Source organism: Letharia columbiana, assembly GCF_014066305.1.
Source record: "Letharia columbiana isolate WasteWater2 chromosome Unknown Sc0000068_s0, whole genome shotgun sequence".
In the NCBI taxonomy this organism is placed as follows: Eukaryota; Fungi; Ascomycota; class Lecanoromycetes; order Lecanorales; family Parmeliaceae; genus Letharia; species Letharia columbiana.
This window is the reverse complement of record NW_023501113.1, coordinates 134495-206583: the sequence shown is the minus strand read 5'-3', so window position 1 is coordinate 206583 and position 72089 is coordinate 134495. Positions and strand designations below refer to the sequence as shown.

Here is a 72089-nt window from a genome sequence, read left to right as displayed (position 1 = left end):
CGATGTCGAGAGCCTGCAGTGCCTTGACTAAATCCGATGTGAGGGGCTGGCCCGAGCTGAATGCATCTTGGTATTGGCTTGCGGCATCGTAGTTGAAGTCACCAACTTGCCATGAGGCGACTGAACCCTTGATCGCACTTGTGATATTGAAGGGTTCACTGGGAAGGACGGAAAAGGGTTCGCTCCATCCTTGCGGGGTGGTTGGCATGAGATTCTGGTCGCTGGAAGAAAGGAGAGGCTATCAGCAACAAATACTTCCAGGGTGTTTGGGAAAGACATTCGTACGGTTTGATTACGCCCGCATTAAATATCCTGGCCATTCCACCAGGAGCATCGCAGATGGTGAGTGTTCCAAGATTATCAGTATCCTTCAAGCTATTCTGGCAGTAGTCCTGATCGATTCCCTGCTGCTGAACGTTGCCATTTGTGTCTTTAATAGCTACTCCATATGGCACATACATGATAAACACGCCGGAGTCGATCCATGCGAAACTTCAATTAAAGTTAGCTAGACCGACGCACTTTCTATGTAGGGAGGTGCTTACTTGATGGCTTTGTATGTAAAGATCTTAACAAAGTTATCGAGTATACCAGTCTCGAGGCCTTGAGTGTAGTCCGATTGCACCCAGAAACCGCCTGTGAACAGTTCGGTCCACTCCGCAATAGATGAGTTTGAACCGATGGTGCTGTTGAAGGCAGCTTCTACTCCGGTAGATGTACCTTTCAGATAATTTCCGATGAAATCGGTGATAGTGGAGTACCTTTATTCAGTGAACCAAAAGGTTAGCATGGCTCTAGTTATTGTGAAACGCAACTCGTACTCGCTGAATCTCTGGTCGACGACTGGTCCGATGCTATTCGCGGTGGCAAAAGCCGCGATGAAGCTGAAGATTGCACTTAGAGCTCCGAGGACTGGGCTGATGGCGGCGCTCTATAGAGAGTCAGATCTGAGAACCAAAGGAGTCCAGTCATCCCCTTCAAAGGTAGAAAGCCGAAGAAGAGAAGTGCGAAAGGCTTACCAATGGTCCAAGGATAGCGGAACCGAGCCCCAGAAGTCTGTAAGGTATCAGAATGTAAGTTGAAGCAAAGGCTAAAAGCACTCACGGAGTGACAGTGCCCATGATTTGTTTCCAAGTAGCACTGGGCGATGGATTCGTGAAGAACACCTTCAAACGAGTAAGTTTTTAATTGTGCGAACCGGAGCGATGAGACTTACTGTGACGATGTTACCGCTCACCAATCCACCTATTGTGCCCGAATCTAACAGGCTAAAGTAGATATTATAGAGGTAGTTGTTGAGGTTGACCATGGCGGTGTAGGCAAGGAAACGTTGTACCGTGAGGTCGCTCCCATTGTCCCAGTCTTTCACCTCAGTGCAACCAATAGCGTCACATTCTGAATGGGGTTTTAGCTTGAATCAAAAGCTGGCCGCGTTCCTGATCCGATGCTTACTTGAAGTGTAAGTACAGACAGCGCCGGGCGGGTTGACATCGTCATGCATGAGCATAACGCCGTCGACAGCACCGTCGACGGTCGCACTAGGTGGAGCAGCAGACAGCAGGCTTGTCATGTATTCCATGACCTACCCAAAGACATGTAAGCAAGTAGTATTCACGCAGCAGATCATGAAAACATGCCGTAAAGGACTGCCATGACTCCGTAATAGTCGAAATATCGTTATTCAAGCACGACGAGGCGATTGCTGAATCGGATGCTCCTGACGGAGTGGCAACTGCACTGGTTCCGGCAATAACGTCTGCAATTTGAAATTGGAGCTTGTTGACTGCTGCATGAGTACCATTGGACGCGACGCCGACTGTCGTCGGCAGCGGCGCTAACATGGATGTTGTAGAGGATAGTGACGATGAGCTGCCTGTTGTGATTGGTGCTGAGGCAATAGCCTGTCGGGCCACGACCGGTGCTCGACCCCCAGGGATGATGGATGCTTGGATGCAGGTAAACATAGCAAAGAGATGCCACAGTATAACCAAAGAGATGTCAGGCATCTTTGAAAGATGGAGTCAAGACACTTGTTGAGGTTGGTAGAGCTGTCTATCGAATGGAAAGAGAGAGCGTGTTCACGATATATATCAGTCAATGAGAGAGCACAACAGTCATGTGTGCTGTCCAAAAGGACTATTGCTTCTGACAAGGGCAACCTTCGTACAGACAATTCATGCGCGAGAATCAAAAAAACACGATCAGTAGTCAGGCACATGAAACGAGGCACCGACCCCACACCTGAAAATGAACAGGTCCCCCACATTCTTAGAGGGTAAGCAGTGGTACGGAGTTACAACAAGGATCTGCCAAGCGCCGCCCTATGAGGTCGAAGATGCACGTGCCCGGCCACAAATGTAATGTGAAAGCACAAGCGCACCTTTGCGCTAGAACTGAGGGGCCCAGATGAAGTGGCAGATAGCCTGACAAGCCCGAGGTAAGTGCCACAAAAGAGCATGTCCCGCATCATCCCCAGCAGAATGAGTGGATCCTCGGTGTGCTACAAACATTTTCATTAGACTTGGGCTTGGGTAAGATGTTTTCGATGACATGCTGTTTGCTCCAAAGCTGTCCTTTTCAAATGCAAAGCGACGTATCGGGTACGTTTCAGGATATTCAGGCAATGATTGGTCTCGAGACGGTTACAATAGGTACCCTTATTTTTTTTCGACAGAGAAAAAGGCTCTGGACCATAAGCGCAATCCAGCAGGGTCGAAGAACGGCCGCAGACATTAACAAATTGCTGTTTCAATGGGACTTGTTCCCAATCTCGGGAAAGGACGCAGGGGCCGTCCAAAAACCACGGCGCCAAAACTTCGATGCACAGCCCCGGCCTGTTAATAGGTACATGGAAGGGACGCAGCATTATCGGAGCACAGGTTCTACGGGTTAGTCGCTGCCTGGTATTACCGAGAAGCGAGGATCCCGAGGGCCAGGAGACTCGACGGAGTGGCCGAAGAGGATGTATCTGACCAATTCAATGCTCAAATGTAGCGGAAACATCTCGCCGGCATCATTTGGCCGATCAGTAAGGTTAGGGTTGCATTTAGGATCCACTGCATAGGCCGCGGCCACTACGGACGTGCCGCAAACGGATGACGAAGGACGGACGATGTGTGAATAGACTACTACACCGACGCGCAGATAAGCTATCGCAATGATTCGTTAGTCTTCTAGTAGTGTTCTAGCTTTCATCTTATACTTGACGCCAGTGTTTTGTGTGCATCAGATTGGTGCTAGCATCATCAACCGTCTCGGAGGTGCCTCAGTTGAGTGTCGCAAACAATGGTCTGATCCAAGGCCAAAGCAAAGACAGTACCTTCCAAATAACGAAGTACAAGACGGGTGTTGCAAATGTAAAGAGAGTCCAAAATGCAAGTCGAGCATTATTTGCTGTGCTTCTAGGATCCAACCATTACCACCGGATTGATCATATTGAGGAGATTTACTCAGCGAGAGTCGGCAGTCTTGATATTGGACTCGTATCTCGTATCTCCATCAATAATCATCTGTACCATCCACTAATCATAGGCTCGCTTATGCGGCGGGAAGTAGCATTCGACGTGCTTGCTGCAGTGTTGCGGTGGTGTTTTATCCAACACCGAGGTCAGTATGTGAGCCCGGAGTAGACCGCCGACGATCAGACTAATGCTCAGCTGGGAATAGCGTTCCTTCTAGAGTCTAAATAAAGCAAGACTGCTAGCCGTTTTGGTATTGAGCACCGGAAAAACGCATCATCATTATCCACGAACATGACACCATGTGAAAAGCTGCCTTCAACAACACACCGTGTCTTATATGTCTTCTACAGACACCAGTATTAGTTTTTTCGCATACTACTATTCTTTACTCGTAAGCAAGAAGTGGTCGTCTTGGCACTTATGTTGTGGCGAAATCTAGGACTTGGTACCTCAGAGACACAGTCTGCTCATAGATCGTCACGCCGCCGTACTCTTCCTGCCGACACCTCCTCAAACTTTTACAGTAACATAATGTTGGAATTCTACGATTGACATCATGTCCAATCGAGCGTGGAACTCTCCAGGAAGGTGCGCAAGGAAACCCCTCAAAAAGCCATTGCAGCTGGAAGCTAAAAAGACATACCTGAGAACAGACGCAAAGACCGTCCTAGCCTTCTTCTCGTATGCGACTTCGAGGTTTGACAGTCCGCCGTCTAGCAGCCAGAGCCTTGTCGTATATGGCGACTCTAGTTTAGTTTGCGGATTGAAATTTGAAGACGCCGAGCTTGAGCTTGAAGAGATTCCGGATCCAAAGGGGGGAAAAGCGGTGCTTGTGGCATATTTGAAAGGCTCTCTTGCAGAAAACAGATTGACTAAGAACAACCTTCAGAACATCATTGATAGCTATCCGCCGCTTTACCGTGACACCTTTCAAGTGAGATTCCGCGCCACCTATGCCATATCCCATCAAGGACCTTCGAGATGCCCGAGTTCGCGGTGCTTGGAGAATCGCTGTTGGTATTGCTGGAAGTATCCACATGGCCATGCCCGTATTCTTCGATCCTTCACCATCCGAGTCCCATGATAAGGCCGACCTGTGTGCCGGTTTTGGGAAGCCGAACAACCCTATCACACGTGTTATCCAGACTTTGAAGCCCATCAAGACGGCGTTTGCCTCGGCCTCTACGAATGATAAGAAGAACACTCAAGTGGTCATTGGCGCTATTACAATTATGCATGGCACAAGAACGGAAAGCAATATTTACAGCTTCATTGTCGGCACAGATCTTCACAATGTTGTCCCAATCACACTCTCCAGCCACCAATGTGACTTTGTACTCGAGCTCTTTCAAGACCATTGTGACAGATAAATCTATACTGTCGATAGCAGACAAGATACAGTTGGACCCCATATTACTTCAGGTGTTGTACGTCGCTCTCTGGGGGACCATTCGGGTCGTGAGGTTCTACAAGAACAACTATAACCGGGTCAGGATCCCGGATTTGCTGATAAATTATGACGCGGTTTATTTGAGGGACTGTGATGACGAGTAATGCACAACGCTTATCGCGCTATTCGATGGTATTAAGGCGCAAAAGAAAAGGGCCATTCGATGTAGAGAAATTTTGACCTGCTCTGCACTTTTCTATCGTTGGACCACCTAGTCAAGCTCGCAGAGCTGTGTGCAGACGGAATACTATGTCAAGGGCAGCTCAACGAGCGTTCTCCTGTTCAAAAAGCTTCGATTGATGTCTTTCAGCTTGTCTTGATACTGACAGTCACTACTTCCAGGACTTGCTTTATGTCTACCCTGATCCTTGCTGAATACATTTGTTTCTTTACCTTCTCTACGTCACTGGTACGTAAGGGCGTGAGGTGCCTTGAGCGTACAACTGGTGTAGTTCTAGGTCAAGCGTTCGCAGGTCTACAGTCTTAAAAGGCGCACAGCAAGTTCGTGATGGTATGGCACATAGTCTAGGGTGTCTAATTGGAACCCTTCCTCTCCTTCCAAAGAGTTTTGGCTTCGAAGGATTCTGTGTAGAGTCTAAAACCTAATATTTTCGCTTCTACCACAGCTAAAGAAGATCTAGGTGAAACCTCAATCAATGCCCCTGGAATTGCTGCGTGACATTTCCTCCCATCTACAACAGTACGTAAAACGTCAAGGTCATTAAAATCATTACGTGCCATAAGACCACAAACTCAGTCAGCTGCACCTCCATTCCGCAAAGCTAGCGAAGAACGGATCATTCATCAATCGTGCCATGTCATCACTCTTCAACCCAATCATGACCTCCACTCCATTCGGCTCAGTGCTCCTATTTCCCGGCTCTGACGCGGGAAGAATGACACAGACGCCAGGGAATGGTATCTTCGAAACTCTCACACGCTCGCTTGGTCCACCAATAACGTGGCCCCAGTCCATGTGAAGGTTGCCCCACGATGAGATCGTCAAGGCGCTTTCGCCAAATGTTCCTCCGCTCATAATTACTTTGCTGACATCTGGAACGGAGCCGATGGCTGAAATGGCACGCTTGATGTATTTCTCATCAATTCGTGATATGGATTGTCGGATGGTGCGCGCTATCTCGGGCAGCTGGGGTGGGGACGAGAGCAAGTTTCGCAACGGCGTTGTTGCGTTGTTGAAGAGAATCATATTGCCCATATAAGAGTTCGTATCCTCGCGCATAATACGACGTCCATCTAACGGGATGTTGAGTACTCTGGTATCCTCCGTTGCAGCGTCCCCAGGTTCTAGGTTTCGAGCAACTGTAATGGAGCGCCAGAGAAGCGCTGACAGTGCATCAATGGTGGATATCCAGTCTGAGCCTTCCAGCTCAGCTGATGCAAGATCTTTCAGCTCTTTTAATCTCTGTGCAGAAAGATAGAAAACATGGGAATCCACTTGAGGAGGCACGGGCGCAATCTCAGGGCCTTCCCCTTTTGCCACTCCTGGTTGATAGCCAGCAATGTTGTCTGGAATAGTCGCGTATTCGGGAAATTCGTCCAAGCTGGCGCCAGTCTCTGAAAACATCAGTCTTTCGCGCCGCGTGGATGCTGTGAGAGTCGGCGCAGCGCTCTCGCCTCTGCAACATGTGGCCCATGTCTGAAGAATCGTCTTCAAGGATGCGCCATCCCCAAAGGAATGGTGTAACGATATACCTAAGACGAGCCCACCCCGGATAAAGTTGGCTTGCGCAAGAAATACGGGTTTCTCGGCTTTCATCAAGTCTGGGAGTGAGTATACCACATTGGAGTCCACGGCCTCCATGGGAAAGTGGCGCCGCTTCAGGTCATCATAATCCATCTCGGGGTGAGATTCAGTGAGATCTTGTGCCGTGAAGATGTCTTCAACAGCGCCGAAGGGAGTCGTAACACACATACTGCCTTCTTGGATCGGATTCGAAGCGGCTTTGACATGTCCTGCTACTGTTGGAATGGCTTTGATGGTTTGGGCGAGCCCGGATTTGAGGATGTTGAGGATCTTCTCTTTACTCGAGCTAGATGCAGGGATGAACAGCGCTTTGGGAGTGATGTGGTGGCGTGGCATGACGTTGTCAAGAGGCCCCATGAGGAGAGGTTTGGCATTGTCGTCAGCAGACAGGGTATGGCTGGAAGAGCCGCGTCCACTGATGGCAAATAATGGGAAAGCCTGAATGCTATGTCGTTTTGCGGTAGATATGGAGGGTAAATGTTTCGAGTAGATAAACCATTGAGATTGGACAGCGCTCCGGACCATGCCTTCCTTAAGCACGCTTACGTTGGCTGACAGGTATCACTGTCTACACGAAGAAAGGCTTCGAAAGAAAGACAGCGTCAACACATGCCACATGGTCCATCCTATTATAAGCCATGGTGTTCAGCTCGCACGCAGTAGGAATATGTTGTTGTTGACTGTGCTCGGGATGGCTCGCTCCAACGTGCCACGAGCGTGCATTCAAGACTCGCGTCCCACGCTGGTTCGGTAGCCCGCATCACTCCCACCAATTGTAGGCTTGTATTTGCGCCTCATAGGGGATCGTTCCGGGGACAGCGGCACGCTACTCACCCCATCTCAACATACTTTCTAGCCCAAGGCAAGCTAGGGTAGGCTACCAGCCGCTCCCCTCGCGAGCCTGCATTCCCAATTCTTCGCCGACCACATCCTCTCGGCGAAGTCACGACCACAAGGTCGTGTCAAGAGTTAACGGAAGCTGGTTGAGCCTGAATTGTTATGTCTGCGCAGATGGTGTATGATACTATTGCTAGGAATGACGCGCCAGAGAGTGGAGCAGGCTTTCACTGCCTGAGAATTGAGAAGAAATCATCGGGACAGAAGTCAAGGAGCCCAAAACTGGAGGAGTAGCTAATCGTATTGCTGCAGGCACCACCTGGTCGAGATGATGAGACGATCCGAGATGATCTTGAAAACCTGGACTTCCCCAGTCTCCAGCGTGAGGATTTGCGAAAGCCAGCATAGGTCGCCACTCAACATCAAAACCCAAAACTGCATAAAACTTTTTTTTTTTTTTTTTTTTTTTTTTTTTTAAAATTTTTTTTTTTAAAATTCTTTTTTTTCCCCATAATTAAACGGAATGAGTATTTGTGGTAGGGAGTGTTGAGTCGTTCCAACTGATTCCGCCCTTCATTTCCATTGCGACCATAGAAGAGGCAGTTTTCAAGGTTCAAGGACATATCACTATGCCCGTCGCATTCAACAGACGACCGATACCTATCTGTTGATCCAGTATATGTGCTTAGCATGTCGCTTTCTGTCACATGTTCGGGCCTCATCCCGCACCAAAGCCTTAGGATCGGACATCCGCAGACACTATACCCTGAGTGCAGACACTATACCCTGAGTGCAGACACTATACCCTGAGTGCGTTAGCTGCACCTGCCACTCCAGCTTGATAATGCACAGCTCAAGCCTCATGGACCAAATGTTTTGGATAATGGGTGCATTCAGTGGTCTCATATGCATTTAGAATAGCATTTAATGGTCAGATTCTATGAAGGATACAGGATAGATGCAGGAGGTCTATCTATGTAGCATGCGAAGCCCATGCCACGACCACTAGCCATTGCCACTGTGAGGGGAGAAATTACAAATTCATACCCCAAACTATGGGCCCATCTTACATTTTCATACCCCTCACCAAAAAAAAAGGGGTATGAATTTGTAAGTTACCATTTCTTAGGGTATAAAAATGTAAGATATTATTAACTTGTAGATGTAGTCATCCCTATATCTGTAAATCATTAAAAGGATATTTAGGGTGTTCTAGGCTACCTACCTCAATTGTTAGTAACCCGAGTTACCGCTAAAGGGTAAAATAGGGGTATTTGCATTTCGCGCTGCAGACACCCCTAAGAGGCCTCGCAGGGGCCCCCGGAGGAATAATTCCTAACACCAACCCGCCCTATAGATGGTAACTTATAAAATCATACCCCTGTTAATAATATCTTATAAATTCATACTCCATTGAGGTATGAAAATGTAAGATGAGGTAATGAATTTGTAAGAATTTTATAGTTTGAGATATGAAAATATAATTCGTCTTACTATAAGGGGTAGCTATAACATCTTAATTGAAAGTATTAGAGACTATTAAAGTTACTTCTACTTATAATAAGTAGAAATATAATAAGCTACTAGTTCTTTAATAGTATCTTATCTATTTCGACTTATAAATAATAACTATTTCTTTTTCTTCTTAAATAGTTTTTACTGGCCGGAAAGGTATGGTATGGTATGGGATATTGACCTGCCATACCATACTCTGGTATGGTATGGGTTATTGAGATTTGCATGATCCCATACCTGGTATGGTATGGGATCTTGGCGGGATATCCCACGGTATGGTATATCTGTGGTATTATATCATGGAATGGTATATGTATGGGATATTTCGTTGGGATTTCTATATTTAGAAGTATAAAGTAGCTATTCTAATCATTATTCTAGTTAACGGCTAATCGTATCTACTCTCATTCGAAATACTATCATGGCTGGCACTATCATGCCTGCCACTACCATGCCTGCCACTACCATGCCTGCCACTACCATACCTGCCACTACCATGCCTGCTACTATCATGCCTGCCACTACCATACCTGCCACTATCATACCTACCACTATTATGCCTGTCACTATCATACCTGTTACTACTATAACTACTACTATTTACTATTAAAATAGTCTACTATTATATGATAGTTATAATAGTAGTAGTTATAATAGTAGTAGCTATAGTAGTAACAGTTATAATAGAAGTAGTTATGATAGTAACAGTTATAATAGTAATAGTTATGGTAGATGATAGTGGTAGCTATAATTAACTAGAATGATGATTAGAATAGCTACTTATACTTCTAAATATAGAAATCTCAGTAAGGATATCTCATACATATATCATTTTATGGTATGATATCATAGATATACTATACCGTGGGATATCCCGCCAAGATCCCGAACTCATATTAGAAAAATGGTATGATATTCGACCCTATTCATATCATATTCGGGTACGGTATGATATTACTTGATATGGAATATTTCATGAAATATCTCATATCTTTTCGGCTAGTAATAGTTTTATAGTAATATATTAGAAAATAAATCGTATATCGAATAATAATATTAGTAATATTATATAAATGAAATATTAACTATAAAGGTTACTAAGTAATATATATATCGAAGTTATTAGAGTATTAAGTCGTTAAGAAGCTAGTCTAAATAGAGTCTAGCGTAAGTCTAGAGAAGAAATATCGATTAAAATTATAATATTACCTTCTTTCTTAAATAGCTATATCTCTATAATCTAAATTATAGCGATAGTAAGATAATAATAATAAGATAATCGTTATAATCTATAATATACTAGCCTTTATAATCTAAAGTATATTTACTATCCTCTAAAATAATAATTTTAAACTTTTTCTTATAGATACTCTTAATATCTAATCGTAATATTAAGTTAAATCTTATATAGTAGATCTATAGACGTAGATAATAGAGATATTAATATAAGATAATAGTTCGAAAAGATACTTAAAGTAATAATATAAGGTGCTAAGAGATAATATAATAAATTCGTAATTTTAGCGTATTACCGAAAAAAGCGAAAAAAAATCGAAATCGAATGAGGCTAATTCGTTTAAAAACGCAAAGTTCGATAATTTATCGAATCGAAACTGATTTAAATACGCTAGCCGTATACGACTAGGCGGAATAATTATTACTAATTAGAGAAAGGAGGAGAAATTTATTACTACTACTATAAATAAGATTTATATCATTATTACTTCTCTATAGTCTTCTTTATAGCTTTTTTCTTAATTATAATAGTCTTTATCTCTTTAAACGATAATATCTTTAAGACTATATATATCTTAATCTAATTAAATTAATAGCTATAGCTAAGATATTTAAAATATCGATCTTCTTTCTTTAGTTAATTTTTTAGCTATTTCGAATAAGATAATCGCTATAAATCTAATTTAAACTTCTATTTATTAATCTCTTTTATATTTATATATATTAATATTATATTAGAGAATAAATCGTATATTAAATAATAATATTAGTAATATTATATAAATAAAATATTAACTATAAAGATTACTAAGTAATATATATATCGAAGTTATTAGAATACTAAATCGCTAAGAAGCTAGTCTAAATAAAGTTTAAGGTAAATCTAAAGAAGAAATATCGATTAAAATTATAATATTACCCTCTCTCTTAAATAGCTATATCTCTATAATTTAAATTATAGCGATAGTAAGATAATAATAGCGAGATAATCGTTATAATCTATAATATATTAGCCTTTATAGTCTAAAGTATATTTACTATTCTCTAAAATAATAACTTTAAACTTTTTCTCGTAGATACTCTCTATATCTAATTATAATATTAAGTTAAATTTTATATAATAAGCCTACGAACGTAGATAATAGAGATATTAATATAAGATAATAGCTCGGAAAGATACTTAAAGTAATAATATAGAGTGCTAAGAGATAATATAGTAAATTTATAGTTTTAACGCATTGTCGAAAAAAGCGAAAAAAAATCGAAATCGAATAAGGCTAATTCGTTTAAGAACGTAAAGTTTAATAATTTATCGAATCGAAACTGATTTAAATACGCTAATCGTATACGACTAGGCGGAATAATTATTACTAGTTAGAGAAAGAAGAAGAAATTTATTACTATTACTATAGATAAGATCTATATCGTTATTACTTCTCTATAATCTTCTCTATAGTCTATTTCTTAGCTATAATAATCTTTATCTCTTTAAATAATAATATCTTTAAGATTATATATATCTTAATCTAATTAAGTTAATAATTATAGCTAAGATATTTAAAATATCGATTTTTTTTCTTTAGTTAATTCTTTAATTATTTCGAATAGAATAATCGCTATAGATTTAATTTAAACTTCTATTTATTAATCTCTTTTATATTTATATATATAGCTTTTAATTAACGAAGGTTTTAATTAGTCTTTTATAAATACTTAATAACTAAGCGAAAGAAAGATAATAAGATATTGATAATTTATAATTAAAGTTTAAGAGTAATAAGTCTTCGTAGTATAGCGATTTTATAATTTTCGCTATAGTTTAATAATGTAATAATAGCTAAAAATCGAGTATAGAACTCGTTAAATATCTTCTTCTTTTTTATAGACTAAATTTACTGGCCGGAAAGGTATGGTATATTTTATAGGATATTTCATATCAAGTGATATCATATCGTATCCGGGTATGGTATGAGTAGGGTCGGATATCATTTCATTTTTCTGATATGGGTTCGGGATCTTGGCGGGATATCCCACGGTATGGTATATCTGTGGGATTATATCATGGTATGGGATATGTATGAGATATCTCGGTTGGGATTTCTATATTTAGAAGTATAAGTAGCTATTCTAGTCATTATTCTAGTCAACCATGGCTACTACTACTATGGCTATCACTCTTATAACTATTACTATCGTGGCTGTTACTACTATAGCTACTATATGATAGTAGGCTATTTTAATAATAAATAGTGGTAGCTATGATAGTGGCAGCCATGGTAGGTAGCCATAATAGTGGCAGCCATGATAGGCAGCCATGATAGTGGCAGTCATGGTAGGCAGCCATGGTAGTGGCAGCTATGATAGTGGTAGCTATGGTAGTAGTAGCTATGATAGTGATAGCTATGGTAGTAGTAGCTATGGTTGACTAGAATGATGACTAGAATAGCTACTTATACTTCTAAATATAGAAATCCCAATCGGGATATTTATAAATATCTCATATTATGGTATAATCTCACAGATATATTATACCGTGAGATATCTCGTTAAGATCTCATATTATATTAGGTATGAGATTATGTAAATCTTAATAATTCATATTATGTTAAAGTATGGTATGGTAGATTAATATCTCATATCATATTATACCTTTTCGATTATAAACGCTAGGTTATAAAGTAAGATATTATTCTTTATTAGCTTATCGTAATTATTAAATATATTATAAAGCTCTAAAATTATCTCTTTTATAATATTATAAAGATCCTCGCTTAGTAAATTTACTCGTATCTTAAGTATATCGAATATAATTAACTTATAGTAGTTTCGAATATAGTCTATTTTATCTTTTTTACTAAGAAATAATACGATACTTTATCGAAACTTAAAGTTCAAATAGAATCGCCACTCGTTTCACTTCTCTTTTTCATTATAGAAGTAGAGTATATTAAAGTATTTCTTATTATTCTCGATAATAAGAATAGTAGAGATAGATATTCTAGTCTTAATAACTTTTAATTTAATTAGTTATTTATCCACATCGAAATTTAGAGACTCTATTAAAATAATCGTTTCTTCTTTAATAATTAAAGTCTAAATTTTAATTTATAATTCCGTATTTATAGTAGTAAGAGTCTTTATATTAAAACGATAAAGGTCTTATAACTCTTAAAGTCGTATTATAATTATATTAAGATTCTAAATAATAGTATTAAGATTACGAATCTAGATCTAATAATATTAAATTATTAATAACGATTTAGAACGAGTTTCTTCTTAATTCGAGTTTATAATAAATTAGATAGAGATTTCTCTACTAATATAGATAGATAATAGATAAGATAAGTAAGAGATAGTCGAAATATCTTTCTGTAGAGATAGGATAGATAGATAGATAGAAAATCGTTCGAATATCTCCTCTATAATAAGGCGATTAAGTAGTCGATATTTGAGAGATCCCCGTAGAGATAGAATAGATAGATAGATAGATAAGTAGATAGGTAGGGAATCGTTCGGATATCTTCTCTATAATAAGGCGATTAAGTAGTTAATATTTAAGAGATCTTTATAGAGTAGAATAGATAGATAGATAGAAGTAGATAGATAATAATAGTTTAGCTTACGACTATATTAGATAGTTAATATTATATTAGAAAATAAATCGTATATCGAATAATAATATTAATAATATTATATAAATAAAATATTAACTATAAAGATTATTAAGTAATATATATATTAAAGTTATTAGAGTATTAAGTCGTTAAAGAGCTAGCCCGAATAGAGTCTAGCGTAAGTCTAAAGAAGAAATATCGATTGAAATTATAATATAATAATATCGTATTAACTATATTCGATATAGAGTCTTAACGAATAAAAACGATTAAAGAATATCTCTTAATAGTAACTTATAGTTATATAAAATATCTTTTAAAGCTATTATAATAATAATATCTTAGCGTAGTTATTATAACTTCTATCTATATCACGAAATCCGTCTCTAAATTAAACGAGCTAAAATCGCTACTATTTAAAGTCTTAATTATCTTCTTAATAAGTAGATAGCTAATATAGACGTCTATTAAAGCGCGTTTAAACTTCTTTCTAACTATAACGTCTATAGAATTATTAAATTTAATTATAATAGCGTATTATATATATAGAAGGCTACTCTAAAGCGTATAATAGAATATAAAATAAGTAGTTTATAAAGTATTATTACTTCTTTAGAGAAGTAACTTAAAAGTCGTTTTTTTTCTACTTATTATAGAACTGAAATAGAGCTATAGAGATAAATATATAACTTATTTTATAAGTAGAAGTAACTTTAATAGCCTCTATTAATATAGTTATACTATTCTTCTATTAATTAATTATAATAAAATATTTATCGCATTAAAGGCTATTAAAGTTACTTCTACTTATAAAATAAGTTACTTATTTATCTCTTTAATTCTATATTAGCTCTATATATCTGCAAATCTAAAAAGTTTCTTTTCGTACGATTTCCGCCGGGTCCGTATCATAAGTACGATTTAGCACGATTTAGTCTATTAAGTAGACTTTATCTATATCTAATCCTTTTCGCCGATTTAGCAACTATTCTAACTCTTTCCGCTAGTTCTATTAATTTAATAACTTTAAAAAAATTTAATAACTTTAAAAATTTTATATAATATACTCTAATATACTCTACTAGTAAATATTATTCTATATATATATAGTATTAATATATATTATCATTAATATACGTATTATTATACGCTATATTAGAGTATTACTTACGCGACTAATTTTATTAAATTATTTAATTTCGTAGCTAAATTTAAGTTAATATTAATACTCGTCGCCGTAGAACCTTATCGTCATAACGTCGATTATTAGAACTTTTCTTTTTTCGTGCGTATTACTATTAAACTAATAGAACTAGCGGAAAAGATTAGAATAGTTATTAAACCGACGGAATTTTAGCTAATTTTTAAGATAGTTACTAAACTGACGGAATTTTAGCTGATTTTTAAGATAGTTACTAAATCGGCGGAATTCTTAATTTCAGCCCTATTCGCAAGATTAGCAATTTGAAATTTAGTAGAAACTTTTCAGATTTGCAGATGTAATAAATAGAAAAAAAACGACTTCTAAGTTACTTCTCTAAAGGAGCAATAATACTTTATAAGCTACTTATTTCGTATTCTATTATACGCTCTAGAGTAGTCTTTTATATATATAATACGCTATTATAACTAAGTCTAATTCTATAGAGATTATAATTAGAAAGAAGTTTAAATACGCCTTAATAGACGCCTATATTAGCTATTATTATAACTTTCACCTTTACTTTTATAAGAGGTCTTCGCTAAAGTGAAGGTGGAAGTTATAATAACTACGCTGAGGTATTATCATAGCAATAGCTTTAGAAGATATTTTATATAGTTATAATATTAGTAACTTAGCTACTAATACTATCTCGCGTAACGTTCTATAAAAACTATACGTATAAATAAGTTCTAAATAATAATTAGCTAAGTTCTAAGGTTTAATAGCACGTAGATAGCGATTTACTATATAGCTTAGCTCTAGAAAAACTCTCTCTATATAAAATAGAAGACTTAAAGTCTAAATATAAAAAACGCTAAAAAAATAAGACGCGGGTAAGTGGAAAAAGTATAAAAAATCTCTTTTTATAATAAGAGGAATAAGAATAAAGAGTAAAAAATAGAAGAAATATAGTTTATTTAAGGCTCTTTTAATATAGTAATCTCGATTATTCTATTATAAGTATATTAGTAAAAACCTATAAATTAAATTCATGGAGTTGGATTTTTCATTTTTCTAAGTCAAATGGAGTTGGATTTTTCTAAGTTAAATGAAATTTTAGCCCTAGCCCTAAGTCAAATCGAACTCTAATCGCTTGCTGTGCGTTTTTAACTTACTTCTATTACTACGAAATTAATAAAGAAGGTAAAAGCCCTAATTCTAAGTTAAATTAAACTCTATTTACTTTCTATATAATAAATAATTTACTTCTATTACTATAGATCGCTAATTAATTATATTCTTATCTAAAAAAGAAGTATCTACTTAATAATCTTATTCTTAATATATCTTATCGATTAAGTAGATTATCTTCTTAATAGATCGCCTAGAGCTATAATTAATAAACCGATCTTATTAATAATTTAACTTAAGATTATATATAGTTAATTATAAATAAAGACCTCGAGATATAGATATAAATCGATCTACTATAATAACTAGCTTTAAATCTTATTAATTATTATATTAAAGGCTAATTAAATTAAGAATTAGATATATCGAAAGAGAGTATATAGATCGTTCGAATTAGGCGGAGTTAGAGGAATACGTAATATATAATATTATTTACTATTATATTCGCTCTTAAGAATACGATAATCGAGTATCTTAGATCTAATATACTTAACTTATAGATATATTCTATTATATAAACTTATACGCTACTTTAAATTCCTTAATAGTATTATTATATAATTCTATTTTAACTTTAAGTAATAGAATAAAAGCGAGGTCGGTTTAAAGGCATTTATTATTTCAATAGATAGAAGAAAGTTATCTTTCTTATTAACGACTTAATTTCTACTTTTATAAATAATCTTAGCTTTAGAAAACTTATTAAGAACTTAACTATTAAACTAAACGATATTCTTATTAAGAATATAAAGAATTACTCTAGATATATAGAAATTAGCTATTCGATATAGATTAAGATTATTATAAATAGTATTAATTAGTTAAGTAATAGAGTCGTCTAATAGCTATTCGATAGATTAATTAATAGCTTCTTATTCTTCGAAGCTTACTAAGATATTATTATCTATATCTAATAGCTTTTAAGCGAATTCCTCTATATTAATTCGATCTTAATTAATAAAATTAAGATTTTAAAATCTTATATTTTTTATTAGTCTAAGAATTTAAATATAGTTTTAAAAATAGAATATCTTTAACGTAGCTCGAGCGATATAATCTAACTTAATACTTTTAATAATTAAAAGAATTTAATAAAAGTTATTATAGAAGTATATAACTATATTATTAAAAGGAGTAAGATTCTTTTAAATATCTTAGAGTATATAATTAACGGCCTCGATATCGTAGCGGTTTTATATAGAGATCTTATTCTAGAAAATAAGCTTAATTGCTTTTAATAACTAAGTTAAATTAAACTCTATCGATATATCGTAATTAAACTAAATAATAATATTAAGAAGAATCTTAAAGCGAGAATAAGCGATAGTATTATCTTAAAGAAGAATAAAGATAATACTAGATAAAGCTATAGTAATAGCTATCTTAGAGTTATTTCGTACTCTTTATAATACGATATTCTAAAATATAGTCTTATTAATATCTTTATAGTTATTAAGAAAGAAGAGTTAATTATTAAAATAAGAGATCGCGTTTTAAATAGCGTTAGCTATAGTAATTTAATTATTATTAAAACTTATCTATATCTAATTCTAGATATTAATTCGATAGCTATATACTTCGCGTAGAAGTTAATTTTAATCGTTAATATAATACTATTCGTAGTCTCGCTAAATTACGAGTAGATTAAAGCTAATAATAAGACTAATATTCTTTATAGAGCTAATATTATTTTTCTTTAAGCGGATTTAAATTAAATAAAGATAGAAGTCTTCGACGACGGTTTACTTATATTACGCATCGTTCGATAGAGAAAAAATATAATATTAAGTCTAAAGGATATAAATAAGATTATTAGATAATTTAAATAAAGAATAATAAGTGTTAGTTAAGAAATATACGTAAAGTATAAGAGAAGAATTAAATTATTTATAGATAAAAAAAGGAAAAATACGTCTAGCGCGAAAAGTTTTAGTAATTAAAAAAAGAATACTATATTAAAAAAAGTCGCGATATTTTAAAACTATCGTTAGCGCGATAATCTTCTTATTCTATAGCTTAAAGCACTTCAACTCATTAAAGAAATTACCAAGGAAAAATACACCTAGCGCGAAAAGTTTTGGTGTATAAAAAAAGAAACACCACACTAAAAAAAGTTGTAATGTTTCAATATCACCGTTAGCGCGGTAAGCTATTTATACTACGCTTAAAGTATTTCTACTCGATAAAGAAGAAATTATCTATATATCTTAATTTATAATTATTTTATAGATTTAGAAGATTACCGGGCTTACATTGCAGTAGAATTATTACGAAGAGATTTCGTAAGGCGTGTCCTCCCTGCCAGGCCGCTACTTCATTCAATGCTTAATTTTATTCGACGTTATCGTGAAGTAAGTCTCTCGCTATATAAGTATTATAATAAAAAGAAAGAATATTACCATCCATCATGCGTAAGTCTTCGAAGAATATAGAATTTAATATATTTAGAAGGAGGTACCGTAGATAGAAGAGCTTCTTAGCGTTTAGATTAATATAGTATATTCTTATAATAATACTTCTACGCCTCTAATATAGACTTTATTTAAATATACCTCGCTTATTCTTTTTTTAGATATATTATATCGATAGATCGATATAGAAGAGATCTTCTACTCATTTTCGCTATTAACGCCGTTAATTTAGCTAAAAGAAGACTATTAGCTTAATCTAACGTTTATATTCTATATCGATTATATAAAATAGATTATTATCGTTATTAAATATTACGCCTTATTAATTTAAGAGATAAATAAATAATCGTTTAATAGGAGGATTATAATCATATAATTTAAAGCTAAAAATCCTTTAATAGACTTTCGTAAAGCCTATCTATCGTATATCTTAATACTCTTAAATCTTATTTATCTAATCTAGCCCTATATCGTTCTAATCTATATCGCTTTTACGCTTTATTCGAAAATTAGCTTAATCGCTACTCTTATAAATATATTTAAAAATATATTTATAGGCTTTAACGTTAATATAAATCTTTATATTAATATAAGCGTTATACTTAGTCGATAAATAGAGACTATAAAATATTATCTAGTAATTCTACTTAGATTTATTATCTAGTATCTTAATAGGCCTACGTTAACGATATATAAAGTATTTAAAGTCTAATTTAAAGACGATATAGTCGCTGAAGTCCTTCGGAAACTACTTGCTATATACGTTTTTATCTAAGTCTTAATAAGGCGGGATAGTATCTATTCTACTAATAGTATATTAACTATAATTTCTATAAAGTATATATCTAATAATAATCGTATAGAGATTAGAAAATAGTCTTTAATTAGAAATCTTAATATTAATAGCGGCGTTAACCTTAGCGACGCTAAAGAATCGATCTTTAGAGTATAAAATAATAAGGATATAAATATATGATAAGCCTCGTTTTTGAAATTCAATAATATAGGCATAGGCCGGAACTTGATCTATTGCCCGCAAAGTTAGTTAGAGTTAAAGCTAATTAATATTTTAATCGACTATACTTCGCCCTTATAGGGGTGAAAAAAAATTAAACGATATCGTAGGGCTAATTAATAGGAATTACGATATATAATAAGCTAAATCATATTAGAAGCACTCTTAGAGACTATAATCTATACTAATCGTCTAATTAATATATTATTTAAGAGGCTATCTTACTAAATAGAATAGAAGAGAGCTATTATATTATAATAGAGGATAAAAAGAATAGAAGTATATCTAACACCTTCCCCTTTAGAATATTATTTATAAAGGCCTTTAGCTTTAATCTAAATACTCTAATAATTAGATTAAATCGATTAATAGCGCGTTCGTTAAATAGAAGATTTTCGATAATCTTAATTTATTTTAAATTATAAATAAAAGTCGTAAAGAGATTCGGCTGGCTAAACTTAGTGAATAGGATAATAGTATTCTAGTAGAGTTATTTTATAAACCGTAGGCCTTCTTAATAGAAGAAAGGGAGAATAATACGTTATTTGCTAGTCTAATTATCTATAGTAATTTCATCGACGTAAATATCGATAATTATTTAATAGATATTAGTCTAAATAGTTTTCTAATTTATCTTTAACTAGTAGAGTTTATTACTTTTAATAATTATATAGATATTATAGATAAAATACTATAGTAATCTATCGTAGTAAAGAAGACGATTAAACTTATTAAAGTAATTTTATATTATATATCTATAGAAAGTTAGCGATTAATAGAATAGAAGAAATAGATAAGATAGACCTATAATATAAGATAAGCGTTACTCGTTTAGAATTATCTTATTTAATAGTTCCTCTAACTCGTAAAATAACTTTACTATTTCTACTTCGCTAGATAAGAAGACTTCTATCTAATATAATATCTATATTAGATATATTATTATATTATAATTATTCGCTAAATAAAAAGATAAGAGAATAGTATAAGAATATATAGATTAAATATTAATATAAAATACTAAATCTCTTATTACTTTTAATCTCTATTAATATATCTCTAGTCTTAGATATATCTAGTAAATTATTAATATTACTCTCTTAGATAATAGTAATCTTATTTAAAGTAGAATAATTATAGATATATAAATTATAATATTATAAGTTCTTATAGAGTAACTTATAGCCTTATATATTCGAATCGATCTTTAATCTTTTAGATATCGATTTAAAGGCGTTAATATAGAGATTAATACTTTTAAGATTTATAGCTATTTTACGATAAAGCGTCTAATTAATATAATTATAGTAATTATATCTAATAAAGTTAATATAAAAAACGCGGTCGGGAGAAAGTTATATTATATTATAAACTAATCTTAGATATTATTTATAATATAGATTTAGCTAAATATCGATTTTTCGTTCTCTAAAGGCGTTAAGGCAAGTATATAAGTAGTAATTACTTTCTAAATTTTATATATATATAAGATAATCGAATAATTAATAATAATCTACTATAAGACTATAGAGGTTATATTATTATACTAAACGCTATAACGACGAAATTCTTTACTATTATTAATAAGATTCGAGGTTTCTAATATTAAAGAGTAGAGGATTTAATTAATAATATACTCGCTAAGATTAATTAAATTATTTATACTCATTTTAACGCCCTTATAGCCTTATTCTATATCGTTCACCTCGTCTATTTTAGATATATCGACTTTAGTCTTTCCGCTATCGCAGTACTACTCGACTATCTTATCTTTTTATAACGTCGTATTATAGCGATCGTAAATCTAGTCTATAAGACTTAAATTATATCGTATAGGCTCTATAGTATATAAGTAACGCGCGATATAGCTAATAAGCCTTATTAAAGGCTAAGTAGAATCTATATAAGAGCTAAAAGATAGATTAATAGAATATAAGCTATCGAAAGAATCGTTATTAAAGAAGTCTAATAATAGATCTCGTAATAGAGAGTCTTCGATAGCGTCTTCCTCTTATTTAGAAGCTTTTTCTTAATAATATTTAAAATCTAATACGCGTTAAGAGGCTTTAAAATAGAGTAATAAAGAACGAATAGAGAAGAAAGACGCGTTTTAAAAGATAGTATCGCTGGGTTAAAAAGTATTATCGCTGGCTTAAGAGGAGTATATAGAGGAGAATATATCCGTTCGAGCTCTTTTAAAGGGCCTTTTAAGGCGTTTATAAGTAGTAGTAGGTAGCTATTAAGCTCGCTTACGGCCTCGATTATTAGTAGTAGCGAATTTGCCGAGAGATAATTTAAGGGCGTTAATAAGGGGTTTAAAAAACGAATAAAAGAAATATATATCTTAGATACTTAGTAATATTTAGGCGAGAGATATCGAGGGCGAATTTATTCATAATTGGTGAATTGATAGAATTATAGAAGAAGAATAATTATATAAATAGATAAAAGGATTATTATTCGATTTCGGACGCGTCTGATATATGGCTATTATAATTATTATATTTGAATATTTATTTTATTCACTAATAGTAGATTAAATTTTATTATTTTTATAGCGTTAGAAAGCGTATATTAAATTCTATAATTTACGAAATTATAAAGAAATAGTATTCGTAGAAAGCTGGTTATTTTAGAGTGTAAAACTTTTATATATAAATTTTTAATAAGGAAGCTTAAGAGGGCTCGCGGGCTAATTTAGTTAGTCTAGCTAAAAGGCGTAATAACCTCGAATTAATAATTGACTATATATATAAATTTAAGATTTTAAAGCTTAGCTCTATCTTATTCTTTTATATATACTAATATTATATCTCTTTCTTACTAGTCTCTAATTAAGCTATAGCAACTAATACTATCTCGTATAATATTCTATGAAAACTACACGTATAAATAAGTTCTAAATAATAATTAGCTAGATTCTAAGATCTAATATTATATAGATAGCGATTTACTATATAGCTTAACTTTAAAAAAACTTTTAAAATAGATTTATATCTAATGAAAACTATTAATTCTAAACTATATAAGAACGCTAAAGGCGATATAATACGGCGAGAATATAAATTAAATATATTTTAATATATAAGCGATATAAGTTAGACTTTTAACGATTAAATAGTTAAATCTTATTATCGATTAAGTCGATATCCCTCGCGGAGATAGCGATCTTTCTATAAAAAGAGTATCTTAAGTAGTAATTTAAGTAATCGAGTATATATAGAGTATTACGTAGTATAGCGATAATATACTATCTTATAAAAGTCTTATTCGAATTAAATAGCGGCGATAACTTACTAATAGAGAAGCGAGTAAATAAGTTTTATAGCGAATAAATAGAGTAGATATTATTATTTACAGCGATAATAAATAAAGTAATTCTTCTTTTAAATAGATTCGTCTTTGAGAATAATAGTAATAACTTTATATAGTAGCTATATAGCGTAATTAAATATCTTATAATATACTATTATTCGAAGTCGCTATTCTCGAATTTAGTTTAAAATTATATAAATTCGCCTATATAAAGAAATATTATAAATATAAGATAAAAGAAAGTATATAAGGTAACTTTCTCTAGGGAAGTCTTATTAAATTAGATAAGAATATAAAGTAGTAGATCTCGCGTAATTAAACGACGTTTTTTAATATCGACTTCGCCACGTAGTCTATAAATATCGACGATTACCCGCTATAATAGTAGATAATAAAAGATCTCGAGATCTTCGAATTTTATATTTACGTAGGCTAAACGAACGTCTATAAAATAGATCTTAATAAATTTAATCTAAATATAATAATTAACTAGATATATTATTTAGTCGATAAGTAATTATAATTAAACGTCTATAAAATAGATCTTAATAAATTTAATCTAAATATAATAATTAACTAGATATACTATTTAGTCGATAAGTAATTAAATAATAGCGAGAAACGCGATAGTTCTCGATAGGGTATAAAATTCGATATAGAAGGCCTTCGCCGTTTAATAGCTACTTCTTATTTTATTAGCAAGATCTTATTAGAGATATCTCGCGATATTATAATTTAAAGAAGTCTTCTTATATTATAATTTAGATAAATTACGACTTAATAATTTCTACGTAAGTTAAAAGCGTTTAGCTATAAATATAAGTTAGTAATTTTATTAAATTTAAAATAAGAGAGTAAGTCGACTAAAGTATTTCACTTAATAGAAATCTAAATTATATTATAAATGATATCGTACTAAGCGAATAGTATAATTATTTATCTAAGCGATACTATAATTAATCTATATATAGAACTATTATAAATATTCTCAACGACGGCGCTATTATTATAGTAGAGTATAAGATATAACTAATATAAGCGGGGTAGCTATCTACGAATAACTATAAGAATAATAAATATCTCTTTAAATTAAATATTCTTCTTACGATAGCGAATAGCGAAGTATATATTAAATATATCGTCTAATTTAGAATAAGTAGCGATATTCTCGAGAATATATCCTCTTATTCTATACTTATTAGAAGCGTTTATCTATATAAAATAATAATAATATATAATTATACGACGAAGTAGTTATATCTTATTCTATCTAGATAAAAAGATATTTTATTAGTATAAATTCGCTATAATTATAGCGATAATATAATAATATTCTTATTTTTTAAATAGTACGAAGTAAAGCCTTCTTAGAAAAGTCTTATTAAGAACTATTATTTTAGCGAAGAAAAATAGTAGATCTATCGCTAACTTAAGCTCGTTATAAAGAATACTTCGTTTATTTAAAAGGGCTTTTACTAACTTTTTTATCTTTTTTAACTTATTAAAAGAAAGTCTAATCTCTATCTTCTCGCTATCGAATTTAATTCCTAAAAATTCGATCTAAGTATCTTTCTTATTCTTAATATAATTTATCTTTAAATTATAGTTATTATAGACGATATTAAAGTTATTATTAAATTAAATTACGTTATCGTTAAATGAAAGAATAGCGAAGAAGTTATCTAGATAGTAGAAAACGATACTTTAGAATAGAATAATAACGAGTATCTAATAAAGGATCTTAGCGAATAGATTGAAAATAAAGGGTACGGTGCGTAGATTAAATAATAAGAATCTATTAATATAATAGAAGCTATTTCAAAAGAAACTTAGTAGTTAAAAGTTCGATTCGGCTATAGAGATATATCTAAATACGTTAACGAGATCTCGCTTAATTATAATTATATTCTTATTTTAGATAAGTAAGATATTAATAGTATTATTTAATATAATATACTCGAATATCTTATAGATCTTATAAATATAGTAATTAATAAAGTATAGCCGTAGAAAGAAAAGATCGTAAATTCTTCTTTAGTCGTTATTATACTTCGAAATAAGACTTAATAAGAACGAAATAAAGTATTTTAAGAGTTCCACGTCTAACCTTATTAGACAGTCGTTATCTATTAGAAGCAGCCCCGACGAGGGCCCTGCGACGTCCCTACGAGGGCCGTACGGCAGACACCCCCGGAACCAGCTTTTTTAGCTGAGTTGCTAACAATAGTGTCTGCGCTTTATTCCAGATCGGACAGCCTAAAGAATTTGGCTAGCCACCCCGAAGCGACACTAGCCATAGCCGAGGGTGACACGCTTAGTCTACTGAGAGTCGGGGGTTCGAGGACGCTTGAATCCCCCATCAAAAATCAGAAACTTGAATTTTTTCAGAGGGTCGCTCGGGTAATAGTCACGTCGAAGGCGGGCCCCGAAGCCGAATATTTTCGGGTAGGACGCCCTATTTCAATGAGGACATATTTCGGGCAGAACGCCCTATACAAATGAGATTTTCGGGCAGAACAGCCCTACTCCATTGAGGACATTTCGGGCAGAACAGCCCTATTCCATTGAGGACATTTCGGGCAGAACGCCCCAGGGCAAAAAGCCCAAAAAGCAGACGCCCGGGAAAGAAACCCCGAGGCCGGCCAAAATAGGCCTGATTGGAAAGCTTACTTTCTCATTACTCAAGACTGAAATCACAAAATATTCGACAATCATAAATTTAAAGTTGACCAATTAGGTCTTCAGATATCGTAATTTTAAAGCTAAAACTCACTTTATTTCTTCATTTCTAAGCTAAACGCGGGTGCACACGAGTACGTTTAAAAGAGGAAGCATTATAAGGCTGAGCCTCGAATATCAACTTTATTAATTTATTCTATTTAATTTCTTTAACGTTACGTAATAAATAATAATAAAATAAATTTATAGAGTTATAGAGTTAATTATACGCTTTTAGATAATGTAGCGAAAACGAAATTTGATAAAGTATTCGTAAAGATATACTAAAAACTAAGATTTATCGAGCTCGCGAGAAGAGCCCCTCCGGCAGAAGCCCTCGGAGAGCTCTCGAAGAGCCCCCGGAGGGTCAGGGGGGTTTTAGAGGATCTCCCTCTAAGTATATTAACTATCTCTCTTAATTCTCAGGGTTAGATCTCTTAAAATCCCTTAAATTCTTCGAAGCTCTTTAAGGACTCTCCATCTCCGAGGGCTTCTATCGAAGGGGCTATTAAAGCAAGCTCGAAATCAATCAAATATTACTAAAATAATCAAATTTCGAGCTTGCTTTGACAGCCCCTCCGATAGAAGCCCTCGGAGACGGAGAGCCCTTAAAGAGCCCCCGAAGGGTCCGAGGGGTTTTAGGGGGTCTCCCTGAGAATTAAACAGTCAAAAACCAGTACTCGGCAAGCTTTTCACTACTGGGAAGCCCGCGCCCCAGCACATATTTTGTGTGCGCTAAGGCGGGGCCACAGGCCCGGAATACAGCCCCATTCCCACATTGTACCGGTGCGAAGGCGGGCCAAAGGCCTTTCACTTGGTAGCCCCGTGGGCAAAAACCCCAGTGGCAAATTTCAAGCCCCGCAATATGAGCGGGCATTTAGAAATCTTCGGGGGAGTAAACCCCGGAGCACAGGGCATGTTGTCCTTAAAATCGTGGATCTTTCGGGGAAGAGTCCCCGGGACGTCGCGAGTTTTGCACCATCTTCGGAGCTCGAGGACGAGCCCCCTAGAGGGGGAGGTATTGTTAGCAGCAGCCCCCACGGGGGCCCTGCGACGTCCCTACAAGGGCCCTACGGCAGACACCCCCGGAACCAGCTTTTTTAGCTGAGTTGCTAACATTATCCTTTTACTTTTAAAGATTTTTAAATAGTATTTCAGATACTATAGCGGTACTAAGATGGGGTTTACTTAATAGTAATTAATTAAAACCTTTATAGTCTATTTTAATATCGCGGGCGATAATTGCGAATAAGATATTAACGAATATCTAATTAAGATAATTCTTAAGTTATTTCTTTTAGTCGTCTTTCTTTAATAAATTACGTCTTTTTAATAGAGACTTACTTAGCGAGATAAGTATATATAGAAATAACTCGACTATCGACTTAAGACTTTTTAATATTAATTATAATCGAGAAATAAGAGAGAGTCTTATATTTAGCGAGATAATATTAGCGAAGATTTCGTTAATATAGCTAATAATAGAATATAATAGACTATATACGTTATATATATATAAATAATAATAGTTTTAAGAGTTATAGAGTTTATTATAATTAAATTAATTATAGTAGAATAATTAAGAGTTTTATATATTTTAGTAAAAAGATATAAAAGTAATATTATAATATATCTAAAATAGAGTCTAACTTAGACGTAAATTATATAATAAATAAACTCTTAGTTAAGCCGACGAGAGTCGCTATCTTAGAATTCGATTTTCTAAGTAATTATCGAATATTCGCTATATATAAATATCGTCTTAATAAAGCTAAATTCTATTATAGACGAAGATCTTATAGAAATAGTATATTAATTAAAAGATATAAATAGTTAATAGATTAGAAATATAGTAGCGATAATTCGATAAGGCTTCTTAAAGAAGTAAGATAATCGTTTTATAGATAAAGAAATATATAATTTAACTATAAATCTCGAAGTATCGAAGAAGCTCTTTAAATTTCTTAATCTTCTTATTATTACTAGCGAGGCGATTAATAAAGCTATTAAATAACTTATTAAGATATTTAACATTAAACGTTTTATAATAGATTTATTTAATATATTTTAGATTTATCGCTTTAAAATAAAGAAGAAGAGAGGCTATTATAGAGTTATTACCTTAGTATAAAAAGAAGCGACGCGATACTACTTTTATCTTAGATAATATTAATATTCTCTATTACGATAGAGCTAAAGTTAATTATAAAATTTAAAGAGATATAGATAATAGCTAAGGAGATAAAGCGAATAGAAAAAATTAATAAGTCGATAATATAGAGACTTAGAATATAAGCTAATATATAATAAAGATAGTTAACTAGCGAGGAATACGAATCTTATTAACCTCGTTCTATATACGTGCGAGTTCGTCGTAATCGTAAAATATATTATTCTTATTAGCTTATTCTTATTTAAGTTTCTAATAAACGAGTTATAATTAAATAATATAGAGATTAAAAATCGACTCTAACGAGGTAAGCGGTTTTACTAAAGAATCTAGCTAATAAATAGAAGATATAGCGAGAATAGAGGGAGATAAGGGTTTATTAGAGAGCTCTCTTATAGATCTTATAGACGATTCTTATAGAGGTAATAGTTTAATAGTAATAGTCTAACGTATAGTTATAGCCTTTACGATAGGCTTATAAGAACGCTTAGAGACTATTAATAGTGACTAAATAATAACGATATAAGTGAAAGAATAATGTATTTTTTAAATGAAAATTCCTTTCGTCTGATATCAGGAAGGAAAAAGTCTAAAAAACCTCTTCTTACGACGAGAGGAACAAGAATAAAGAGTAAAAAACAGGAGGGACACGGCCTATTCAAGGCTCTTCCAACATGGCAATCTCGGCTATCCTGCTATAAGTGTGTGCTATACCTCTCCCTCACTAGCCCCCAGTCAAGCTGTGGCGAAAAAAGCTTAGTCCCGGGGGTGTCTACGCTTCACCCCATTTGAATCTAAATACCTCCGTAGAGCCCTTATAGGGGTCTTATAGAGCCTTCGTAGGGCCTCCGTAGGGGCTGCTGCTAACCCATAGACCACTATTAGAAGGCGTTCTCCGGCCGTTTATATCCACTAAGGCCCTATATCGAATATAGTTAACACGGTATTATTACTACGAGACTATTTAAGAAGAAGAAGAAATAGTTATTATTCATAAGTCGAAATAGATAAGGTGCTTTCAAAGAACTAGTAGCTTATTGCATTTCTACTTATCATAAGTAGAAGTAACTTTGATAGCCCCTATTGTCGCATTGTCATTTTCGCAGGATTTGCCTCGAGGCTTTTTCCATGCCTTCATATCGTTGGATCTTCTAACATAAAGTCTTAAGTATAGTCAGAGTGTCTAGTTCCTTCTACATGCGTCCTTCATACATCGTTGGATGCTATTCCACACCTTTCATGTATTAGCCATAGATAGCAGTGCTTTGTTCTCCATCAGTTTCCCCCCCCCTTATTTTTTATTTTTTTTTCATCTTCCCCTTGTCCTCCTGAGATATAAGCCTCAGAAAGCAAATGATCATGTTGTCTGTACCATCGCGAGTTGGCATAGCTCCAGCAATGACCCTCTTACCTATGAATGCGAATGCGGGCCCGCCGATGACGAGTACACCGTCTGGCCCGTGAATCCATCACTGAGAAGGCGGTACAAAACATCACAGCCGCTGTTACAGAGCTTGCTGGTGGCGCTCATATCGAGTGGCTCTGGACCGATTACAGATATACAAAGATGGCATGAAAAAGACAGAAGCGCCATCGAAGTACTTTGGCTATAGTACCTGCACCGTCAGCGAAGCAGCAGGCAGGATATATGGCTTTTCCAAAAGAGAAAAGCCTGATTTTGTCAAAATGCCCGACTACAGCACAGCCTCTCTTGCCGAAATCATGTGGTGTATTCGGGGCTCGATAGACCCCGTCCCCTTCCCATTGGATCCGCAAGATGATCTCTGACAAGCAGTTTACAAAGCGATGGAGGCTTTGCGGACCCTAGACGTCTTGATTGTCTGTGCTGCTGGCAGCGATGCACTACAAGTAAAGATCGTAGGATGGTGGATACGGCCCCTGCAGCGTTCAGTCTTTACGCAGCAATACCAACCCTCGTGGTCATGGGGAATTGTGACAACTACGGTGAAATACATTGGACTTCTCAGAAGACAGGAAGGCGGGAATATCCGCAGATACATGCACCTGTCGTCCAGATCCAACGTGCTTCGGCTACATTAATATCGGCGTACAGAATCGACACTGGGACCTCGTTCTGTAAGCAGACCGAAACGCTCGAGGAAAGAGTACCGCTAACATTCATACCCAGCTACTCCACTCGTAGCCGGCGTTGTAGCGTGGCTCATGGCGGTTGGAGAAATGGCAATGGGACCCGACCTCGTGTACAATTTCCTGGCTACGACAGCTGGGTGGAGACGATCGAATGGTGGCGAACACATGGTTTGGGACATGGTTCCTTGGAATCTGGATCCACCAGTCTGGAACTTTCTCAATGCCAGCCTTTCCAGATCCATGACCAATATGTCGAGAGTGGCGGGAGGAATTTCTGCCGATCTTAAGTGAGATGCACGAGGTGTGGGGCTCTACGTTGCGTTAAATCTATCCCCACATCGTTGATGGCGTCCGGCAACAGCATGCCAGAGGCGGTAGTGGGGTTCTTGGGCGCACGGGTATGTGGAAAGACCACTCCGGGCCGTCGTACCGTGCAAGTAAGTGTCACGTAACTCTGGAGAGATAACGAGAAAGTTGGTACCAAAAACGAGTGAGGTACGGTGGGATCTCTCGACCGACAGTCTGCGTTGTGCAGTTGCAGATACAAATAGCGTGTCCCGAGGACTCTAGCCTCAGACCACCTTCCCATCAGGGGGAATCGGCCCGCGCGGTATGTAGATCATCTTTATTCGCCTATTCTTGGGCAAGTGGGAGATATCCCTATCGCTCCCTTCTTAATTTCCGAGAACAACCTTCCTATTATGGCACTCTACTATTCAAACCCAGAAATGCGTGGGCCCCCATGTAGTATCCAAAACGTCATGTCTTCGCCTTTCCTATCAGACTTCAAAGCTTGCCTTGCTAGTCACCAATCCGAAACCGGCATGACAGATCAGCCGAATTTGCAAGGCACCAAGTTGGGAACAGAGAGCCGTGACACGTCTCAGTCCTGGTAAAGAAAAAGCAGGTGCTAAACATCTTCTAGCTTCTAGAATCCCTATAACCCTGACCAAAAGCCATGAGTGGCAAAGGTAAGTCTTGGCGAGCGTCACACCCACGGAACATCAGACAAATTGCCAGCGCCTCATTTGAAGGATTATGTCATGTTCGGTTGGGGATGAGGCCAAGATTGGGATCATGTGTTCATACTTGCGGCCTAGGTGAAGATTATTGGCATGGTATATTTGTTTACGGCTTTAGCGTGTGGAGCAAAGTATCGGAGAGCAACACCCGTGCAATTCAAAGCTCACGGGCCCGCAACGCCTCAACTTCGATTTCATATTGGCGTACAGACGTTTTCAGATGTCCAACAAAAGGTCCCGGAGTGAGGAAATTGAGTAGCACACTCGCGCAGCCGTCGTGCATGACAAAATTGCCCCCCGAAGAAGATTTTGCACAGAATCAGTATCATGATGCTGCTCAGAATTGAGAAGAGATCCTGGATGTTGTCAACCTGTGGGGTCTAAGGTACGTAATCGTCGGTGCCTCAAAAGTTAAATTGGCACTGAGGACGGGGAAACCAATTCGGACTACTGGGTTAGATCCATACGGCACAGGAGTTCAGTACGCTTCTCTTTGAGACATGGAAGACTGACGTGGAGGAGGTGAGGAAGTTGAGTGAGCTTTTGGAGTGGGGTTTTGAGAAGGAAAGAAGACTGAAGAGTGGGAGAGCGACGCAAGGTCAGTGGAAGAGGTGGTGCGAGTGGCGACTCATAATATATGCTGTGAAGGAGTGAGGAGATGGGCATAAGCGGGAAGATTGGCACAGGTGCGTGGAGGGTAGATCTGCTAAGATTTCCGAACAGAATGGGCTGGCTGAGCATTGCCCTTTTAGAAGTAGTAATACAGTAGCAAAATACAACTCTCAGCACGATTCGTAATCGTACCATCTCAAAACTTATAATGCCCGTAGATGCAATCAGGTAGCTCCTCTGCGTTTACCCTCAGTCATTTTGGACGTAGAAAACTTGAAAAGGATACAAAGGTATGGCTCACCCTTGATCATTGATAGGTGGCGGAACATTGTTCGCGCCATCCAGATCCGTATAGTTCTGTGTATTCGCCGCTGCGTTGCCCTGGTATGGCAGGCCTTGGTCTTTGCACACCTGGTATTGGTCCGCGGGGACGGTTTGTGATTGTAGCTGCAAGGGCGCTTCTACGAACGTTGCAAAGAAGCCGGCGATAAGATGCCAGTCTATGTGGCAGTGGAATGCCCAGACACGTGCAGGCTTTTGGTCAGCGAAGGTGTTGGGGTGCAGATAGGGGATAGGGGATACTTATCTGGGTTGTTTGCTATGAAGCGAAAGGTTACGTAACCACCCGCATTGACCTTGACTACATCGCGACGTATGGGAGTTGCTGGGGGGTCGATGGGCGTTCCACCGTAGACGCCAGCGTTGGTTGCGGAGCGCTGTACTATCTGGAAGTTGTGGCCGTGTATGTGGAGCGGATGGCCGCCTGTGTCGAAGTTGTTGACTACTACTTCAACTGTGTCGTAGTAGTCTACTACATGGGCGTTGGCGGCATAACCATAGACAATTGGGTTCGTGGCGTCTTTGCCAACGCTTAAAGCTGTGTAGAGTGAGGGCACTTTTGGTTCGGTATAAGTGATGTTGTTGATGGTGAATCTGAGTTCACATGTCAGCGACGCAACCTCGGACCGCATTGAGGTAAGGGAATGATTTACCGGTTCTGGTTATCAGTAACCCCAGAGTTCACGTTGAATATGATTTGGCGAGTGACAGGCGCGAACAAAGCCAATTTGTCGTACGGTACTAAGCCGAAATCATCCAAGGCCAAGCCGCCATCGTAGGAGGCGAAAGTCGGAGCTCCCGAAGGCAACGGCTTCGCGGCATCGTACACAAGATACCCGGTAGCATTAAGATCCAGAGTTGAAGGGACACTGTCGAACATGGAAGGATCCATGGCGCCAACAAATGCGAAGTTCTCATCAGCATTGGGCTTTGCTGTTATCAAGACACTCATACGCTGAGCGTCGGAGAGGTAAATTAGGTCTGTTTTTTGGGCTACGGTATAAACGCCATCGACCTCGATGATGGTCATCTCATGTTGGTCGAATGTAACAAAGAATGCGGCGAAGTTGGCCATGTTGATGATCCTGACCATGTATGTCTTGCCCGGTGTGATGGCGAATGATGTCGTCGCGTTGTCATTAATGATTGCTGAGTCAGGAATTGGTTCTGTGTGCTCAGGTGTAAGCATTCCTTGTTCCCACGTGCGGACAAGACTGACTCGCCTGCCCCGGAAGGATTTTGAATTGGGGAGAGAAAGCCAGGGATTAGCTCTGGCATCTGTTTGTGGTACCAATCCGATAGGGTCAGCACCAGCTCTTCGTCGTATTGGCCAGCATAAGGCGAGGCTGGATCGTGGATCAAGATAGGCCCTCGGAAACCGTCAGGGTATTGGCCCCCGTTGTGGGAATGATACCAGTAAGTCCCAGGCTGATTAACCTGTTGCGGGTCTTAGTAATCGAGTCCTCGTATGATGTTTTTTATGGTGTAGTACTTACCGTAAAGACTTGGGTGAAAGTCTCCCCAGGGCCGATTGGGCATTGCGTCACTCCCGTCGGGCCATCCATAGAATTGGTGCCGTTCTGGAAAAGACCATGGAAATGCACACTTGTCGTCTCGTTTCCCAGTTGATTAGTTAGATGCACAGTAATCTGTTCACCAACATTGGCAATGATTACTGGGACTGGCCATTGATTGTTGATACCGATGACAGGTCTTGCGTGCAGACCATCTGGGTTCCGGTTGACCCAAGTGACATCCCAATCGTAGACAGCAGCATATATGCAAATGCCGTGGGCCAAGGTAGCCAAAAGGGATGATTTTAGGAGCATCATGGTAGTGAGTCAGGATAAAATAGTGTACCCTCGTAGAAGGCTGACAGTATGGACCTGGAAGATAACGAGCGTTTGCTCCCTTTTATATAAGTTGCAGCGATTATTCTCAGGCTGTCTCGACCCTTCTCGACACCGCTTTCCATGCCCATAAAATCCCTCGTATTCCCAGTTCATACCAATTTGGCGAGCGGAGCTGACAGTAAACACTGCTAGCCTCGGATATAGTTGATCGTCAGCTCATTGGCGACTAGTAAGATCGGTAGATCGAGAACGTGAGAATAATACAGGCCCACTAATAGCCTATCGTCCGTTCGCCGCCAGACCCCATGAATTGGCAGGCTTTGATAGGCTCGCTCGGGGGGCTTGGAAGAAGAAAATAAGCCCGGAGATAAGTTGGGCAACAGGTGCACCCGAGCAGAAATTCTGATCATGGTGTATCCCGCAGTGGGCGGGCTTTTTGAGGTAGCATTTGACTATTAGAAGCCTACCAGGTGTCTTCGAGAACTGGTGACAATAGCCATACCGAGTATCAATCAAATTCAACGAAGTTGACGCTTTCAATGGTTTTCATGTATACCAAATGGATCAAAACAAACAAACGAGAGTGAACCATGGACTGCATGTAGACCAGGATGCAAGCCTTGCCAACCGTAGAGACAAGGCTGAAGAGATGGTGTATGCAAGAAGCTCGGATAAATTCCCCGAAAGAAAACCCCAAAGGAACCGCAAGCTGATGCTACCCTGGATATGAAACGAGAATCTGGTCTTGGACAAGTTGTGATTCGAAGACTTTGGCCGAAATTGACGATCATACATCATTTCATCGTGACTAGAGGTTTCTGGTGGCAGACACAGGATCAGCGGATATCCCGGCCAGCCAGTACCACGCATAGCATGCTGACCTGCAGCGACGAACTCGAGGATCTCGGACAATGCTCGATGTTACCCATAATGGTAGCCATTCATCCGACCAGGTCTCTATCCAGCCATTTGTCACATCCCCTTAAGACGCTGAAATGACACCAATTGAAAACGACGTGACTCAACAAGCGTAATAACCTTCAGAAAGTAGAGTGAACGGCAGCGCATTCCCGGTTGACGGTCTAGACCTAGTCACCATCGTTTGTCTCGGTAAAATGTGTTCTAAGACCGAACCCGAATGCACGGCTGACCAGGCCGTCGGGCTGCGGGATTTGTCAAGAAATAGCTTTTATGTTGTATCTCCTGCATGATTGCTGACTTTGTGGATGGAGGAAATCTGATGTAATGGTGGGCATCCATGGGGATCCCGTGTTTTTTTTTCCTTTTCTTTTTCACTTAGTACAGTCAGCAACGCGGCGATGCCACTACGCCGCTAATTTATGCAAGCGCGAGCAAATAATGAAAAGTGCCCAGATGAGTATGCAGGAGCGGAAGCAGAAGCAGATGCAGAAGCAGAAGCAGAAGCAGAAACAGAAACAGGAGCGGAAGCAGAAGCAGCGTGGCGTCATGTGGTGCCTTTTACCCGCTGTCAAGCTGATAAGACGCAGGAACAGGAGGAATGAGGCGACAATAAATCATGCTGATCAGGACATGGCCTGTTGACAAACAGGCAACCTTTATTTAGGTTGTGGATGTGATTGCGGCGGTACTATTATCGACGATCGCTTTTTGAAAAGGAGTATCCTCTCAAATGAGATGAGGGCTGTGCAATTACCTTGAGAGCTGGCAGCCTACGGCGCGCCTGGAATCCTTCATCAAGCGTTGAACGTGTGTCAGGTGGCAATGGTCATATGGCCATATGTGGTGTGTCAAGGTATTAGCGTCCTTTTGCCATATATCTAGCCCACACACAACACTTCATAAAATAATCAAACAGGTAAACCTTGAACACCAAGTCTCTGTTTACCCCACTGCCTTTTAATCCTTGATTACAATCATGGCTTTGTGATCTCCATGACTGGCCCACAACGCCTTCATACCCCCGCGTGAGCCACATGCCTCTTAGTTCTCACTGTCTTATGAAGGCTTTTCCATCATCACTCTCCTTCGAATTGGAGGCGTTTTCGCGCGAAGTACGACGTTTCTGCTGTGAGAAAGAAGGAAATTGTGGGCGAGAAGAAGTAGGATTTGAGGGTGCTGCATAAATCAGCTATCATTTCGATATCGAAACAGCAATGATGTGGTAGGCATAGGGAAGCTGCAATGTCTGCGTGATGTCCCTGAGCTTCTCATGAGATCATAGTCAGGGATGCGAATTTGTCATATGACACGTAACGTCACGTCAGACCTCTCTCGTCAATTGACTGTCATAGCAAGCCAAATGACCGCATGGCAAAAATACTATACTGTATAATTGACGGTATATTTAACGGTACACCTACGCGTTAAGATATTTCACGTAAATTCTAGAGAAATTTTCTGCTTAGTTATCTTAATAGGGCTTTAACTAGTGGGTATCTGGGCGCTAAGATAATTCTTATTACCGTACCTAAGAAGCCTGGTGGTAGCTGAGAAAGTAACCTAGCGTATCATATGTCATATCAAAGGGATGTCAGCCTATGACCGTCAGATGACTGTTGTCATAGGGGTCAAATGTCAGTCATTACGCATCCCTAAAATCATAGTAAACATGCGCAAATGCCAAGACCGTAGAGCCATGCTAGCACTAGCCTGATTACTAGCTGTTTATTTCTTCAGCCTGATCTAGCCATACCAGCCGCTTATTAAAGGCTGGCCTTAGGCGTATACCCCCTGTCCACTAGGCGTATACCCCTAAGTCTACTAGGCACAGATCCCCCTTAATCGAGTCTTCCGCGCGGATGCTAGCTTGATTAGAGAGGGGCTCGAGGGGGTATACGGCTCTGTCACTACTAAGGTAGGTACTATTGCTTCAAGCACTACCACGCAAGACCGAATCTTACCCTTGCCGTAATACTCATACCTTTGCCGAAAGGGATTGGGTTTGGTAGGCCTGCTTCCGCCGTTCATCCAGTACCGCCAGAAGATGTTGGTGCCTTGTACGGCCTCCTCTCCGGAGCGGTCGTCGGTGCCGCTAGTGGTATCTGGAGCAAATTGGACTCTGGGACCGTGAGTCCGGACATTGCGACCGGTGCTTTGCAAACTATACTGGTAGCATTGCAAAACACTGTGTCTACAGTACTCCAGGATACTAATGATAACATGTTCTGGACGCCGCAGGTGCGAGCATTTTGATGTAAGACTCAAATTCCATCTAGTACGCTCACGTGTAATTGAGGCAATCAAGGTTGAACGGTGACCCAGGAACATGCTCACAGGAGGCTTCTTACTCCAGCCCACAGACATATCCAACTCAGACGCAGTCGACGCATGGACTGTCGATTCCTTTCCCGTGGCATGAACAAAGTCTGGCGTGGCTACGCCACTTATGTATCCTTCGCAGATCTTAGTGACGATGCTGCTGGTAGTAAATGCGCCGCCGACACAATCAGCCCCAAATCCTCCAAATACTGCGCAGACGGCGATGTCTACTACCTCAACAACTTTGATCGCAACAGCGGTCACTTAAACAAGCGTTACGGCTATGACAGTCTCGTCGACCAAGGTATCACCCCCGCGAACATCACCAAAGCTTCGGCCTAGGCTTATCGCGCTAAAGGGATTATAATAAGTACGCCTGCTTTGGGTACATACGATGATGTAGCTAGCTAGCAGGTGGTAGCTAACATCGGCGACGGCAACGGCAGACAGCTACTTGGAAGGTCTTCGAAGCGAATGGACCCTTCCTCTCTGCGCTCACCGTACGAACTGCTAGACCTGGAACTACGAACCCGGCACCATAGGAACCGGGAGCAGTGCGCAAGGTAACAGCATGTTTCCTTGTGCATGTGGGCCTCAAGCAAGTGAAACCTGTTGGACAAAGGACTCTTCACACCTCACCGCATCCGTATGGATGCATCCGGAATGGAATGACCGGATTAAAGAGTCAATACGATTAGTATTATCTCTTTATATGTAGGAATATATATACGTCTATATAGCGAGGTTCCTACCTCGATAGATAGATTAATTCTATATCTTATTTATTTAATAGATTATAAGTAGTTAGCTTTTATTACGTAAATTATAAATTACTACGCTCTTTATTAAGAGATTAATTAGATATAATAAATTTATATAAATATTCTTTATACTCTCGACGAGAAGCTAAGTATTAAAGAGCTTAAATCTATAATAAGAAATCGAGATCTATAATAAAAAATAAAAAATAGAGTTATTTAATTATAATTAGCTTTAGAATAAAAGAAACGCTCGCGTATAAAAACGCTAATTCAAAGTCGCCGCTCTCGGAAAAGATATTTAGAATATACTTAATAATATTTATACTATCGTTATATACCCGAATTCTAAAGACTATAATCTCGAAAACGCGTAAGAGAATATAACTAAGTCTATCGATAGTAACGATAAGAGTAAATATAGAACTCGAATAATCTTAAACTCGGAGGAAATAAACGATTTTATTTAGTAAGCTATTAAAGACTCGATCGAGTAAAAGAAGAGTCTCTGTTAGAATATCAGGTATGGGGGAGAACGAACGGATTGATTCTCCAAAACCTCCCGGGGCCAGGTCCTAAATACAGTACAAAATCAGGTGGCTGGAAAACATGGTGGCTGGGATGCGCGGGAGCCACATTTCGACACTCCCCTGCAGCCACGCTCCCAGTCCACCCAACAAGAAATAAAGCTATACACAACTCCCATCAACGATAAAGGCCATTCCAGCCTTAAAAACAGCAACAGGCCATTCCAGCCTTCGACAGCAATAGGCCATTCCAGCCTTCGATAAAATAGGCCATTCCAGCCTTAACAAACAGGCTATTCCAGCCTTAACGATAGGCTATTTCAGTCTTAACAAACAGGCCATTTCAGCCGTAATAACAATAGTCATTTCAGCCGTAACAATAGGCCATTCCAGCTGTAATAATAGGTTATTTCAGCCGTATTAATAGGTTATTTCAGCCGTAACAATAGGCCATTCCAGCTGTAACACACACCATCCTGGTGTAATACGTCTTTCTGATATAACATTTGACATCCCTTCTAGGTAACACGTCTTCTTGACGTAACACCCCTTTCTGAGGTAATATGATATGTCTCTAGAGTATAATAAGACGTAATACTTCACCTCGAAGTAATATAGTCATTTCACATAGAACTTGTATATCACACTGGCACGTGTCTCCATTATCTGTAGTCCTTCGCGACGTTCCTCTTGCACTATTTCATTATCCCGCCGGCCTTATTAAATCTCAAAAAACTCTAAAAAAAAGAGAGAAAGAGTATCAGCTCGCCCATTAGGGACAAGTTTTTATTCCAACGAGGGTTCTTTACGACGACGAGGGTTCTTTATAATAACGAGGGTTCTTTATAACGACGAGGATTCTTTATAACGATACGACGACGTAGTTATAACTCTATTATCTAAATTAGTCTTATAGAAAGCTAATATTATAGCGACTTAGTCTATATATTCTATAGATCGAGCTTATAATCTATTAGAATATTAGATATGTAATGTATAGAACGAACGAATTAATTCTCTAAAATCTCTTCGAGGCTAGATTTTAAATATAGTATAAAATTAGATAACTAAAAAATATAATAGCTGAGATATATGAAAGTTATATTTCGATAGTCTCGACTTCGTAAGTCGAATAACTTTATATAAATTTATCTTTAATAAATATAATAAAGATCGTAAAATTATCGCTACTATAATGGCTTTACTTATAATCTAGATATATTTATCTCTTTAAGACTAGTTAAAGTTATTCGAAGTTTTAAAACGAGTCTATAATTAGAGGCTATTAAAGTTACTTCTACTTATAATAAATAGAAATATAATAAGCTACTAGTTCTTTAATAGTATCTTATCTATTTCGACTTATAAATAATAACTATTTCTTCTTTCTTTTAAATAGTCTCGTAGTAATAATATCGTATTAACTATATTCGATATAGAACCTTAGCGAATAAAAACAATCGAAGAATATCTTTTAATAGTAATTTATAGTTATAGAAAATATCTCTTAAAGCTATTATAACGATAGTATCTTAGCGTAGTTATTATAACTTTTATCTTTACTTTAACGAAGATCTCTTATAGAATAGCTTTCTTTAAGAAGACTCTCTTAGAGCGTATTTAGACTTCTTTCTAATTATAACGTCTATAGAATTAAGCTTAATTATAATAGCGTGTTATATATATAAAAGACTACTCTAGAGCGTATAATAGAATATAAAATAAGTAAGATAGCTTATAGAGTATTATTACTTCTTTAGAGAAGTAACTTAGAAGTTATTTTTTCTACTTATTATAGAGCTAAAATAGAATTATAGAAGTAAATAAGTAACTTATTTTATAAGTAGAAGTAACTTTAATAGTCTCTATTATCTTATTATTAGATACGAGTAAAGATCTATAAATTAAATTCATATTTTTTTTTAATACGGGCTATCGAGTAAGTAGATAAGCGATCTTTAATAAGCGATCTTTAATAAGCGAACTTTAGTAAGCGATATTTGAATTCCTTACGCTTTAATAATTATAAGACTAAATTTTAGAATTCTTAAAAATTCGAAATGTATAAATAGCGTTTTAAAATTTTAAAAAAAAAAAATATATATTAAATATATTTTTTTTTTTAATAAGAAAGGCGTAAGAGGGCGAGATTTTAATAATTACGAATATTAATTTATTTATTCGCGATAACTTAGTCGATCTAATTAAAGAGCGTAGCGAACTCGAATTAATAATTAACTATATATATAAATTTAAGATTTTTAAGCTTAACTCTATCTTATTCTTTTATATATATTAATAATATTATAGATATATATATATAAGATAGCGAAAAACTAGTTTAATAGTATTTACGTTATTCGCTATTAATAAGCTTAGAATTATATTAATATAATCGAGAATATTAAGTAAGATATTCTAAAGACTAGAGATTACTATAACGATTCTATAATAATTAATAAAATTATTCGAGAACTTAGAGAATATTTAATATATAAAGATTTTACGATATAATATTATTTACTTTATAATATCGATATTAAATTCGAGAAACTAGATTATATAATTACTTAATTACTTATATTTAAATTCTTTAACTTTCTAAAATTAGATTTTCGAGAAAACTACTCTATGAAATCTAAATTTCGTAATTTTCTTATAAATGAAAATCGCTTCGTAAATCGCGATACCTTTATAATACGAGAATAAAGAATTTTAAGAGAGAGATATTTTGTATACGATATCTAGAACTATAATAAAATTAAGTATAAAAAGACGTATTTAAAATAACGTTTATAGAATAATAGATATTCTAAATAATCTAGACGCTTAAGTAACGTCGAATTCGAAAATAACTTTAAATGTAAAATAAAGCTAAATGAAATAGTCGTAGTTATAATTATAAACGATAAAGTATTTTCCTCGACGCTAAAAAATGTTTAAATAAACTTTCTTTAAGATATAACCTATTTTATTCTTACTTTAGAGACTTTTATTAAAGATTATTCTTAGACTATTAGTCTAGAAAGATTCGAAAATAAAGAGAAGTTAAGTAAGAAGAATAAGTTTACTTTTAAGAAGAAGAGAGTTTAGATTTTTCTATTTAAAGGTGTTATATTTAATAATAATAGTCTTATAACTATTATTAATAGTTTTAATACTATCTCGCTTAATAATATAGTTATATTTAATAATAATAACGTAATTACTATTTTTATTATAGAGTTATTAGAAAATTATAATTACTTTATAGCTCTAAATTTAAATATATCTTTAGAATAAGATAAAATTAACTATCTTCTTATATATTAACTAACTTATTAAAAAGATACTATAAGCGAAGAAATCGAATTACTTAAAGAGAATTATATACGAAGTTCTAAGAATATAGTCGTTCTAAAAGAAAAAATGTCTAATATCGAAAATTAAATATCTATAAATCTTATTAATAGATTCTTTTAAATATTACTAAACGACATTTTCGATACTCTTAAAGAAATTAATATCGAAAACGCGATAAATGAGATTAGTAAGTAAATTTATCTTATAATAAATAATATATATATTAATCTTAATATCTAGATTCTAAACTTAGATATTAATATCTATATATACTAGTCGAAAAGATATAATATATTTTATAGAATATTTTATATTAAGTAATATTATATCGTACTCGAATATAATATAAATAGAGTTAAATATTATATTATTTTTTTAATATAAATTCGAGATCTTAGCGATATATTTTACGATATAATATATCTATAATATTATATTATAAAATAATATATATATAAGATATCTCGATTAAGATTTCTATATTTATAGAATAATTCGATTAAGATATATAGAATATATTTATTTTTCTTTATTAAGAGAGAGGGAATATAAAGAGTAATTTAATATAGCTATTTATCTTTTTATTAATAATAATAATTAGAATAATAATTAGAATTATAAATATCTCTATTCTTCTTTTTAAAATTATAATATAAAAGAATATTCTAAATTTTAAATCTTTAAATATTATAAAAATATAATTCTATAATTATTTTTATTTATATATTTATCTTAACGCGTTAAATAAGCTTAATAAACTTTATATTTATTCTTCTCTTAAACTTTATTTTACTCTTTTATTCTACTTTATCTTAATTCTTTTAAATACTTTAAATTTATCTCTATCTAATTAAACTTATTAATTATTTATAAATAAATTCGCTTTTTAAGTTACTCTAAATCTCTTTATTAAAATTAAATCTATTATTATTAATTCTCCTTAATTATAAATCTATTAATTATTTCTCTATATATTATAGAGTATTAATAATATATTTTAATAAATTTATAAATATTAAATTTATCGAAATACTTTTTATAAGCTTATTATCTTTATTAATATAATTATTATAAATATTAATTAAGTTTTTATATAAAATATTATTAGCTCTTTTAATCTAATTCGATATATTAAAATCTTCTTTAAAATTAAATCTAATCTATTTAAGCTTATTTTCTTAATACTTCGTATAAAGAATTATTATTAAAATATAAAATATCGCTAATAAATAATATTTTTAAGTATTATAATATCTTTTAGTTATTAAGAAATACCGCTTATATATAATAGCCTCCGCTGAGAGAATAAAGAATATTATAAATTATTTAAGTAATTATAATATATTTAGACTTTAAATTCTTTCTATTATTTTAGAATTAAAAGATTTACTAAATTATTAAAAGAAGCTTTATAAAAATTAAAAGTAAAATTATAATTAGAATAATAATTAGAAAATTTATTATTTCTTCTATATTATTAAAGCTAATTATATTTATTCTTATTATTTAAATTCTTAATCTTAAATTTTATTATTTAATTAAGCGTATTTTTATTTAATTAATTTATTCGCTTAACTCTTTATAATTAACTACTTATATTAATATTTTAATAATTTTAAAATATTCTTTTAAGCGTTTTTTAGTAAATCTTTATTTATAACTTCTTTTTAATATTAATCTTTTAATTTAATTTTTTTAATTTTATATTATTATAATTTAAATATAAAAGCGTAGTTTATTTATATAGATAGTTTAAATCTAATTAAGTTCGATTATAATAGATAGTTAATTTTTTATAAACTATTTTAAAAGTTTTAAGAAGTTCTTTTTTCTAAGAAATTCTCTTTCTTCTTAATTTTCTAAGCTTTTTATCTATATAATTAAATAGATAATTATAAATATTAAAAATATAATAAATTATAGCCTTCTTTCCTCTATTTATTAATTTTATAAATTTATAAAAAGATTTAATAAGCTAAATTAAATATTAAATCTATTAGAAATTAATTAAAAATTATTTAAACGTCTAGATTATAATTTCTATTTATAATTATTTTTTATTATTTAATTTTAAATAAATAGTTAATTTATTTTTTAAGAAGTATATAATATTAATATAAAGAAGTAGAGCGCGAATTAATATCTAATAAATTAAATCTTAGCGAGTCTTAATATTCTAAAAAAGCTTAAAAGAATATCTTTAATAATATTACTTTTTTTTAAAAAGTTAATATTTATTTAATATTAAAACGTTTTTATTTTAAAGTTATTTAATTTATAATATAAAAAGAATTTTTTTATATTAATTACTAGTATTAATATATATAATAATTTTTCGAATTTTAATATAATTAATAATATAATAACTAGAATAATAATAAGAAATATTATATCTTTATTAGAGTTATTAATAAGTTAATTATATTTACTTAAATTTAATTCTTATCTTCTTTATTATTTTAATTTCTTTAAAATTTCTTATTTATTAAAATAACTCTAATATTATCTAGAAGTTCTTTTAAAATTAATTAAATAATATACGCTATATAGAGAATATATTATAAATAATTTAAAAACTTAAATTCTCTAATATTAAGCGAATTCTTTACTATAAAAATAAAAAGATAAATAATTAAATTATTAAAGAGTATATTATTATTATTAATATTATTAATTATAAGTTTAAATATATAAATTTAAATCTTATATTCTATAAGAATTAAATTAATAATATTTATAAGTTTTTAATTAATATATTTATCTTTAATATACTCGAAATCTATAAGAATCTTATATTATTATTAATTAATATTAATAAAAAAGATTAGAATTATTATAAATAATTAATAATTATAAAATAATTAATAATTTAGAGTTAAATAGAGTTTAATATTATTAATTAATAAATTTTTTAATAATCTTATCTCTAGCTCTATAGCTTTTTTTATTAATTAATTCTTTATAATAAATATTAACTTTAATTATATATTAAAGTTAAAATAATATAAAAATTATAATATCTTAGAATTATTAATAATTATAAATAAAATATTAATATTTATAATTTAATAACGAAATTATTTCGAAAAGTCTTCGCGTATAAACTTTTAATCTTCTAATATTATAAGAGAATTTTAATATTATCTTTTCTAGAGTAAATAGTAAGCTAGATATTTTATTTATTATTTTATTTATTAATAATTTATATTATCTAATTTAGAAATATATCTAATTTTTATAATTATTAACTAGATTTATTTATTATAAATTACTTAAATTAGATTTCTTAATATATCTCTTAAATTTAATATATACTATTATATCGCTTATTTCGTAATTTATAAATAATTAAATTAAAATCTTATTATAATAATAATAAATAATATATAGCTTTTTAAAATTAATAAGCGTATATTTATTAAATTATATTTACTTCTAAGATTTTCTAATTTCTAAGTCTTAATAAATAGATTAATAATAATTATTAGATTTAGATTAATTGTCACGGTACGCCAAGGCCTCCTTCAGAGCCACCACCCATTTGGGCCTAGCGTGGCTTGGCACCGCACATATCTGCCCTGCGGGCACATAGAATAATCAACATCTTTTACACCACATGAATTCATGACCCAGTCATCCTATTCCTTGACAATTGGTAGCAACACCTAACCCAGGTCCTCCCAAGTCGTCTATACCGTCACTCAACCCGCAGTCACGCTATACCGACAGTCAGCCCCGCGCTCCGCTACGCAGCTAGATTCAGTCTACGCAATCAGACAATTAGGCTATTTACCAGCCTACCAGACCACACAGTCAATCCTTTCATTAGGCCATTTGACACCTACATCATGACTAGCAGTCAAATCTCGCTCCCGGGCTTCTCAGCACAGCAAGTCAGCTCTCTCACCGTCCTCATTCAACACGTGCTTAATCAGGCATTCAAACAACACTTTGGCCCACTGCCGCTCCAGCAAAAGCAGTCAGTCATAGTGCCAAAGCCGGCACAGCCACCAAAGCAGCAACAGGCCACTACGGAGAAAATCATGGAGAAGAATAAGAGCATGGGCAGCAGCAGTCCTATTCAAGCGGGCACACTCTCCACAATTGAACACCAGGCCACTATGCATAATTGCGGAGAACCTTCCTCTCGCCTCAGCAATACACCGGTTTTCGCCACCCCTCTCGCCTCTCTTCTCACCTCTCTTCTCGCTCTCGCCTCTCCGCCCGACTACATTCGATTCGCGAAGGATATGGAGGCTATAGGCCAAGGATAGGTGCATGGATATATGGACAGCGCACGCTTGATGTAGCTATCCAGAGATGCAGCCACGGGGACGTGTCTTTTTTTCATTCTTTGCGGGCATGTTGTCACGGTACGCCAAGGCCTCCTCCAGAGCCACCACCCATTTGGGCCTAGCGTGGCTTGGCACCGCACATATCTGCCCTGCGGGCACATAGAATAATCAACATCTTTTACACCACATGAATTCATGACCCAGTTATCCTATTCCTTGACAATAATTCTATATAATCTATACTATCTTTATTTATTACTATATTTTTTATTTTTTATTATTAATATTAAAAAGAAAGTAAGATTTATTATTATCTTTATATTAAAATATATTTATTAATATTTTATATTAAATATTATTAATTAAAAAAATTAAATTTACGCTAAATAAAGATTTAATTAATATCTTAAAATTAAGATATTTAAAAAGAAATTAAAAGAGATATATAAATAAATAAAATATTAGAAATAAAATAAAATTAATATTTAATATATAAATTCTATCTTCTCGCTATAATAGAAACTTATATTACTTTAATAATATATCGCTATATTATTCTTAATATTTTAAATTAAAAATTAATTCTTTCTAATTAATATTATAATTAATAATTATATATTAAAAATATATAATAATATTAATATAGAATTAATATTTAATTTTATTAATTTAAAACTCTAATTAATCTAATTATTAACGCTTTTCTATTTAATATAATATATATTTTATTTACTTTAATACTAGTACTAATTTATTATTATATTATTTTAATTATTAAAATTAAAAATTATATTTATTTAATTAATATTTTAATCGCTAATTATATTAATAAAGATATATATTAATATTTTAAAATTATTAAATAAATTTTATTAGACGTTAATATAGAATTAAAATTTAATTTAAATATTTTAATAATTTAATTAGCTAAACTAGTTATTATCTAAATCTTTTATATATAAAAATTAAATCTTTCGCTATATTAAGATTATTCTTAAATTTTAAAATCTTTTTTATTAATATAACTCTCTCTTATTTAAGTAATATTATAATATCTTTTACTTAAATATTAAAATATTAAAATATTATATTCTTCGCTTTTAATTAAGCGACTTTATCTTTAAATCGATATCTTTAATCTTATAAAAATAATAATTAATTTATTATAGATAAAAACGAAAAAGAAATAATATCTTCTTTTATCTTTATAATAGAAGAAAAGAAGAGAGTAAGTAAATTAATTATAAGCTATAAATAGCCCGATATCTAAGAATAATAAATTAATAAAGTTATAATATTAGAATAAAGAGCTTTTCTTATAATTAATAAATATAAAATTAAATAGAAATTAATTAGATTAATAAAATTATCTTTAATAAATATATTATATATATAAAGAATATTAAAATATATAAAATATAAGAGAGAGCGTATATATATAGTTATAAATATTTAAAGTATATTTAAAATATAAAAAGAAGCGCTTATATATAGCTTTACGATATATATTAATAAAAAAGAAGTTAATTTTTTTTTTAATTAGCTTTTTAATTAATATTTAGATTTAATTTATCTTTAAATAATATTTTATTTTAATAAGATTTTAGTTATATAATATTAATTAGCTCGATAATAAATATTTAATATTATTCTTTTCTAATTTACTCTCTTCTTTTTTAAAAATTCTTTTTATTATTATAATATTTATATTATAATATACTTATTTATTACGATATTATCTATATCTAAAAAAAATAAAATTATTTTCTCTATATTCTATAATTAAATTAAATTAATAATATTATTTTTATAAAGTAAGTATATATTTAATAGCGCTATATCTTTTAATATAATAATTAATTATAATATTAATTATAATTTATTAATATATAGTATTATTACTTATTAAAGTTATTAATTTAATAATCGCGAAAGCTTAAAAAATTCTTAATAATTTATTAATTATTAATTTAGACTTATCTAAATTATTAAAGGGAAGTAAAAATAAAACTTCGCGAAGATAAAAATTAGAAGATTATACGCGAAATTTAAAAAGTATAATTATAAATAAAAAAAGTATATAGTTATATTAATTATATATATTTAAATTAAATAATAAATTAATTATACGCGTTAATTATATTATTATTAATTAAACTTTAAAATTTATATATTAAAGAAAATTCGCGGATTATAGAAGTTAACGAATTTAATTATTTTTTAAATTATATTCGCTTAAATAATAAAGAAGATCTTAATTTATATAACTTTAAATTTAATTAATTTACTTTAAATTTAATTCTTTATATTAAACGCACTTTAAGAAGTTATAAAAATAAAATTAGCGAGTAATTTTAATAATATAACTTACTCTCTAATAATTATAAATAAAGAAAATTACTAACTAATATCTAGTAATTTAATTATATATATTTTATATAAAAAGAATTACTTTATAATTAAAAGATATATAGCTTTTTAAATAATTATAATAAGATATAAGTTTATAAGTAATAATATAGTATTATTAAAGTCTAGATATAGTTTTTATAAAAAGAAAATATATAATAAATAAAAGAAAAACTATTCTAAGTTAAGAATAAGATATTCTAATTATTATTCTATTTATTATACTTAATTAATAATATTTAACTATTATACTTAATCTAATAATTTTATATATTTTATATTTATAAAATAAAACTTCTTAAATCGATTTAAATATAGATATATATTTATAAAAATATTATTACTTTAATAAAAGAGACTTCTTATTCTAAAATCTATATTAAATTAAAGATTATATCCCTACGTCTAATAGCTTTAATTCTTATAGTTACTATTAATATCGCGACTAAATTTATATAATAATAATACGCCTTTCTTATTAATAAGTATCTTTATATTTAATAGCTTTAATTTCTATAATTACTATTAATATCGTAATTAAATTCGTATAATAATAATACGTCTTTCTTATTAGCGGGTATCTCTATATTTAATAACTTTAATTTCTATAATTATTATTAATATCGCGATTAAATTCGTATAGTAATAATACGCCTTTCTTATTAATAAGTATCTCTATATTTAATAACTTTAATTTTTATAGTTATTATTAATATCGCGATTAAATTCGTATAGTAATAGTATATCTTTCTTATTAATCGTATGGAAATACGCTATACTTAGTATAAGTTACTCTAACGCTAAGACTACTCTAATATTAATTTTTTTAATTCTTCTATTTACTTATCTATATATATATTTATTTAAAACTACTTTAATCTATTTTAATCTTTTTAATTACTTTAATCTTAATTAACTTTCTAACTCTTTATATAATAGCCTTAAATTACTTAATATTCTTATTTCTAAATATATTATATACTCGAGACTCTTTAGTATTTACCCACTTTAAAGCTCTTAAAGTTCTTTTAATTTTTATTTCCTTACGTATAATAATCTAAGACCGAGTCTAATAAGAATAATAATACCTCTCTTCTAAATCATCGTATTGATTTTACTTTTCGAGTTACTCGAGCTATTATAACTCGTTAAATAATATCTAATTCTCGCTTAACGAGTAGATCTAAAAAAAAATTGTAACTTTTATATATATCGAACGATAATAAGATATTCTCGATCTATCGAGCCGTTATATATATTAATAAAGAATCTATTTTTTAGAATCTATAGACGCGTAAGAGTAGTTATCTTTAAAGGGAATCTTATTATAGCGATATAGAAGCTAATTATAGAATATATTAAATTAAGTAATTAATCGAGTAACTTTAAGCTTTATTTCGAGGGTAATAGAGACTAAGGTCTATTAAATACGTTCTTAAATAACGATATATAAGTTAGATATCGTTATAATTATAATAAATAGATGGGGAATAAATGAGTTAAAAAATTAAGAAAATTAATATTAAGGTGATCTTAGCGTTAAGGTAGCTTATACTAAGTATAGCGTATTTTTATACGATTAATAGATATTTCTATATCTAATAACTTTAATTTTTATAATTATTATTAATATCGCGATTAAATTTATATAGTAATAGTATATCTTTCTTATTAGCGAGTATTCTTATATTTAATAGCTTTAATTCCTATAGTTACTATTAATATCGCGACTAAATTCGTATAATAATAGTATATCTTTCTTATTAGCGAGTATCTTTATATCTAATAATTTTAATTTTTATAGTTATTATTAATATCGCGATTAAATTTATATAATAATAATATATATTTTTTATTAGCGAGTATATTAATAATCGTAAATAATTAAAATATAATAGAAAATAGTAGATAACTATTAATAATATTTAATCTTAAATCTATAGCTTCTTTATCTCGTCTAAAAATAAAGATATTTATATCTAGAATTTAAAGTAAGTATATTTTAATATATAATTATTAAATATCTAGATATAAATCTTTTAATTAAAAGATTAGTTTTTTAAGAGTTAATTAATATAATTATAATAATAATTAAAAGTATAATTATTATATTATATAATATATTTTAATAGATTAAATTCGATAAACTTCGCTAGTATAACGCTAGATAGATTTTAAGATATTAAAACTATAAGTAAAAATTCTCTCTTTCTTTCTTTCTTAGTATTTTAAATTTTTCTCTTATTAATATTTTATATCGTAATTATTTTATCTTATTTATCTTAATCTAATTTAATAATAATATATTATTAATAATTATTAATTTTAATAATAATTTTATTATACTATTATTATATAGAGATAGCGATATCGATTTATATATTAAATTAACTTATTCGAAAAATAATATAGATCTTAATAATCTTTTTAACGATATAAATAATTAGTTAAATAATCGCTTATTTAATCTTTATATTAAGACTTTAAATTAAAAGAAAATCTTAAAGTCTTCTAGTTATAAAAAGATAATTACGAAAAAAAAAAAAAAAAGGGAAGTTTTTTTTTTTTCGCCCCTTTTAAAAAAAAATAAAAAAAAGACTATATTAAGATCTTTATTTATAAAGATTAAAAATTAATATTAAAAGTAAGAAAGTAAGTATAGTAATATAATATTTTATTAAGTAATATATATATATAATTAATAATAATTTAGTTATTACTTTATAAGAGATTAAAAGATATTAGAAATTAACTAATTTATTTCTTTTAAAAAGATCTTTCGTCTATATAATATAGAAGATTATTAATATAATATTATTATCTTATAAGTAAAGGCCCATGAATTAAATTCATGGAGTTGGATTTTTCATTTTTCTAAGTCAAATGGAGTTGGATTTTTCTAAGTCAAATGGAATTTTAGCCCTAGCCCTAAGTCAAATCGAACTCTGATCGCTTGCTGTGCGTTTTTGACCTACTTCCATCACTACAAAATTAATTTAATCTATGTAGTATATAGATATATATGTGTGGAGAGAGGCGCGCTAAGGCCTAATTAGAAAGGTATATCGAGTATGGAGGATTGAAACAGAGAAAGGCCATATCCTTATGGCAAGAAGTATCGAAATATCGGAAAGAAATGGAGACAACATGCTAATTAGTGGTGTGAATCCCACATTATCTCCTGCCGCAGTGAAATCTTTCGAATAATGAAATAGCTGTCAGAGCAAGACATCGGACGGTTTCAATTCGTCCAAATATGTATCGTCCGATGTTCCTCCTGCAGAGGCCCAATTGGCTATGATCGTCGTAGTAGATCCTCCTCTTGTGACGTTATTGTAGTTCCTCCTCTTGCTCCTTAATGCAGTGGGGATGATAGGCCAAGTTGCAGTGGTGTTCTCCGCTTGCTGAGTAATGATTTGATGTGGAACCGTGGAGAGCATGTGACGTGGGATCTTGGAGAGCTGAGCTGTGTTTTTGACGATGGTAGCCTTGTTGCCGCTTGGTTTCTCCGTAGTGTTCTCCGTATTTGCCTGTTGTAGTTCCTCCTCTTGCTCCTCCTCTTATAGAGTATCAGACTGAGTGGCTAGCTGAGTGGCTGACTGAGTGGATGACTGATATGACGTGGGATCTTGGAGAGCTGAGCCGTGTTCTTGACGATGGTGGCCTTGTTGCCGCTTGGTTTCTCCGCAGTGTTCTCCGTAGTGTTCTCCGCATTTGCCTGTTGTAGTGTCTCCGCATTTGCCTGTTAAGTTCCTCCTCTTACTCCTTAATGCAGTGGGGATGACAGGCCAAGTTGCAGTGGTGTTCTCCGCTTGCTGAGTGATGATTTGATGTGGAACCGTGGAGAGCATATGACGTGGGATCTTGGAGAGCTGAGCCGTGTTCTTGGTGCTGGGGGCCTTGTTGCCGCTTGGTTTCTCCGCAGTGTTCTCCGTAGTGTTCTCCGCAGTGTTCTCCGCATTTGCCTATTGTAGTTCCTCCTCTTACTTCTTAATGTAGTGGGGATGATAGGCTAAGTTGCAGTGGTGTTCTCCGCTTACTAAGTGATGATTTGATGTGGAACCGTGGAGAGCATATGACGTGGGATCTTGGAGAGCTGAGCCGTGTTCTTGGTGTTGGGGGCCTTATTGCCGCTTGATTTCTCCGCAGTGTTCTCCGCATTCGCCTGCTGTATTGACTTCTCTTGCACTGGCTAAGTGGATTGGTGTGAGATCGTGGAGAGTAGGCCTATTGTGTTACTGCTGCTAATAACTATCTCCGTAATGTTCTCCGTAGTATTCTCCGCATTCGCCTATTATAGATCCTCCTCTTATTTAATTGAGTGCGAGGGTACCGAGGATAAATGTATTTATATTGGTGGAATTGGTAGAATTGATAGAATTGATAGAATTGATAGAATAGTGGAAGAAGAATAATGGAAGAAGAATGGTTACACAAATAGGTGGAAGGATTATTATCCGATCCCGGACGCGTTTGGTGTGACTATAATATTTGAATGTCAGTTTAGCCCATCTATCGCTGGCTTGGGAGGAGTATGTAGGGGAGGACGTATCCGTTCGGGCTCTTTTTGAGGGTTTTTCAACGCGTTTATGAGCAGTAGTAGGTAGCTGTTGGGCTCGCTTGCGGCCTCGATTGCCAGCAGTAGCGGATTCGCCGAGGGGTGGCCTGGGGGCGTCAGGAGGGGCTCTAAGAGGCGGGCAAAAGGGGTGTACGTGCCTAAACCGGACGCGTCTGGTGTGACTACAATATTTGAATATCAGTTTAACCCACCTACCGCTGGCTTGGAAGGAGTATGTAGGGGAGGACGTATCCGTTCGGGCTCTTTTTGAGGGCCTTCCAACGCGTTTATGAGTAGTTGGTGCAGTAGTAGATAGCTGTTGAGCTCGCTTACGGCCTCGATTGCCAGCAGTAGCGGATTCGCCGAGGGGTGGCCTGGGGGCGTTAGTAAGGGGCTCTAATTGGGCGAGGGGTATCGAAGACGATTGTGTTCATATTGGTGGAATTGGTAGAATTGGTAGAATGGTGGAAGAATAATAGTTACACAAACAGGTGGAAGGATTATTATCCGATCCCGGACGCGTCTGGTGTGACTACCATGACTACCATATTTGAATATCCATTTAATCCACCAATAGTAGGCCAAACTTTAAAATTTTTACATCGTTAGAAAGCGTAAACTGAGCTCTATAATTTACGAAATTATGAAGTAATAGTATTCTTAGAGAGCTGGTTATTTCAGAGGGTAAGACTTCTGCATATAGATTTTTGTAGATTTTTAATGGTTACGGACGCTAATTTATTTACCCGCGGTGTCTAACCAAAAAGCGTAGATCTAACGAATTAATAATTGGCTATATATACAAATTCAAGGTTTTCTAGTTCAGCCCTACCTTATTCTATTATATATACTAATTAGACTATATAAATTTAGATTTTTATATTAAATATATTATAAAAAGTTATTAAAGCGATTTTAATATTAGAATTTTATTATATATTAGCTTTCTATTAAGTTATTATTTTATTAATAAATTATATAATTAATAATCTTTATATTATTTATAATAAAAAAATTATATTAATAATTAAAGATATAGAGTTTATATAAATAATATATTAATATATAATAAGAGAGAGTGCGTAAAAAATAAGAATAAGATAATTAAAAGTACTTTACTTAGATAGAAGAGAGTTAAGATACTTAATATAGAATAGAATTCTAATTATCTTTCTAATTATCGAAAAATATATAAATTTATTATTCTAATAATAATCTCTTTATATCTTTTTTATTAGCGAGAACTTCTTATTCGAAGAGACGTATAGCTAATAATTTTAATATAAAAAATAAAATCTTAAATTTTTAGACTTTAAAGTATTATAAATTAAATAATAGTTATAAATAATCTTAGTATAAACTAGATTAGAAGTAAGAATCTAAATACGATCTTTATTATTAATAAAAAGATTACTAAAAAAGAAATAGTACTTAGTATTAACTTATATTTTCGAGTATATAAATAGAATATAGTCGAATTATAAATAAGAATTCGAATAATTTATAAATATGAATTTTTTCTATGAAAGCTTATTAAGATAATCTACGAGAGTATAAAATTTCTATTATCTCTATATTCTTATATCGTCGATAGCTTTATCTATAAAGATATTTAATAAAATAAAGATATCGAATTCGATTAAAGACTCGATTAATAAAATTTTTTTTCTAATTTATAAAAGTACGCTTAAAATCTAACTAGACGTTAGGAATTAGAAATTTATACTTAATTATTATAAAGTATTATTTTAACTCTATATAAAGTTTAAGATTTAAGATTTAGATTATAAAATTAATTACGTTTATTATATATATAAGATAAAAAAAAAATATTAGCGATAAGCGAGTAAAGGAACGCTTAAAATATAATAATAATTATTTTAAAAGAGAATCTTAAGCGATAATATTAATTGCGTATATATATTAGAAGTATAAAATAAGATCTTAAATTCTCGAATTTTAAAGTATTATAAGTTAAATAATAGTCGTAAATAAACTTAATATAAATTAAATTAGAAGTAAGAATTTAATATAATAGTAGAAATTTAAGATATTATTTATAAAATTAAAAAAGAAAAAGTTAAAAAGTTAAGAAAGAAAGATAAGAGTAAATTTAATAGAAATGCTAAAGCTAATAAAAAGAAAGGTTTAAAGAAAATAAAACGCATATTTAACGAATATAGATATCTAAGATACGAACCTTAACTGAGAAGTATTATTTATTTCTAGATATACTTATAAATAGAAAGTACTCGTCGCGTAAAAAAAATATTATAGTCGAAAAGAATTATATTTTAAAATCGATTATAACTCTTAATAAAAATATTAAAGAGGCTTATAAGATAGATAGCGTAAATAATAGAAAACTTAAGAATATAAAGTTATTACTTCGCTATTATTAAGTATAAAAAATAGCTTTTATAAAGAATTAAGATATCGATAATAAAGAGTTATTAGATAATATATTAGTAAGTTTATTACCTCTTAATTATTTTAAAAAAGATTTATAAACTCTAAAAATTAGCGTTCGATATAAGAAAAAAGAATTTATATTATAAAATTTTAAGTATCTTTTTAATTAATAGATAGCGAAATCTATTATAATCTCTTCTTTTAAGCTCTTATATCTAAATATTTATATCTCGATAATAAAAATAAAAAGCGATTTAAAACCTTACTATTATAATTATTAGCTATTATTCGAAAGATCTCTTTTATTTTATTATTATCTTTATCTAACTTTTATCTATTTAATATATAGTCGTAATTTTTTAATTATTATTTAGCTAAGTCTAGTAAATCTAGAAAATTATTATTATTTATATTAAATTACTATACTATTAAATTTCTTTATATTACGCGTTTAATCTTATTAAAATAAATATATAAAGATAGTAAATCGAATTTTAATTAATTAGTCTAGATAATTTTTAATATACTTTTATTAAAGAGAGAGTAATAAATAAAAAGAGTATTTATTATAAGATTCGTCTATATATAACTATATATTTTTTTAATTTAAAAATTATAAGTTAATAATTTTATATACGTGAGAAATAATAATAATATATCTTATAATCGATCTTAGAAGAATAGTTCTATATCGTAAAATCTCTATATTTATATTTCTTAATTATATAATAAGATTTATAGTCGTAAGAGTTAATATATATTATTTTCGCTTATAGAGATTAATAAGTCTTTTATTAAAACTTTTAAATTATTATAAAAATAAGAAGTAATCTTTATTTATAAGATTATTTAATTATATTAAATAATTTAATTAATAGCTTCGAGTTATTATCTAATAATATACTTATCTCTTATTCTTTCTCTTTTTCTATTTATCTTAGAGTTATAAGATAAATAGAATTATTTAATATTTCCTTTTTTATTAAATCTTCTTATTACGAAGTTATACTCTTATTATTATTAATAATACTTTTTTATTTTTAATTATTTAGATTTAATTATATAGCTAATATAGATATATACTTTCTCTTTAGAATATTAAATAAAAAAATTATATATATTAATATCTAAGAATACTATAATATAATTAATCTTATTATTTATAAAAGTATATATCTTTAACCTCTTATAATATCTTTTTCTACTTCTCTAAATTTACACTTTTAAATCTATTTATATTTTTAACTTTATCTCTTATAATTAATATTATATTAAGATCGATAATAAATAACTTTTATAAGCGAGCTTTAAGTAAATTATATACTTCGAGAGCTATTATATATCGATAAAATTTAATAATATAAGAATTCTATAAAAGCTCTTCTATCGCTTTACGCTTATAATTTTTAATATTAATTAAATAATTATAAAATCTTAATAGCGATAAAAATAAGAAGAATTCTATTAAAAGATTATTATCGCGAAGTATTCGCTAAAGATCGTCTATATTATTTACTTCTATATATATAATTAAAATTATAAATTTAATTTTACTTTATAATAATAAAGAATCTTATCTTTCTCTTTTAATAATAGATTATTTATAATTCTATTATTATTTATCTTCTCGCTATATAAAATTATTATTACGTTAATTTTATAATATATATATTTATTAGATCTATAAATAATAGTATATAAAAGATACTTTATAAAAAGAAAATAAAATATAAATTCTAAATATCTTTCTAAATATCTTTTTAATTATTATAATATTATAATAAATAAGAAAAAAAGAAAAAAAGAAAGAAGTAGTATATAAAAAAATTACGATTCTTATCTTAATTTATAGCGTTTATATAAAATTTAAGATAATAATTAATATTATAAAATTATAAGATTTTTAGATAAAAAAGAATAAAATAAATATTATAAAAGATTTAAAGAAGAATTTAAATTTAAATTTTAAAAAGAATTTATAAGCTTAATTATACGCTAATAAGTTAATTAATAATTAATAATTAATTTTATTAATATATATAATAGAATAAAATAGAATTAAGCTTAAAAATTTTAAATTTATATATATAGTTAATTATAAATTTAGAGTTACTACGCTTTTTAATTAAATTAATTAAGTTATTATAAATAAATAAATTAGTATTTATAATTATAAAAAAAATGTAATTAAATAGTCTTAATTAAAAAATAGATATATATTATTTAATTTTAGAATAACTTTTTTATTTTCTATTAAAATTTTAAGATTTTTTTTTAAAATTATAAAACGAAATATGAACTTTTAGATAAAAAAAAATTCTTAAATTTAGTTTTATAATTATTAAAGCGTAAGAAATTTAAATATCGCTTATTAAAGTTCGCTTAATAGTCGAATAACTCGCTTATTAAAGTTTATTTATTAAAGATTATTTATCTATTTACTTAATAGCTTTAATAAAAAAAAAATTATAAATTTAATTTATAGATCTTTATTTATAAAAAATATAATATCTTATAGATTTTAATAGAATCTTTTATTTTTTAAGATAATAATAGAAATCTATTATTAAATATAATACTTATTAATTAAATAAGAAAATAAGATATTTAAACTATACTTATAATACTTATAATTTTATAATAATAGATTTTTTTTATAATTTAATAGAATATAATTTTTAATATAATATAATTTTTTAAAATTATAAATTAAATACTTTATATAATATTAATTATAAAAATAATTAAAATTCTAAATCGAGAATTAATATAATAATTAAATATATATAAACTTTAATAAAATCTTTTATTTTTTAAGATAATAATAAGAATCTATAAAAATATATAATTATTATTAATTAGATATAAAAATATAATATATATTTATATTAAAACTATAATTATAATATAAATAATTTTATAATAATAAATAATTTTAATTTTTTAATATAATATAATTTTTTTAAATTATAAATTAAATATATTATATAATATTAATTTTAAAGATAACTAAAATTCGAAGTAGAATATAATCTTATAAGTAATATTATAATTAAGAATTATATTATAAATTAAAAAAGTTAATAATTTAATTATAAAGTTTTTTATTCTATTATTTATAATAGTTTAAAAATCTATTTAAATTAAATTATAAGCTTTTAATTTATTATTATATTTATATATAACTTAATATTAAATAATTTTAAAAGTTTATATAAAAGCTATATATTCTTAATTTATAATATTACGCGTTTATTATAAATTACTAGAAGTTAAGAATTTATATTCTATTATTAATAATTTATATATAAAGATAATAAAAAGTCTTAATTTAAAGATTATTAGATAGAAAAGCTTCTATTATCTTCTATATCGTCTTAATAATAAAACTTTAAAATTAATAATTAATATAATTTTCGAGTTTATCTATTATATTTAACGAAATTTTTTAAATAAATCTTAAAAATAAAGCTTTTAAAATTAATAGTTTAGTTAATTTCTAAAAGTATTTAATTTCGCGAAAAGCGATAGCTAATAGATTATAATTAGAAAGATAATTAGAAGTATATATAAAGCTAAACTTACTATCTAAATAATATCTTTATATTTTTCTTACTTTAAATATATAATTAATAACGCTTTTTCTTTTATTTATACTCTTTTCGCTTATAGTAGATTTTCTAAAAGTCTTATTATTTAACTTTTTAGCTGCTTTTATTATTAATAATACTCGAAATACTCTTTTATCTATTATAGCCGCCGCGAAAAGTATATTAAATCTTCTCTTTCTAAGTTTTTTATTATATATTTTTTTTTTAATAATTTACGCGTAGATAGATATTCTTTAATTATTATAATTTTAATATTTTTATTATATATATTATTAAAATTTCTACTTTTATAGATAATATCTCGAGATTAAGAAATAATTTAATTTTAAAATAAAGTTATATTATTATCGCTAGATATATCGTTATTAAATATATATATTAACTCTTTATTCTTATTAATATATTTCTAAATTTATTTAATTTAAAAAATTAAATAATTAGAATAATAATTAGAAAAGAGAAAACTATATTTAAACTCTTTTTTATTATAATAATTAAAATTATAAAAATTATTTCTTCTTCTTCTAGTTATATTAATTATTTATATATTAAAATTAATAGATTTATATAGATTTATTATAAAACTTATCGCTAGATTATAATATTATTATTCTTATTATATATTAGAAGTTTTTAATCTTAAACTTCTTTTATAATAAAGTCTATCTCTTCTTTTTCTAATATAATTAAATTTATTAGCGAATTACTCTTTAAATCTATTATTTAATTACTTCTAAAACTTTATAACTAATTACTTTTAGAACTTTCTAATTAACTATTTTTAGAATTTTTTAATTAATTATTTCTAAAACTTTCTAATTAACTATTTCTAGAACTTTCTAATTAATTATTTTAAAAACTTTTTAATTAATTATCTTTAGAATTTTTTAATTAATTTAATATTTTTTTATTATTAAGAAACTAAGTAACTAGTTAAAAGTTTATTAATAAAAATTCTTAATTAAAAATATCTATATTTATTATTATATCTTTTTAAATATAAGTATAAAATAAATAGTATTCTAAAAGTAAGCGATTTAATTAATATTTTAATTATCTTTCTAATTATTCTTTAAAAGAGAAAACGCGTATAATAAATCGAAGGCGTAAAATAAAATCTAAAAAAAGATAAATTTATTTTATAAAATTCTTAGATCTAAATTCTTAAAAGCTTAAAATAAACGTTTATTATTATATAAAAACTATAAAAAGTTTATTATTAATAATAATTCTTAATAATTCTAATTAGATTATTAAATTTAAAAAAATTTAATTAAAATCTAACTTTATAATATTAAAAATTAACGTCGAATTTCTTTATAAATAAAAATTTAAAAAATACGAAAACGCGTTAGTAAACTAGTCTATTTTTTAATTAGCGTATTCTTATATTTTCTTATATTTTAATCTTTTCTAATATTCTTTTTAATTATATTATCTTTTATAATAATATAATTCTATTTAAATTTTCTTATCGTTTTTATTATAATACTAATATACTCTTTATAATATATTCTTTAATATCTTATAATAAGCTTTTTATATGAAAATTATCGTTATAACTATTTTAAATAAAAATTTAATTAAATAAATAAATTTATATATTTTTTATTATTTTTTAATATTATAAAAGCTAATATTATTAATAAAGATAATAGCTCTAATTCGCTTTATTATATTATCTCTAAAGAAATAAAAATATTTTAAAAGCTTAAGTAATAATAAGATATAAAAAATAGTAAATAAATATTTTAGAAATAAGAATATAGTAAAATCGCGCTAATATTTAATAAGTTTAAATATATATAAACTATTAAGAGTAACTTTAAGAAAATAAAATAATGCGAATATAATAGCGAAATAAATAGTTAAAAAAAGACTTTTAATTTTCTCGAAATATTAAAAAACTATTTCTAAGAAAAAGAAGAAAATAAAAGAGAGAATTATCGAATATATTATATATAATTAATATACTTATTATAAATTTTAATTATTATTATAATTATTTTAATATCTTTCTAATATTATAATTAATATTTATATATAATATTTTATATATTATATTAAAGATAATAAATTCTATAAATAATTAAGTTCGTTAGATATAGTTTTAATTTTAGATTTTATTAAAAATATTAATATAAAGTATAATAAGTAACTCGATATAAAGAAAGAAGATAGAGATATAATTATTAATATAATTAAATATTATTAATTAAAAGATTAAGTAATTTAAAAATTCTTAACTTCTTTTAGAGAATATAAATTTTTTAATAATATTAATAAAAAAGATATTAATATAAAAGATTAAATATTTATTAATATCTTCTTATTATAATAACGAGTATAGTAAATTATAATTAAATCTATTAGAAAGAAGATTAAATATCTAGAAATTTTTAAAGATATAATAAACTTTTAAAAGAATATCTATTCTTATTACGTAGGAGTCTTATATAACTTATAAAAATTTTCTTAAAAAAGAATTATTAAAATAATATTTATTAATATAAATTTTTCTTTATATTAATTTTAATTTTAATATTCTAATTTATATTTAAATAGACTCGTTATTTATATATTAATCTTATTTATATTAAATTTATTTATAAAAAATCTTAAATTATAAAGTTTAAGAAAGTTTACTATCTTCTTTTCTTATATATATTTTTTATTAGAATAAAATATATAGTTTTTAGAAATTATATAGTATAGATATTTAAGAATAAAAAAGAATAAATATTATTATTAGAATCGGCTAGATAATAGTCTAAGAATTATAATATAATAAGATATAAATTTATATTTAATAAGACGAGTAAAGAGATATAAGAGACTTTTAAGCTTATTAATATTAAATTAATATATAAAAATATCGCTAATATATTTAAGCGATCTAAGCGTTTTTATAAGAGTATAGATTATTTAAGTCTAAAATCTTAATAAATTAATTATATAATTCTAATTCTAGATTAGAGATAAGAATATAAGTATTTTTCGCTATTATAATTATTTTTAAATAATAATAATTATAAAGATAATTAGAATTCTCTATTACTATAAAAATATATATCGCGATTTATAATTTTTTATATAATAGATTCTTTTCTTAATTAGATTATATTTAAAAGTTTTAAATAATAAGATATTATTTAATATGTAATTAGATATTTATATAAAAATAAGATATAAATTTTAATCTAATTAATAGATTTAATAGAAAAATAGAAATAAACTCTTAAGTAGATTAGATAAAATATAATAGATAAGCGATAAGTAATTTTTAAATTTAATTATTATTCTAATAAATAGATTTATATTTTAATAATATTATATAAAAAAAATATATAAGCGTAATTTAAAGAAAGTCTAGAGTTTCGCTTTTCGCGTAAATTATTATATATATAGATAAAGATAAGAGTTTAGATTATAAGAATATAGATAATATTAAAACTAAATAAGATATAAGTATTAAAAATAATTCTATTATATACGCTAATAATTAAGTAGACTTTATTTTTTAAACTATTTAAAAGCGCGATATAAAATTTAATAATAAGCTTTATTATAGTTTAAATATAATAATATTAATACGCTAATTAATAAATATCGAGCTATTATAGAAATCTTAAAATATTAAACGCGATTACGTCTAAAAGATAAAATTATAAATCTTTATTAATATATAATTAATTTAATATATAGTAATAAAAAGTTTATTACGAAAGCTACGCTATTTAAATTAATATTTTAATCTTAATTATTATTTTTATTATTATATAAATAACGCGAAGCTATCTCTTATTTAAATATATTTAATTCTTAATTCTAATTATTATTATAGATATCGTTAATTCGTTCTAGAATTATTAAATCTACTTTTATATACTTTCTATATCTTACCTTTTTTTTAATTAAATAGCGATTAAACTCTAAATTAAAATAAATACTTAGAAGAGAAAAGTTTATAAATACTTAATTATATAATTTTTTTTTTATACTTTTTATAATTATTAGAGTAATTAATAATATATAATTATATTTTATAGTTATATTTATAATAATTAATTAGTTTAATAGCTAAAGATAAATATACTCTCTTTTTTATTTTAAATAGTTTAACTAAGATAATTATAAGATCTAGATTCTTTTTCTATAATATAACTCGCTTTTTATATATTATATAAAGATAAATATTTATTTAAATAGAGATTATTAGAGCTAATTATAAAGCGTAGTAATAAGAAATTTACTCTTAAACTAATAAATTAGAAAGATTTTTATTATCTTATATAATACTTTAAAAGCGAATCTTTAAATATAATAGCGCTTTAATAGATTTTAATTAAGTATAATTTAATAAATTAGACGTTAGAAGAGAAGCTTTAAAATTATAAGATTAATCGATTTTTAATAATAATAGATTTCGTATAAAGCTTAAGCTATAGCTCGCGTTAGTTATATATAATAAATATAATAATAATTAAAAGAATATATTATCTAGTTTCTATTAACGTTTTAATATTATTAAAATAGAGATAATATTTATTAAAGTAATAATAATAGCGATTAAAATAGCGATAATATCTAATAAATTCTTTATTTTAATGCTATATTTAATACTCTAGAATAGTATTAACTTTTTTAAAGAGCTATTAATAATAAATTAAGTATATATAAATTAAGCTCTTTACGCGATTTATCTACGTATTAACTTAAAGTTATTAAAAAATAAAAAATAAATATATAACTTAATAACTATATTATATTTTTAATATTATTATAATAATATTAAGTTATTTAAATAAAAGTTTAATATATAAAGAAGATAGTCTAATAATAAGAAGGGTTAATATAAAAAGAAAGTCTTAAAAAAGAAGAAGAGGGGAAGAAAAGCTTAGATATCTATCGCGCGTATTAAATTTTTAAATTACTTTAAATTATCTAGCTTAAATTAAATATTAATAAAGCGCTTTCTCTTTAATTTTAAAGATTTAAATTTAAGCGAATTACGTTTATTAAGCATTATTATCTAATATAATCTTAATTACTTTTATAATAATTATAATTATTATTATAATCTATATAGATTAAAAAATAAAAGATTTAAAAGAGCGAGTTAGTAAGTAATTATCTTTATTTAATTTAACTAATATTAAACTATTATAACTTATTAAAATTTTCGCGTATTTTATTCTTACTTTCTTATTTTTAAATCTTATTATCTTTATAAAAATAATTATTCTTTAAGTCGAACTCTATAATAATTAGTATATATAAAAGAATAAGGTAGGGCTGAGCTTGGAAACCTTGAATTTGTATGTGCAGCCAATTATCAATTCGGGTTCGCTACGCTTTTTGGTTAGACCGGCTGAGTCAGCCCGGTAGCCCTCCCGTGCCTCCCTCATCAAAAATTTGTATGTAGAAGTTTTGCACTTTGAAGTACTCAGCTTGCGATACATACAGTTACTTCATAATTCCTCAAATTATAGAGCTCGCTTTGCGCTTTCTAACGCTGTAAAAATTATGAAGTTTGGCCTACTATTAGTGAATTAAATAAATATTCAAATATGGTAGTCATGGTAGTCACACCAGACGCGTCCGGGATTGGATAATAATCCTTCCACCTGTTTGTGTAACCATTATTCTTCCACCACTCTACCAATTCTACCAATTCCATCAAACGCGTTGGAAGGCCCTCAAAAAGAGCCCGAACGGATACGTCCTTCTCTATATACTCCTCCTAAGCTAGCGGTAGGTAGGTTAAACTAATATTCAAATATTGTAGTCACACCAAACGCGTCCGGACGTCATATGCTCTCCACGATTCCACATCAAATCATCACTCAGCAAGCGGAGAACACCACTGTAACTTGGCCTGTCATCCCCACTGCATTGAGGAGTAAGAGGAGGAACTACAACAGGCAAATGCGGAGAACACTGCGGAGAAGAAACCAAGCGGCAACAAGGCCACCATCGTCAAGAACACGGCTCAGCTCTCCAAGATCCCACGTCATATGCTCTCCACGGTTCCACATCAAATCATCACTCAGCAAGCGGAGAACACCACTGCAACTTGGCCTGTCATCCCCACTACATTAAGGAGCAAGAGGAGGAACTACAACAGGCAAATGCGGAGAACACTGCGGAGAAACCAAGCGGCAACAAGGCCACCATCGTCAAGAACACGGCTCAGCTCTCCAAGATCCCACGTTATATCAGTCATCCACTCAGTCAGCCACTCAGCTAGCCACTCAGTCTAATACTCTACAAGAGGAGGAGCAAGAGGAGGAACTACAACAGGCAAATGCGGAGAACACTGCGGAGAAACCAAGCGGCAACAAGGCCACCATCGTCAGGAACACGGCTCAGCTCTCCAAGATCCCACGTCATATGCTCTCCACGGTTCCACATCAAATCATCACTCAGCAAGCGGAGAACACCACTACAACTTAGCCTGTCATCTCCACTACATTAAGAAGTAAGAGGAGGAACTACAATAGGCAAATGCGGAGAACACTGCGGAGAAACCAAGCGGCAACAAGGCCACCATCGTCAAGAACACGGCTCAGCTCTCCAAGATCCCACGTCATATGCTCTCCACGGTTCCATATCAAATCATCACTCAGCAAGCGGAGAACACCACTGCAACTTGCCCTGTCATCCCCACTGTATTGATATGGTATATCACTGCAATGACGTCACAAGAGGAGGATCTACTGCGACGATCACAGCCAATTAGGCCTCTGCAGGAGGGACATCGGACGATGCATATTTGAACGAATTGAAACCGTCCGATGTCTTGCTCTGACAGCTATTTCATTATTCGAAAGATTTCACTACGGCAGGAGATAATGTGGGATTCACACCACTAATTAGCATGTTGTCTCCATTTCTTTCCGGTATTTCGATACTCTTTCTCCGTTTTTTGTGGGCAATTATTACGGATCAATTCTTTACACTTAATATACCTTCCTAATTAGGCCTTAGCGCGCCTCTCTCCGCACATATATATCTATATGTAGGTTAAAAACGCACAGCAAGCGATTAGAGTTCGATTTGACTTAGGGCTAGAGCTAAAATTCGATTTAACTTAGAAAAATCCAACTTCATGAATTTAATTCATAGGCCTTTACTTATATATTTATAATAACGTATAATATATATTCTCTTTATTTCTAATATTAATACTTATTAGAATTAACGTACTTTTTAATAAAATAAGCTTTAATTAAAATTAAGAATAATTTAATATTTATAGATATTCGTATAAACCCTTTAATTCTTTTATATATATTTATTAATTTATTTTTTTATAGTAATTAAAGTAGAAGAGATTAAGTTTAATAATTTATTATAATAAATATTAAATATTAATAATAATAATAATATTAAAGAGTCTCGATATAGATTAATTAAATAACGATTAAACTTTTAATTAAAATAAAAAGCGAAGGATAAGTTTAGTTAAAATAAAAATATTAAGAGATCGCGATAGCGAATAAATATATTTACGTTTAAGAAGAAATTAATTAAGAAAATAAAGAAAGTCGATATCTTAACTATTAATTACGCTATAATTATTAAAAAGTATAAAATTAAATATATTAATATATTATTATTATAATAGAAATAAGCTTTTAAATAAATTAGATAAGATATAATAGATAAATAATAAATAACTTCTAGTTCTAATTATTATTTTAATAGACTTATATTTTAATAGTATTATATAAAAAAAGTATATAAGCGTAATTATAAAGAAGTCTAAAGTTTCGCTTATTACGCGAATTATTATATATATAAATAAAGATAAAAGCTTAAATTAAAAGAAAATAAATAATATTAAAGCTAAATAAGATATAAGTATTAAGAATAATTCTACTATACGCGCTAATAATTAAATAGATCTTATTTTTTAAACTATTTAAGAGCGTAATATAGAATTTAACGATAAGCGCTATTATAGCTTAGATATAATAATATTAATACGCTAATTAATAAATATCGAGCTATTATAAAAATCTTAAAATATTAAATATAATTATATCTAAAAGATAAAATTATAAATCTTTATTTATATATAATTAATCTAATATATAGTAATAAAAAGTTTACTATAAAAGTTACGCTATCTAAATTAATATTCTAATCTTAGTTATTACTATCGCTATTATATAAATAATATAAAATTATCTCTTATTCGAGTATATCTAATTCTTAATTCTAATTATTATTATAAATAATACTAATCTATTCTAGAATTATTAAATATACTTTTATATACTTTCTATATCTAATTTCTTTTTTATATATCGCGAGAAAGTAGTTTAAAAGAATATAGCTTATTATATTAAGCTATAATACTTTTAAAAGAATACTAAGAAATATATTAACTTTTCTAAATTAGCGATTTAGTAAAAAGACTATAACTATAATATATATAATTTTATATTAAATAGCGATATCGAAAATATATAATAGATATATAAAATTATCGTTAACGGCTTTAATTACGAAGTATCGGCGAATTTCACGCGATTAATATTAGAGAAAGATAAACTTTTCTTATTATTAGTAGATATAGCTCGCTTTCTTATATATATATAAAGTAATAAAATATAATCGTATTTAATTCTATATCTTATTAATTTAGCGTAGTTATTAACTAGAATAATAATTAGAATAACTACTTCTAAATATAGAAATCTTAATCGAGATATTCTATATATATACTATTTTATAATATAATATTATAGATATATTATATTATAGAATATTTCGCTAAAATTCTATATTATATTAGATATAAAATAATATAAATCTTAATAACTTATATTATATTAGAGTATAGTATAATAGATTAATATTCTATATTATATTATATCTTTTCGACTAGTATTTATATATATAACGATAAAAGATTTATATAAGTTTAATATTACTATTAATATAGCGAGATAAGAATTCGTTATATATATTACGAGCGTATTCTTAATATATTACTTAGTCCTATAGCTAGCGAGCCTTAACGAAGGCATTCTCTACTATATTATATCTTCTTTCTATATATATAATTCGATAGCCTTATTATTCTATCTATCTTACTTATATTAATATCGTATCTATACTAGTTCTAATATTATAATAAGACTTCTTCGTATATTCGACGAAGAGAAACTTAAATAAATATACTCGAGAATAGTAGAGTTACTAAACAGCTATTAAATATTTTACTTTCTACTCAGAGTAAGCGACTAAGTCTAATAAAGAAAACGCTAGGTATTTCTACTATATAGAAGCTCTATTATATATAAATTATAACTTATCTATATTATTCGAAAGAATCTATATTAAATAACTTATATCATTAACGGTAACTCAATTTATTAAAAAACGACTCCCCTATATCGAATATAAGAAATCCTTCTCCGCTCCGCATCGATCTCTTCGCTTCGTTCTTATCTATATTTAATATATTATAAATTCTTTAAATCCCTCTATATCGAATATAAATCATAAACGAACTTCAGAGATCTCTTCGCTCTATCTTTATCTATATTTAATATATTAATAAATAAATAAACTCTATACTTATAGTAAGTCTACTATAATAATAGTAAACGTATAATCTCTTTACTAAGTATATCGATAATATTATAATAAGTCTACTATAATGGCGACGGGAATAGCCTCGAAATAATTACGATTCGATCTCTTTACTAAGTATATCGATAATATATATAGTAAGCCTACTACTAAATGATATTTAATATATTCGATTCTTATCACCTATCTTTTTACTATATCTACGAATCGATAAGTATAAATGAGTTGAAATAAAGGATGAAATGGAGAATGGATTTTTGATGATAAGAGTATGGGAGATATAGGGTAAATCTACAGTGAAGCTCTCAGGCCAAGCTGCCAAAAGGTATTAGAGGTGAATGTATGCGTTGGATTTTCTTTAATTCTATCAATAGATTTTTGATGGTAAGAGCATGGGAGATATAGGGCAAATCTATAGTAATACTTCTAGGCCAGGCTGCCAGTAGGTGTTAAAGGCGAAAAAAGTGGAGGATATAATAAGCAGACTGGGCAAGAAGAAAAAACTCGGAGAATCTTGTTGGTACGCAGGCAAGATATGGCCAATATCTCCAGGATCTCCGCAGGACAATGTGGGTATGGTAGACATGGATGGCACAGTCAAGACCAGCATGCGATCCGATGTTTTCGACTACTACCACTACACCTCGGCAAATCATCTCCGGTCGAGACCTACACGGACTATAGATGTTTGGAGATACAAGGTAAGCGATAAGCGTGCATCTCCGGTCTACCAGCCATGGGGGCTATGGCTATTTGAGAGAGGGGAGTACTGTTACGAGCGTACCCTTAACACACCACTCAGCCCTATAACTAGCGGGCCTTGGCGGAGGCATCCCCTACTATATTATGCCTCCTTCTTATATATATAGTTCGATAGCCTTATTATTCTATCTATCTTACTTATACTAATATCGTATCTATACTAATTCTAATAATATATATTATTAGAGAAGAAATTATTATTTTTAAACTTCGAGATAGTAATAATAACTCGTTCGAATTAATATTAAATAATATTACGTATATACTTATAAGTTAATATAATATAATTCTAATCTTTAAACTTATATAAGTCGAAGTATATAAATTTTAAGATTCGTAGATAAATAATATAGAACTACGTATTATAGATTAATATAATATTAGTAATATTAAGTTAAAAAACGAATTATATTATCTTTAACTTATTTCTATATTAATTAAAATATTATCTTTAAAGAGACTCTTCGTAGTTAATATTAACTTTATTAATTTTATATAAATAAAATATAAACGTCTTAGTTATCTAGATCTTTAACGAATAATTTAATTATATATATATAATATCGATATAAATATAACTAAGAATTAGATTTAGATTAAACTTAATTAAATTTATCTTATATATATAACTACGAGAGTTATTATTCGAATATTAAGAGACTTAATTAGAATTCGATATAATAAGAAAGATTTATTTATTTATATTAATATATAAAGTTCTTATTCGATAGAAGACTAGAATAATACGAAATAAATAATATTTAATATCGACGATATTATATATATAACTAAAATTCTTAAATTAAGAATATTAACTAAATTTCTATAACTTCTTCGAAAGCTTTATAAGAGAGAGAAATGAAAGTATTAAATTATAATACTACGATATCGAATAGATAATTAGTTTAACTAAGATTTATAAAAAGATTAATATAAGAAAAAGAATATAACGATAGAATCTATCGTATCTTATATTTATTATTAAATCGAAGTAATAGAATAAGTAAATCGTACTTTACGCGAAGATATAAGTATTATAATTTAAGATAATACTATAAAATATCAAATTAGAATAATTATTAAGAAATATGAAAACGAATTCTTATAAAATAATACGCTTTTAGAAGCGCTATAATTAAAGGCGATAGATTACGCCGTTTAGCTAAAGAATAAAATTATTAGAGACTTAATAATATATACGAGTAAAGGCCTATGAATTAAATTCATAATCATTTTTTTAATTAGGGCTATCGAGTAAATAGGTGAGCGATCTTTGGTGAGCGAACTTTGGTGAGCGATATTTGAATTCCTTGCGCTTTAATGATTATAAGACAAATTTTAAAATTCTTAAAAATTCGGAAAGCGCAAATAGCGCTTCAAAATTTAAAACAAAAATTTCAAAATTTCAATAGAAAACAAAAAAGTTATTACTATTGTGAATAACGTATATCTATTTTTTTGATGTGGGAGGCGCGGGAGGGCGAGATTTTGATGGTTGCGGACGCTAATTTATTTATTTACCCGCGGTATCTAATCAAAAAGCGTAGACCTAACGAATTAATAATTGGCTGTATATACAAATTCAAGGTTTTCTAGTTAGCTCTATCTTATTCTTTTATATATATTAATAATAACTCTATATTATAGTATAAAGAGAATATTATCTATATAGAATAATTATAAGTATAGATTTTATAATAGAATAGAAAGATTAAAAGATTTTAATACGCTAAGTTTAATTAGATTATAATATAAGTAAGATTATTAGAATTATAATATTACTTCTCTTTTTAATTTAAAGCTTCGATAATAATTACTATATAGTAGATATTAATCTTATAAAAAGTAAATTTAGATATATATAAAGTAATATCTTTAAATATATTAACTTAATATTTTATTATAGATTCGAGGTCTTTTTATAAGTTAATATAGCTACTATAGATTAGTAGCGCTAATAGAAAAAATTATTTTAAAGATCTTTTAAATAATAAATAAGAGCTAACGACCTCGGAGTAATAATAATAGAAATCTACTATTAGATTTAAATATTCTATTATATTCGTAAATAATTATTAAAATAGATTTTCCTCGATCTTAAGATCTTTATATCTAATTTTATATATTAAATATTCTCTCTTACTAGTTAAAGAATTATTTTTTTATTTATTTAATTTAAATTAAACTATTTCTTTAATATCGTAAATTTTATCTTCTTTATTAACGTCGATAGAAGGCGATAAAAACTCGATTTATTCTAATAGTAAATTATTATTATTAAGATATAATAGCTATAAATAAAAGATAAGATAAATATTATTTATAAAAGTTAAGAGTTCTAACTCGTAAGCGAAATTATTTAAAGCTTTAATAATTTTAAATAATTCGAAATTTTTATAATCTAATAATTTACTAAGGCGTATAATTTTAATATTTCTTCTATTAAGTATAATTATATCTTCGACTTTAAATTCTAATATCGAAAATTAATAATAGTTAGTTTACTTCTTCTATAAAGCTTATAATTATTCGAGTTAACTTCTTAAATAATTTTTTATAATATTTATCTTCTTAATAAATTTATTAGCTAACTTAATATCTCTCTTCGCTTTTTGCTTAATAAATTAATTCTAAAAAGTAAAAAATTCTATTTTTAAGTAAAGAATATATTCTTTAATAAAAAGGGATAATAATACGCTTAATAAGGTATTCTTATCGAAGTTAATTTCGAACTCTATTATTAATAATAGATTTATCTAATTATCTTAATTATAATTAATATAAAC

General features: G+C 29.9%; 6 protein-coding genes across 6 annotated transcripts in view; 4 read left to right on the top strand and 2 right to left on the bottom strand.

Moving 5' to 3' along the window:
- HO173_011833 (uncharacterized protein) overlaps window positions 1-1841 on the bottom strand; it is a gene marked incomplete at both ends in the record, with an annotated part of 3178 nt that extends 1337 nt beyond the window's left edge. The window contains 9 exons of the mRNA XM_037313710.1: window positions 1-221; window positions 286-492; window positions 546-761; window positions 822-931; window positions 1020-1056; window positions 1105-1166; window positions 1217-1395; window positions 1453-1582; window positions 1638-1841. The exon at window positions 1-221 is cut by the window's left edge and continues 93 nt beyond it. Of these exons, the coding sequence (XP_037159412.1) occupies window positions 1-221; window positions 286-492; window positions 546-761; window positions 822-931; window positions 1020-1056; window positions 1105-1166; window positions 1217-1395; window positions 1453-1582; window positions 1638-1841 (1366 nt within the window). The remainder of the gene's footprint in view (window positions 222-285; window positions 493-545; window positions 762-821; window positions 932-1019; window positions 1057-1104; window positions 1167-1216; window positions 1396-1452; window positions 1583-1637) is intronic.
- Window positions 1842-29725: 27884 nt separating this feature from the next.
- On the top strand, window positions 29726-30245 carry HO173_011831 (uncharacterized protein; the record flags this gene model as incomplete). The annotated part of the gene is made up of 2 exons (XM_037313709.1): window positions 29726-29939; window positions 29992-30245. 2 exons carry the CDS (start codon window positions 29726-29728, stop codon window positions 30243-30245), a joined length of 468 nt encoding a protein of 155 aa, XP_037159411.1.
- A 437-nt stretch (window positions 30246-30682) lies between these two features.
- HO173_011830 (uncharacterized protein) lies at window positions 30683-31222 on the top strand (the record flags this gene model as incomplete). Its single annotated transcript, XM_037313708.1, has 3 exons — window positions 30683-30827; window positions 30911-30925; window positions 31095-31222. The coding sequence occupies 3 exons, from the start codon at window positions 30683-30685 to the stop codon at window positions 31220-31222; spliced, it is 288 nt and encodes a 95-aa protein (XP_037159410.1).
- An 866-nt stretch (window positions 31223-32088) lies between these two features.
- Window positions 32089-33759, bottom strand: HO173_011829 (uncharacterized protein; the record flags this gene model as incomplete). The annotated part of the gene is made up of 4 exons (XM_037313707.1): window positions 32089-32521; window positions 32581-33094; window positions 33151-33364; window positions 33424-33759. The coding sequence occupies 4 exons, from the start codon at window positions 33757-33759 to the stop codon at window positions 32089-32091; spliced, it is 1497 nt and encodes a 498-aa protein (XP_037159409.1).
- Window positions 33760-36913: 3154 nt separating this feature from the next.
- Window positions 36914-37362, top strand: HO173_011828 (uncharacterized protein; the record flags this gene model as incomplete). Its single annotated transcript, XM_037313706.1, has 2 exons — window positions 36914-36955; window positions 37024-37362. 2 exons carry the CDS (start codon window positions 36914-36916, stop codon window positions 37360-37362), a joined length of 381 nt encoding a protein of 126 aa, XP_037159408.1.
- Window positions 37363-45495: 8133 nt separating this feature from the next.
- Window positions 45496-45921, top strand: HO173_011827 (uncharacterized protein; the record flags this gene model as incomplete). Its single annotated transcript, XM_037313705.1, has 1 exon — window positions 45496-45921. One exon carries the CDS (start codon window positions 45496-45498, stop codon window positions 45919-45921), a length of 426 nt encoding a protein of 141 aa, XP_037159407.1.
- Between the last annotated feature and the right edge of the window lie 26168 nt (window positions 45922-72089).